This window comes from Ammodytes marinus (assembly GCF_949987685.1).
Source record: "Ammodytes marinus genome assembly, chromosome: 8".
Lineage (NCBI taxonomy): Eukaryota > Metazoa > Chordata > Actinopteri > Uranoscopiformes > Ammodytidae > Ammodytes > Ammodytes marinus.
In genome coordinates this window covers 28,773,150-28,845,238 of record NC_137212.1, presented here as the reverse complement: position 1 = coordinate 28,845,238, position 72,089 = coordinate 28,773,150, and the positions used below count along the sequence as shown (strand labels likewise).

At 43.1% G+C, this 72,089-nt stretch overlaps 2 protein-coding genes across 2 annotated transcripts; both read left to right on the top strand.

The window, feature by feature from the left end:
• The first annotated feature begins 14,351 nt into the window (after nucleotides 1-14,351).
• On the top strand, nucleotides 14,352-27,315 carry ndnf (neuron-derived neurotrophic factor). The gene is made up of 4 exons (XM_080032273.1): nucleotides 14,352-14,714; nucleotides 21,997-22,191; nucleotides 23,471-23,595; nucleotides 24,832-27,315. The coding sequence occupies exons 2-4, from the start codon at nucleotides 21,998-22,000 to the stop codon at nucleotides 26,226-26,228; spliced, it is 1,716 nt and encodes a 571-aa protein (XP_079888399.1). The 5' UTR covers nucleotides 14,352-14,714; nucleotide 21,997; the 3' UTR covers nucleotides 26,229-27,315.
• Nucleotides 27,316-35,499: 8,184 nt separating this feature from the next.
• Nucleotides 35,500-69,183, top strand: prdm5 (PR domain containing 5). The gene is made up of 16 exons (XM_080032408.1): nucleotides 35,500-35,625; nucleotides 36,401-36,484; nucleotides 37,267-37,389; nucleotides 38,514-38,679; nucleotides 39,076-39,253; nucleotides 39,995-40,087; nucleotides 40,229-40,350; nucleotides 41,348-41,427; nucleotides 43,906-43,990; nucleotides 45,407-45,564; nucleotides 46,821-46,914; nucleotides 49,751-49,911; nucleotides 53,125-53,218; nucleotides 60,500-60,585; nucleotides 65,409-65,513; nucleotides 67,795-69,183. Exons 1-16 carry the CDS (start codon nucleotides 35,527-35,529, stop codon nucleotides 67,957-67,959), a joined length of 1,893 nt encoding a protein of 630 aa, XP_079888534.1. The 5' UTR covers nucleotides 35,500-35,526; the 3' UTR covers nucleotides 67,960-69,183.
• The last annotated feature ends 2,906 nt before the right edge of the window (nucleotides 69,184-72,089 follow it).

The window sequence follows — 72,089 nt, the reverse complement described above, 5'->3', positions numbered from 1 at the left end:
GCGGAGGGCCGAAAGGCCGGCATATTCCCGGCTTTCACTGGCTGTGTAAAAGGGGCTTGTATTTTCTTGACATTGCTCGAGATGAGAGGAAAAATCTTTCCTTCATTCGTAATTCAGCATAACTGGCCCTTTAACATTATCATTGTTTTACCATTCACTAAAATGGTCACCGAGCCTGGTTCTTCCTGAGGTTGTAATTTTACATGGCTGTATGCAGTTTTAGTGCCAGCTCATAGGAGGTTTGCTTTTTGTTCAGATTTTCACCCGGCATTGCCTCCAGGACGAAGGTGTCTTTGTTGCAGTAAATTGTCCCTTTGTTGTGTGTCTCTGCGGGCACTGAATAGCTCTTTGTGTAAGCTTACTGATAAAGCTTCTGCAAACAGTCGTCTCACTCACACACACACACACACACACACACACACACACACACACACACACACACACACACACACACACACACACACACACACACACACACACACACACACACACACACACACACACAGCCAGAGGTATCGGTAACGATGTTCTACCGGCATTAGAGCCCAAACTCACAAACAGAGTGACATGCCGTGCAACAGCAGATGCCTTATCTCTTATCTCTAAACGGGGCCTTTTCCACAGCGGTCACACCTACCCATCCCACTTCAAGCCCCTTTGAGAGCAATCAAAAAGTGGCCCTCCCACCTATGATTGCTTTTTCTTCTGTGAGACTGAAACTAGCTGTTGGGCCAATATCAGAGTGGCACACATTTGCATTTTATGGCCCCTCTGCAGAAGGCTTGTGGGGCTGATTGGGAGGTTGGCTTCTCTAGGACAGACACCAGACATGCACATGTGTCATGCTTTTTCACACATATCGTACGAGGGGGGATTCCCCTCATAAGGCAGAGCTTTACATGACCATACAGGGGCAGCGTAATTAACTCAAAAGATAAATCCTCCACTCAATTCAACATAGCTTTTATCATCTCTCATCGACTTATACCGGCTTTCTTCCCTCAGAGCTCTCCTGACATCATGCCCCCTGTCGCTAATCCCATCCCCAATATTCCCAAGAGCGCTCTCCAGTCATTGTGTCCACAGCACATCTGTCTATAGTCTCTTGGCTTCAGCTTGTGTGTGTGTATGTGTGTGTGTGTGTGTGTGTGTGTGTGTGTGTGTGTGTGTGTGTGTGTGTGTGTGTGTGTGTGTGTTGTGTGTGTGTGAGGGAAAAGCGGTGGCATTATCTTAATGTCACAGTAAATTTCCTTTGGTTGTTGCACAGAAGCCAGAGCTCTGTTGTAACAGCAAACATTCACATGGACAGATAACAGCCTGCAGCCTTCTGCTTTCCATAGGAGCTTTATTTGCACACAAATACATGGATGGCACACACACACACACACACACACACACATGCACACACACATGCACACACACACACACACACACACACACACACACACGCACGCACACGCACACACACACACACACACACACACACACACACACACACACACCATAATGTCGGGCAACGGGGGCTCAGACATATGGATGTTTGTGATGCTGTTTAAAGGAGAAACAAAGAGGAAACTCGCTTTGCCACACACACACACACACACACACACACACACACACACACACACACACACACATGGGCAGTGTGTTTTCTGATTCAATACATGGGAGCACCTGTCCATCAGTGTATTGCACGACTGTAGGTAATGTAATTATGTGTGCGGCGTCCCTGTCTGTATACACTCTGGTGCCTGTGAGTGTGTGTGTGTGTGTGTGTGTGTGTGTGTGTGTGTGTGTGTCTTTCATACATTGTCCGAGGGCAATCTCAAGTGTCTGGAGCACAGAGCTGCAGCTGGGGGTCAGAGGTCATCGTTGACAGGTGTCCCTGGCCCTCCAGATGCCTTGTGGGAAGCCAGCAGGCCAGCATCTATCTATCTATCTATCTATCTATCTATCTATCTATCTATCTATCTATCTATCTATCTATCTATCTATCTATCTATCTATCTATCTATCTATCTATCTATCTATCTATCTATCTATCTATCTATCTATCTATCTATCTATCTATCTATCTATCTATCTATCTATCTATCTATCTATCTATCTATCTATCTATCTATCTATCTATCTATCTATCTATCTATCTATCTATCTATCTATCTATCTATCTATCTATCTATCTATCTATCGACCATTTACAGTTTTTCTCAGTCGCTTTGGTGCTTTTCTCACATCACTATTAACATTTGCACAGCAGTTAGTGCATTTCTCAAAACAATCAGTGCAAACTGCAAAACCTAGTGGATAACCTGCAAAAGTACGTCACTTGCTCAAAATGGATAGTCTATTCCTCAAAAGCAAGTACTATTCGTGTCAATGAAACTGCCAGTGTCATCAAAATTAGAAGTCTTGACACCATCGTTTATGAACAAGATAGTCAAATGGCTTTGTCATGTTTTCATTATGACAGTTTATTCTCTCAGTGTTTTCCAATGCAAAAAAAGGTCAGAACTCGGTGACACTACCTGAAAATGCTCAAGACAGCACTATACACTACTTGTACAGCCATTTGAAAACTACAGTAAAGTTACACATTGCTGTAGTTAGGGGAGTAAGTGAGTACAAGACACTGAATATGCTCTTTGCAATTCTACAGCATTGTGCAAAAGAAAAATACACTTCAGTCACTTATTTAGAACAAACATAAAAAAACACCCTTTTGGTAGAGCTGTGCACAAATGTGAACAATATAACAGGACATATTGTAACTGAACATATATAGGTAAATCATTCTGGCACATCCAGACGTTCCTGTCTGTCTGGCCACATATTTTCATCTACATCACAACGGATATTATCCCTTGCAATGCAGCGAGGAAAGTATCTATGATAAAGAAAAGGTATAAAATTTGCTTGACAGAATTTGATAACTAGTTCAACAATGTTGTATGTAATGACTCAAGCAATGAAATTAAGACTATTAGTTTTATTGGGAACGACTATTCAGCATCCATAAGTATAGTTCCTTTTGACTGACATGACATAAGCAAATGACAATGTTATAAAACAGCAGAGAATTGAGTGAAAGCAACTGATACATGTCCAAAAGCATTTGCAATTTGTTCAGAGGATGGAGAAATTGCTACTATGATGTGCTCAAATGACTAAATGTTGCGGAGGTTGAACTAATAGTTATGAGAATTTTCATTCTGATCGGAGAAAAGCACCAAAGCAACTGAGAAAAACTGTAAAAGGAAATTCTGTGGAGCCCTCCCACACACCACACTACATCTTCCTCATCTCAGCTGTACCGGTGGTCAGAAACATACACTTTGCACAGCACTGCCGCCTAGTGGTAAGAACGGTCCCTGCATGACACGCTGACGATACAAGGTGCATTTGGTGTCACCTTTAAAGTCTTGAAACAATGTAGTTGGGGCCCATTTCAATCATCATGCTCAATGTTAAAGAGTGGAGGATTTGGGGAGAAAATGGCAGTTAGGATAGAGATTCGAATCCAAATACCTCAACCGCTCCACTTGTTCTCTTTGGTCCCTCCCCTATGGTCCCTCCCTGACACGCCAATTAGAACAGAGAATCGGAGCCTCGCTCTGATTGGTCAAAGTGTACAGCTCATGTTAACTTTGACCAATCAGAAATCACATACCCCAGCTTTGATAGGCTGGATGAAAAGTAAAAGAAACATCAGATTGGATTTAGTTTAGGCTAGCATGGGCTGCTTGAAATAAAGAATAAGAAAGGCAAGGCAAGTTCATGTAGGCTATATAGCACAATCAGACACAAGGCCATTCAAAGTGCTTCACAGGGATCTCAAATACAAGATTAAGATACATGAAGTATAGTAGAAATTAGAAAAGAGAATAAAAAAATTAATATTTTAAGATAAAAAATAAAAAATACAGGTAAAAAGGGAAACAGAAAATTCTTCAGATTTGTTTGTTCCAGATATGTGGAGCATAAAAACTGAAAGCTGCTTCTCCTTGTTTAGTCCAGTTAAGAGTTCTTCTGCAGAATACCAAACTCTGGACACATTATCTGCAGGTTGGTATTTAGACCTGTAAGACTGGCTCAATTCTTCATGACCCATCTTGGAAAACTGATGGGTTCCACAAAATAGTGCATTGAGGAAATCAAAAAAAAAATCTCCATTTTTATGCTTTATTGATAGTGTAGAGACAGAGTTGAAATGGGGCAGAGAGGGGAGATACATGCAGAGAACGACCGCGGGCTGGAATCGAACCCGGGTCCACTGCTGGCCGAGGCCCATGGGGGGGACGCCCTACCAACTGAGCTAAGGGCGCCCCAGGAAATCCATTTTCACCAGCAGAAAAAGACACATTCCTTTTATTGGGCCACTTTAACTCATTATTAAAACAGCATATTGTAGATCATGGCACATGTACTGAGACTGTTACTTAAAAATGCATTGTTGTTTTTGCCATTATATTCTGCATAACAGGTAAACAGCAACGTTGTATGTCACACCACAGAAATTGGTGTCTTGGCCAACCAGCTCTCTCTCCACTGACCTACACCTGTCTTCATCTTTGTCTTCCACACATTATAGGAACCTTATAACCCATTAAAACAGACCAGATTTAAGTATTATTATAGTTCATTTAAGTGAGCTCAACCATTTGAATATGGCTTCATGAGTAAGCAGGAATCACAAGATTGTTATTCATAATAAAGAACAATTATTATATGAATTTATGATTTTAGAAAAAAAGGTCCAAATGTTTCAGGGACCTGCGAAACATTAAATACAATCCTTGATCCAGATGACGGAAGATCCAACCAACATGAAGTAAACAGCCCTTTCCTTCCCCCCCCCCCCGACACACTCTTTGTTGACTGGTCGGGCTGGGCTTGACAGTTTGTCCATTGAAGGCTCAGGGAAGGTTGGAGAAGGTAAATGGAGACAGGCAGCTGGTCCAGATGGCAAGCCCCCCAAGCAGGTTCATATAGAGGGGTTTGTTTTTAGATGCTCTAGATAAAAAGCAAGTGCAAACTTTATCTCATAGTGTTGTACTAATTAAAGCCCTTGTGTGAGGTGAGGTTTGTCTGTCACTGTCTGTCTTTAGACCAAAACAGCGCCCTCTGTGTCCTATTGCTCGATTCATTATCAACAGTATTAGAAATATTTTACTTGTGGTTAAGTTTGGATTGAAAAACAATGAATTAAACTGGGACTTAAAATACACTTAGGAAATACAATTACAAATACAATTTAACAAGTTAAAAAAACAACAGACAGAACAGGGCATCACAGAACAGACACAACTGACTGAGGTAAAACAACAGACAGAACAGACAGAACGGACTAAGGTAAAACAACAGAACACAAAACACAAAGCACCAGTGAAAAATTTGTATTAAAATGAATACATAGTGTGTTGACCACATTCACAACAAATTATATTTTTTTAAACTGTTGAATCAATTACATCCACTGCTTGAGTTTGTAGCCAAATGTAGGATAGGTTTATAATTGTAAAGTGTGTTTTAGGGCTATGGTTAGATTATTATATTTTTTAGTTTTAGGTTGCAGTCCACACTGGTTGTAAAGAGTGAAAAAAGTAGTTTAGAATAAATCCACAGTCCTTGCCTTTACGCACTTTATTTTATGAAATAAATACATTACATACATTATTTATTAGTGCATTTATGCAAAACTGATATATTACAGACAAAAGTCTTGTTGCTATAGTTATTAATTGACACACATGAACACACTCACAAGTAAGTGTTTCTATATTTTATTGTGTGTGTGTGTGTGTGTGTGTGTGTGTGTGTGTGTGTGTGTGTGTGTGTGTGCGTGCGTGCGTGCGCGTGTGTGTGTGGGAGTTATTTCAGCACAATGCGCATGTAGTAGGAAAATTAGGCAATCGTGATAGTAGCATTAGGTTTTATTCAATCATACAGCAAGGATCTCCGCGGAGAGGTCACTAATACAATCACATGTTAGTATGTTGCAAGAGTGACAAATTCTTCCTTAAAACGTCATGTATTTAAGGGAGAATTTGTTCCCCAGGGGGGGAGGCGTCTAACAGTAGTCGGAGGACAGACAGGCTGAGAGGCAGACAGTTCTAATGTACATAACTTAACCATAGGAGGAGTTTGGGCATAGGACAATAGGAGAGCAGACAGAGTAATTGTGCATAAGTTAACCATAGGCGTGGCTGTCCGAGTGGTCTGTTGCATCACTCACATTTTGAGGAATCTACATTTCAGTTTACACTAAAACACATTCAATATATCATTGCACTATGGTCTATACAAGATAATAGCAAATGTTTACTATTGCATTATTAAGTATTCCAACATTTGAGTCCAGAGATATATCATATGCAAAATCTGCTACCACACGCACAATTTGCAATGTATTGCAAAGCTAATGTGCATGTGAAAGACTGAAGATTGGGAAGACATTATTGCAGGGTGCGTATTTTGCCAGTAGGGAGCAGTGTTTCCATTCACAATGTTTAACAATTCTCAAAAGATATAGATATAAGATATAACAGACATGCAACTGAATTCTTGGCACTTCACTCATTGCTCATAATAAAGCAATTGGTATATATTTTTTTTTATCATGCATTTTCATTTATAGGTTGTTCTGTCCATTAACCCATGCATTTTCTTCTTCCAGGGCTGCATGTGTGTGTGTGTGTGTGTGTGTGTGTGTGTGTGTGTGTGTGTGTGTGTGTGTGTGTGTGCGCGCGCGTGCATATGCGTGCATGCATTGGTGAATTCTTTCATCTCTCAATTTTCATATCAAGAGCTATAAACTTTTGGCTTGCCCTCAGCCAACTGTGATATTGTTGCTGCTGGAATGTTTCCCCCGAAAGGATTTTTTTATGGTCTTTTCCTGTATAAAGTCTCTTTTGGGACCGACTGAAAATCTTCCACAACAGACACTCCACTACGTTCCAGTATTTTTGGTAGAGAAAATCCCCCCTGACAGCCACAGAACAAATCTAATAAAGCCTGAGCACCTCCTTGGGGCTTTTTCTGGAGTCTTTGTGATGATTGCAACATCCTCTCCCTCGTATGAACAAAACGCTCAATCTGTGAGACTGCTAATAAGATCCTTTAAGCATGAGCATAATCTGCTAAATATAAAAATGTGTTGTTAGGAACTGCAAATTGATGTCTTAGCATTATTTTATTATACAGTTTTTTTTACGGTACAATTGTATCCACTTCTTTCCAATTCATGATTTACATTGGATGTATGTTTCCAGTTTGCTCTCAGTCTTTCAACGGACCGTGAAACCCTCTCACAGTAAATCCTGTGTCTTTGCAAATGAGAAACACAGGCTTTGCACAGTGCTGCTGTTCAAACCACACACACTCTCTCTCTCTCTCTTTCTTTCTCTCTCTCTCTCTCTCTCTCTCTCTCTCTCTCTCTCTCTCTCTCTCTCTCTCTCTCTCTCTCTGTTTCTGTGGAGGTTGGAAAACTTCAATATAAGAGATATTTTTGTCAGTATGAACCTCAGTTTTTCTTCTTTTTTTAACCCTGCATTTATCCTCATATCTCGTGCAAAAACAGACTTTACATGTGCAACATGTGGTGAAATATTAGATCAAATATATCAAACCTAGACATATGTGTGTAAGTAATCAGGCTGGTCCTGAAGAATAGAAGATTGCAAATGCACCATCATTAAAAAAACCTAAAAAACAGATTGATTCATTCGAACAATATGAGAAAAAAGTGTTAAATGTGAAAATAATAATTATTTCAAAGACTATTTTAGATAGTAAAACAGATAGTAGAGCAGTTATAGATGTGCACTCAAACATTGCCATACGGGAGATAACAGATTTTTTTCTGGCCACTTGGGGGCAGTGTAAACTAGCTGTGAACACACCATTGACATAGCACGGTGCTAAGCAGGTGGTGTACAGCTGTACAATGTACATTCATATTTTTGTTTTTGCTTAAAATTAATCTGTTGTTCTCTCATTCGTTTTATAATCTAGCTTCATGCAAGTTCACTTTTAAAACCAACCAAAGTAATGCAGACTTAAATCCCCCCTGTTAGTGAATGAATGAATGCATTGGAATACTTCAACCTCTTCTTACATACTACATGACTGTCTTTGCAACCGAAAAGTAAAAGCACAAACCCAAATAATGTGAATATGGTTTTTAGAAATATCTGTGTTGCACATGAAAGGAAATACTGTTAAGGTTTCTTACCAATATATTTCCAGTACACAACCCTTTATCATTGAACATGTCTCCTACAAAAATCAAATGTGTCATCCTTTTTTAACACAGCTCTTGGGTTTGACATGACATAGCTATGCTGCATCTGCCACAAGCATAGCCATATTCCCAACTGCCCAAGGTGGATAAGCATGTGTCAGGGCCATTCGTCACGCTGTCATGTACAGTATGGAGTGTGCATGCGTCACGGTTGCAGCTGTTATAACATCATTGTCTCAGAATAGAGAAATCTCTGAGATAGAGTTACAGTATTAAAACCACCGTATAACACATTAAAATGCCATCTGTGTCTAACGTTAAGGCCTAAAGTCGCTGATTTATCATTTGCTTTAAGTTGTTATTCTTAACATTTGAACCCTTCATGATATGGCAACACCTGTGGTTAGCGTGGTAACAGCGAGTGTGGTTGAACAGTATGGAACCAACATTCATGGGGGCAGCCACTTTGTCAAAAATAAAAAGAGGAGCAAATTATGTTTCTGCTTAGTTCAACCAAAGAAACTCACACCATGGTGTGGGTTGGTATGTTTGGCTCCAAACATAAGTATACTATTATATATTGTAAGTCATTATAGTATTACAATGACATGTCTTGAAAACACCATCAAAGAGGGGGTGTTGATTTCACAAAACTCCAAAAGATTAACACTTACAAATGAGAGTTTGGATGATTTATGAGTGTAGTGCAATATGTTTAGGGATGACGTAATGCTTGTTAGTTTGTCCTCCTCTTTGCAGACAGAATGCAGAGTGGGGAAAGAGAGAGCAGAGCCTCCTCCACTTGTCTCTGCCTCCTCACGGCTGTGTTTATAGTCGGCATACCGCGCCTGGAGCTGCAGCGCTCTAGAGTTTCACTAAAAAGGGCCCGGGACAGACTCCTGTTTGAATCTGCCTCTGTGTGCGTGTGTGCGTGTGTGTGTGTGTGTGTGTGTGTGTGTGTGTGTGTGTGTGTGTGTGTGTGTGTGTGTGTGTGTGTGTGTGTGTGTGTGTGATTGTGAATCTAAACTTTGCTCTTTGTTTATGTCTCCCTGTCCCCTGAGTATGTCAGGCACCACTGACATGCCATGCTCCCCTCTGTGGATAATGGGATGAGGTTGGTACGCTGACACCGCTCGCTCCCTTATTGGATAATGAGAGGAAGCTAGACGCTGACACGACATGCACTCCTCTCTGGTGTCCCCTTTCATCTGCTTTCAATTGCGGCTTTTTTTTTTGTTTTTTTCCTTCTTTCAAGAGCCAAAGGAGCTTTTGGAAGAGTGAGAGATACTGCATTAATGAAACATTAGGTAATGGGGAGTTAATGAGTAGGTACTGGTAGGTACTGAGTAGGTACTTTGATTCAAGCACTTTTGATAAGTTTAAAGAAAAACTGCCTACATTCAAAGCAGCTAATTACATTATGTTCAGATAACTTATCATTCATATGTAATGTGCTGCAAATTTTGAGTTCTACATATACACACAAATTCAAACAATAACACAGATAAAGTCCGAGACATGATACTTCACACACGGTTTAAGGCACAGAAAAAATCGACCGGTGCCTGCTTAAAGTAAAGCGAAGGTGTGGATCAAGACCCCTGCAGATTTGCATTGGAGACCCTGTTCTTTGCGCGAAACATACCCAAGCATTTGGCCTACAACCAACAGTATATCATTTAATATTTTGCCACCTTTATTTATTCAATTAGACAAACGTTACACACCAAACCGAATAGAGGTAGCTGAGATCAACAATTAGATATAGTCTACTTTACAGAAAAATCCTTTTTAGGCCATTTTTTTCCTTTTTACAGTGCTGATGCATCTGTTGAAGGCCAGGTGGGTACACAATGAGGTAAAGAAAAAGATACTTGCACACCCTGTCCCTGTACACAGCCGGCTTTTCCATTACCCATCCTTCCCTCCCTCATTCTTTCCCTTGAACTGTAACCTTTCTGCCTCTCCTCCCACTCCATCTTGCCGTCCACTTCTGGGGATGATGCCTTCAGCGTGGAAGCAAGCATGCAAACTTTTGACACAATGTTTCTGAATAGTGTAGCACCTTTTCCCTAGATCACACTTGGAGAGTTTCTCCTCCCCCTCTCCCCTCTCTAACCATAACCCCCCCCCCAAAAAAAAACACACGCACACACACACGCACACACACACACACACACACACACACACACACACACACACACACACACACAAACACACACACACACACAAGAAGAGACCAAGAAGAAATGTTTGTAGACTAGAGTGGATGTTAGCCTTGAGTGCTGTGCTGCTGGGTTAATGATGAACTCAGTGTTGGGTGCATGGGTAGGGTAGGTAGGCCGCTAAAAGGCACGGGGCTCATCCTCCCTCTTTCTCTCTATGGCTGTGTGACGGTAAAGCCTCTCAAGTTGAGCACTAAATGGATGTAAGGTGAGTGATGGAGATTACACCTTGCAGCTCTGCGCCTCTACTCACCGCCATATAAATGCGTTTCAGTCCAACCAGATATGACTTTTTCCATATCCTCCCCTTCGGCATTAATGGATTACCTGAGCCTGCTGGGGGAAAGGTGTAAAGGAGATCAGTCAGTTTGAGGCCACAGTCGGTGTGTGACAGCCAGTTAGAAAAGCAGACTGTGTGAGGGCCCAGGCTGCGCATAATGGCTATTCCCAGCATGCAATCTGTTGTTCTTGGGTGTCACATGCAAAGAAGTCTCAAAGGCCCATAGCAATATTACACTTTTTCTCATAAATCATAACCTCACACAATGGCTGGCTAGATGGTGACACTTTTTTTTCTCACAAATGGCTAATCTAGATTTTCGTGGCTGTTAATGCAAGAGAACACGGGGCATTCTGACATTTTGATAAGGGGCTGATGTTACATGCAAACAGAAAACGAAGGTCGGTGAAATGGTGGGTCACTTGATATCCAAAAAGCAAACAATTCAGAGCCCCCCATCTATCTGTTTCACACTGATAATGAACTATTAATCATTGCCGCAGTTAACAGGGTTAAATCCCCCATAAGCTCGCTCAGATAAAGGGTCGGTTCACCCAAATTACTGAAACCATTTTTCTTAATCACTGCTAGAGAGAAAAATGTCCTCTCTTATCGGAAGGAAAGTCTATTTTTGGTATTAATTGTACCAGGTGTTGAGCTATACGCGATGAGGTAATGTATATCTAAATGTGACTAGTAGGTTTAATAATGGAAATATAATATGACAATGGTGAAGCAAGGTGAACTTTGATTTAGTACCCTTTTCGGGAAACACAGGATGTTCCGGTCTGCCTGCCGTCAATTGTTTTTCTTCTAAGTTGATGGTAAATCGGATAAGAGAAAAAGCAGTTATGATAATAATTGTATAAGAAATAGCATTCGTTTCACTGATGGTCTCGCTTGCTGTTACAGGTCATTTATGATCATCAGAGGAAAAATGAGACCATTTCATGAACAGTTAAAAGGTCCTCGTAGGCTCTTAAAGCGTGTGTTTTGTAGCCTTGTGTGTCCCGGTAACACATTGTCAGGGGGACTATCACCTCAGCAGAATGTAGATCCAATAAAAATGTGGGCAGATGAGTTTCTGTGCTAAAGGGTTTGAATTTTTATTAGTATATTTTAGATGTTCCAAATTTATTTTTTATTTTTTACAATGCCTTTAAGCAAGGCAGTTACTCCCAGTGGATCTGCTCAGTAACCAACCATTGGACATGTGAATGTACAGTACAGTGTGTAACTGTCAGTGTGAAACAGCCCCTGAAAGGAGCACATGTGGCTCTGTAACTTAATCAAACAGAATAAAGGTACAGTAAAAGACAAAGGTGTGGATATTTCCTCAGTAAATCTGTTCAAATGTAATTGTTTTCTTTTTGTCTCTGCACTGAGGCTTCAATAGTGCAGAGGGAGACTGGACTGCTTTCCACCTCCTTACTCCCCTCCTCCCTCCATCTGTACTAAACCCTCCCTGGTGTGGATACGTTTTCAAGACTCTGGCATGAAGCTGGGTCAGCACGTGTGTGTGTGTGTGTGCGTGCGTGTTTTCGTGCGTGTGTGTGTGTGTGTGTGTGCGTGCGTGTGTGTGTGTTGTGAGGGTTATTGTGAGCTTACACGTCCCCAGAGTGGATTCGTTTTCACAGCTTGGTGATGTTGCTAATAGCAGTTTCAATTTGCCATCTATGGATGTGAAAGTCACAGCAGGACTAACTATCATCCCCGGGAGAAACCAATAAAGCAAACACACACACACACACACACACTCACACACACACACACACACACACACACAGTATAAAGTGCACCTGCGTGTGTGTGTGTGTGTGTGTGTGTGTGTGTGTGTGTAGGTGTGTGTGTGTGTGTGTGTGTGTGTGTGTGTGTGTGTACGTGTGTGCGTGTGTGTGTGTCTGGGGTTACAGATGCATCATCACTCCCTGTCTCTGTTCAGAAGTTACAAACATGCACCGTTCTATGTTCTGTGCTGCAAACTGATGCCGAAAAAGAGGACAGGATTGTGGATTGTTTGTTGTGAGGGAAACCAAACCAGTCTGTACCTTTTCCTTTTATTTCTTTTTTCTCCTGCAAACTCTGTTCTCTGTGGCCTCGTTCGAGCAGCCGCTAGATGACGCTGTTGTACCAACACTTTGTCCCACTCCGGACTCCCAGCGGTGTGCAGCAGTCCAACAAATCTGCTATAACTGATTCTGAATGGCTGATCTCAGGTTTGTACATTTATAAAGAGATATCTAAATTATTATTTTTTGTGTCGTGAAAAAGGACACATTTCCTAAACTACATAACTTTAGCTTTGTCCTATTTTTTTCCCCCATTTATCTGCTTCTTAGGTATATCCAACACTTCAGTTCTACAGTACGTGTTGATGTCCTGTTATTCAAATGCTTCATATCTCATTAAGAAAGCTAACATTTCATTTGTGTTTATGTCAATACGCTGTTTAAGGTAATACATAAACCGACCAATTGACACGTGCATGGTGAGCCTGGCTTTACTTGCAGATTCTATCCAGAGTCCTGCAGAAAAGCTGAATGCAACCATCGGCCTTTGATTAGTAAAAATCTGCTGCTACATACCATGAAGGACGTTTATTCATTTATTTCCTTGTTAAAAAACGGCAGCATCCTCTAAAAATCTACATTGCCACGACCCCCATCAAGCCATAAATGTAGGGCTATTCAGTTTCCGAGGCGGTCAATGGATCTTATCTTGGATAAATATTTGCTTCCCTGCGCTTTCAGCTCAGCAACAAACAACACTATAATCTCTCACTGGCAATTTCCACATTTGATCAGGGGCAGCAGGCATGCTTGTTTTGGTTAAATAAGAAGAAAAGAGGCCTGTGCGATCCCCTTCACTCAACGAAAGATATGTGCGTATAAAGTCTCACCATCCTCAAAGTTTCTCTTCGGAAGAGGTGTTGTAGGCTATTATGATCCTGTTATGCAGTGCACACCCAGGTATCAGCCAGGGCCCGTGACAAAACTTGCCTATATACGCACCACAGCCCCCGAGGGGTTGCGTGACTCCTACAACAAGGCGCTACTGCCCAAAGTAATAATTTCCTGGGCGCATTAGAGTAAACAGCGAGGAAATAAAAAAGTACGAGGGGGAAGCCCGCTGTCTGCAGAGGATTTATGCGTGCGGTGACATCTGACTGTCTAGTTTTTCCCTCAGCAACAAATCTGCTTCTAATCTGATTCAAAGTGAAGTTTAAAAAAACGGAGAAAAAAAAAACAGTTGTTTGAGTTTGAAAATAGGAATAATTTTAGATGGCTATACTTCTCTAGTTTGAGGTCAAACCTGTCTTGGTCCAACTAAGTTTTCTTCCTATTTTCTTTCGTGGTGTGCAGAAGAAGGAGTGGGCTGGTTCTGTGCCTTGGATTCTTCCTACAGAGAGAGAGAGAGAGAGAGAGAGAGAGAGAGAGAGAGAGAGAGAGAGAGAGAGAGAGAGAGAGAGAGAGAGAGAGAGAGAGAGAGAGAGAGAGAGAGAGAGAGAGAGAGAGAGCGCGCGTAGGAACGAAGAAGAAGTTCGCACCACCAGTTTTGCCTCCAATCCAGTGGAGGTTTCAATAGCAGCAGCGCGGCAGGGGAGGGACGCACTGCCAGCACTAGGGATACCCACTCACTCACACACTCTCACTCATACATACACACTCCTGCCCCACTGGAGACCAGTAATATCCGAAAGAAAAACTGCAAAGACTCCACCAGAGCAGCCGCCTAATCCGATAGATAGGCAGCGACCATAGAAGTGAAAACCGAGGGAACTACCGGACACCGTGGAGGAGGACAACGTGTGTTTTGATATTTTTTTATTTTCTAACTTTGAAATCGCTTTAGTTCTGAGTCACTTTTTTAAATCTTGGTGATATCAGAGAGAGAGAGAGAGAGAAAGACAGACAGAGAGAAAAATAAGCCCCATTCTCCTGATAACTTCGCCGATTGACACTGAAAGGTAAGGTTTATAGTTTCATGTAATAATTAAAGTAAATAATTGCCTTTTTACGCATGATCTTTCCTCTTGCGTGTTGTTGCGGTTTTGTCTAATCCGAAAGCTTCTTGGAAATTATTACTTCAGGAAAAAATACTTCCTTCCATTTGGTTAACATTTTTTCAAAGGCTTTTAATTTTTTGAAATGTGCGTATAAAAGCTCCATATAAATCCAGAGCTCCGAGAGACTCCGAGCGAGGGAGTAAAGTGGTGCCTTTGAAACGTCTGCCAGACAGAGAGAGAGAGGGAGAGAGAGAGAGAGAGAGAGAGAGAGAGAGAGAGAGAGAGAAAGAGAGAGCGAGAGAGAGGGGAAGAGGTTCTGCGGTTTACAACTCCGGGAAGTTAAAAAAGTTTCAAACACATTTCAATCAAGCCCGAACTCGCATGCTCTTTTAATCTATACGGTTATTTTGGTTTGGGCTGTGTATGCTATCACAGCAAACGGCGCAGTGCTAATGAGGACCAAACTGATGAAGTTTTGAAAAAAAGTCCTACTGCTTTTGTGCTTCCCGAGGGTTTCCCATGCTCCCAAGGGTGACACACAGCAGCACCCAATAAGCCGATGTATCAATACGCGTTTTAGTAGTTATATAGTTCTGGCGGCCTGGTTGTGCGTAATGAGTGCCCGTGTCTGCATCCACACAAAGTGTAAAAAAACAAAATAACACAGTTAAAGACATTTATTTTTATATTGGAGTGCAATTTGGATACATGTTTGTTCCATCATGACACCTTTGGGTGCTTTTACGCACCTGTAAGAGCCCAGGCGCAGGTGAGCGCAGCGCTTTAATTACGGTCACTTTTTCCTATCATTTGAAATGTAATATATTTGACCCGCCGGTTGTAGAAATAAAAACGATTCAAGGCAGATTCAAAAGTTTAGCTCTTTTTGGGAGTTGTTTTTTTCCCCCCTTCTCCGGTCCATGTGAGAGCAGTGTGTGTTTTTCCTCCCAGTCAGTCAGTCGGTCGGTCGGTCGGTCGGTGTTTAATGAGAGACATACCCGGAGTGGGGATTTGAATAACTGTATTTAGTAGTAGGATGAAGCCACACACTGCCTCCCTTCTACTTTCGCAGGAGAATGAATCATGAACAAAAAAAAAAGTCTTAAAATGGGAAGGTCTGCTGCGTCGCATACCGTAACTAAACCGTGATTTGCATATGAAAACTCTCTGGCTGAAAGAATTCCGCCAGTGTTGCTTGGTGGCTATAGCCGTTCGCGTCCAGAGAAGTGACAGGCTTGCGGTGTAGCCTACTCTACTCTACTCTACTCTACTGTCTCCTCCGCGCTGCCTTTTGTCACACATCCAGAGTCACTGGTGGAAGGTTTAGAGAGCGAAAACACTTTTATTTTTTTAAATTATTCATCATATCCACACCTCGCTCCCGGGTACATTCATTTCGCAAAGCCCCTCATTGTGCTCCTTTTTTTTAGATGGACACCAGCGGCTCACACACTGACAAACACACACACACACACACACACACACACACACACACACACACACACACACACACACACACACACACACACACACACACACACACACACACACACACACACACACACACACACACACACACACACTGGCTGCTTGAACGGGTTTTTTGAGTGCTTTAACACAGCATTGGAGCGAGATTGACTCATTTCCCACGTCGCGTGCATGTGTGCGCCCTGGATGATGGGCAGTGGGTGTGGATGCATGGCTTTTTCCCATGGGGGCGGTTCCCCCTTCTAATCTTTAATCACCCTCGCACCCACAATGCCATGCCCATCAGTCAGTCAGTCAGTCAGCCTCCCAGCCACCCCCTCCAAACACCCTCAATTCTATCTGAATGCGTTTTACGCATAGAGAGCAACGGCCCTGCGACCTGACCCTCCTCACAGAGACATTCCAGGATGCAGCGCTAAATACGAGCTCCAGAGATGGGACTATAGAGGCGGAATGGGAGGGGAGAGGAGGGGAGGGTGAGAAGTAAAAAGGAAAGGAAACTGGGCTCTCCTCCGTTCCACCACGCTATGTTGTGCCAGCTTTCGTGGTTGTGATGATGTGGAGAGTTTCAGCAACTCGTGACTGTGTGTGAGCGATGCCGTGGATGATGGCAAGGAGACAGGTTCCTTCTGAGCGATGATTATAAGGGGAGGAATATGAGGGTTTGCATACACAGATGCGCGCACACACCCTCTCACACACACACACACACACACACACACACACACACACACACACACACACACACACATACACACACATCCTTGTACTTATGTCTTTGTGAGGACATTCATTGACACAATGCATTCCCTATAGCCCCTTACCCTAACCTTAACCATGATAAATAATACCCTTACCCCAACCCTTTCACTTACCCTAAGATATACCTCATTCATTTCTGAACCTTAAAAGCAAGTCTTAACCCTCAAAAGGCTTTTGAAGAAGTGAGGAGGACAAGGCAAAATGTTCTCACTTTCCAAAAATTTCCCCACTCCGATGGTTTAACCTCACATTGGTCTCACACATATGCATGTATAAGTGCATACACACACGCGCACACACACACACACACACACACACACACACACAACACACACACACACACACACACACACACACACACACACACACACACACACACACACACACACACACACACACACACACACACACACACACAGACTGACACACACCAGATAAAAATCTCCATTCTTGGACGGTAGCCCTCACCACACAGTCTCTACCAATTCATTAATGAGCTGTTTAGCTGTCCAAGAGCACCAGACCTGCTCTGGTTTTGGCCTGCCTGTATATGCAGGTCCAGGGCCTGTGTGTGGTTCCATCCTTGGCCCCCACCCCCCCTCCCATAAACTCAACTCCACACCACTCCACTCCAATCCCCACATCGGCCCTGAAGTGACAGCAGTGATGGAGCTCGCTACCGAGCGCCCACCATAAATCTGCCTTCAGACTCCCTTAAAGAAAACACACACAAACACACACACACACACACACACACACACACACACACACACACACACACACACACACACACACACACACACACACACACACACACACACACACACACACACACACACACACACACACACACACACACACACACACACACAGAGACTTCAGGTCCATGCGAGGAGCCCCGCGGCTGCCAGGCGTCTTGTTGGGTGGAATCCGAAATGTCTCTTTATTTGTGTTGAAATTAAAGTGTCTTTTATTCCCCCTCCCGTTCTGTTAATGAGCTCCATGTGGCAGCAGGCAGGCAGGAGGCTTATCCGTCCTGACAAGGAGCTGGAGGGAAGGAGGAGAGGGAGACAAAAAGACAAAGTTAGGGGAGAACGGGGGAGGTCGGGCCAGTTTGGTGCACAAGCATAGAACATGCACACACACATAACGGAGCCACTGGGAGAGAGCTTGGGAGACGGTGTGTGTGTGTACTGCACCACCTCCATACATGGAAATAGTGTGCCTATAATCAGTATGTTCCATGCTGGAAAAAATACATGTGCACACACAAGAGTGGATCAGGTGGCTGGAAGTTGCAAACTCTTGTATGTTATACATAAATATTTGCTTTAATCACGTGTAGATTGTTAACGATTTTAATGTTGCCGTTGATGGATGTCCCTGTAAATATTGTGTCGGTCCACGCAGATGTGAAACATAATGACTTGGCTTTGCACATGATTTGCTTGTAATCACCCTCAAATTAGAGTGTGTGTGTGTGTGTGTGTGTGTGTGGGGGGGGGGGGGGGGGGTCAAAGCTGTTATAGTTGTAATTTGAATATAAGGCATGCCATTCCCCAGATCAAACAGTAATGGAAGTGTGTGTGTGTGTGTGTATGTGTGTGTGTGTGTGTGTGTGTGTGGGGGGGGGGGGGCTGGGCGGGTCATTTCCCTGCTCCATTGTCTTGAGACTGATACTGTCAATGTGTCAAAGACTGCCATGGGAAAAAGAGGATCATCACCACTTCCTCTGTTTGGTGAAACCATTGCAAGCTGCGTTTGCCCTTTAATCCCATTAGCCAGATTCCACAGCTTTGCCAGTCAGACTATAAGCATTGTGTGTTTTCCACCAAAACACTTAGCAGAGCCCTTTAAACGAGAGACACAAAGCTATAAATGTATAAACAAACAGATAAAAAACCCAACAGCAAAACAAAGTAGACACGATTGCGGTCTGACCCTTGCCTTAAAATTATCCGTCCCTCAAATTGCGATAGTACATTCTTCCCCGTTCTAATTAAACATTAGGCTTTATTTGTTCCAGATGCAGCTTCTTTTTTTGATGTGTTATTTTGGTGAGGGGAATGCTGTGGCATGAGAACGGTGCAGGAGGAGATGTACTGTATGTGAAAGCAGATCCAGTGAGGCCTCTGTGGACCATGTTGACTCTGCTGCGCTGCATGGTCCATTCAAACCACACTGAACCCAGCACAACTGGCTCTACTATTCACATGTCATCTCTCTGCGTTGTACTGGTAACATCGTCAGTACAGACGGGAATGCCGCAGTGCATGTGGGATTCAGTCATAGGGTTTGAATCAGCGGTGGCACATGTGAGGAGCACACATCAAATGTGCTAATGACAGTGGTGATAAAACCCTTACTGTATGAGTGATAGCAGACATTATGCGTAATGACATCCGTGTGGTGGCCGCAGCCCGGGCCCTTGCTGTGTTGTGTGTGGTGTTTTGGGGATGTCGGGGAATGAAAGACAGCCTCAGAGCTGCTCCGTACATACCACCTCCTCAGCGCTGTCTTGAGTATTAATAGACATGTCTTTGTTCCGACTGACACGCTTCTGAAGTGGAATGGGACAAGTCGGGGCGATAAGGATCTCCACTCTCTGTGTGAGTCAAGCCTCAAAGTACCACTTAGGGCGGCTTTCCTCTTGCTCTCTGAAGTTTGGCGGTGCATGTGGCGGTATAGGCCGGGCTGAGACAACGGCAGAGACTGGGGAAACTGACAGGAGCTGTGAGGGCCTTTTTCCCCCCCATGATCGTTGTTGTTAAAGGTCACATATTATGCTCATTTTCAGGTTGACAATTCTAATTTGGGTCCCTACTAGAAACTGTTTTCATTATGTAGTGTCCAAAAAACCCTTTGTATTTCTCAGAGTGCCATTGATGAATGTTGAGGGCGGTATGGCGTCTCCCCTTGTGATATCAGAAGGGGAGAGAAATTTGACTGGGGTTTTTGAACACAGGTTTTCAGAAAGGTAGAGAGAAACATTTTTTTTTCTCATACTTTGGGATTCTCTAGTCACACTTGGGACCCATGATGTTGATGAAACATAAAACAGTGCATTTTGCATAAAAGGTGACCTTTAAAGTATGATGATGTAGAAATGAAGCCCTGTTTATGGAAGTTTGTCCAGGACTTAGTCCTCTGGTTTTACTTATCTGCCTCGGTTTAGAGTTCCAGGAGAAAACGCAATGAGGGACAGAGTTAAGTTAGAAGGCCGTATTGTTTGGGTACAAGTGTGAAAGAGAAAAACAAACTGTGATCAAGGGAAAGAGACCGACAAGGGAGAGGGCAAGCTGAGAAAGGGAGAGAGGGAGGAGTGAGGGGTCGTTAAAAGGACACCATCTCGCTTGCAGTAAATGGCAGTAAAGTATCTGGCTAATCTGCCATCATTACACTGATTAAATCACTAGGGATTTGGCGTTCCCATCAGCTGCAATCAATGGGGCAAAATCAATAGACAGGGGATACGTGAGAGGCTCTCAGCCACGGTCAGCTGCACCTCGTCCTGAGCCACGGCTCCATCCGTGGACTGTACCGCTGAACATTTTTATATTAGCACCGATTTGGGGATCTTTTCTGTTAAGCGTTTTATGAAATAGTGCGGTTTCCCTGGAGTTTCTAGCAATGTCTTTTCCTTCACATAACAGCGTTTAAACCTAATCCACCCCTCTTCCGCTGTGTGGCCCGGAGAACTCGTTCACTCTCCCTTCTCTCTTTGTCTCTCACATATTGATTCACTCAAAGGTGGTGTCTGTGCTTTCGCCCAGTTTGAATGTTACATGTTAATTGAGGTTAAAACACAAACACAAAAGAAGGCAAGAAAACATATTTAATTTTTTTTTTAAACAATCATCTAAAAACACTGAGATGTCTGATGCCAAAGCTCAGTGTTGCCAAAGAGCACTCCATTAAGAGCTCTCTCGTGTGTGAAGCTCATGCCAGGATGAAAGGAAAGTTGTTTTTAATTGAAAAAAAATATGAGCTTATCTTTACATAGCATATAAAAGGTGGAAACCATTTGCCTGGCTTTATCCAAAGGTTCAAAAAAATCTGCCTGCGTGCTCATATTCCTAGTATTTCACTTTAAGATTGATTTTAAAGCAATAGTCGTACATCTAGAGAACTATGTTAATTTAGGCTACTTCCTTGCAGAGGAGATGAGAAGATTGGTTGGTACTACTGTCATGTCCCACAAGAAACCTTTAAATATGCATGAAGCGGAATCATTTTCCTCTGCTAATGACCTTTAGCAGCAAACGTTATTTGTAATGCCTTTGCACAAATAGTTTTTCCCGGGAACATAGACGAAACAATTCACGGTCGGTCAGAGGGGAAAAGCCTGTTTTTCTCGAACGATACTAAATCAAAGTTCAATCTGCTTCACCGTCATCATCTATAGGCCTACCGTTATTAATCTAATATAGTCACATATACATAAATAACCTCATTGAGATGCATCCTGCTGTTTCTCTTTCACTCACTTCCTTAACATATGCACACGCTGCCGTAACGCCCTCGGGGGCTGGTGTCATAAAACCATACTGCTTTTGTTCACAGGGGTGCTGCTAGAATCGACTAAAACGGAAAGTTCCTCCGAGCCACTTTGAATATGAGGCTGGAGACAGGAGTTGATTAGCTTAGCTAAGTATAAAGACTGGAAGCAGGGGAAACTGGCCCTGTTCAAATGTAAACAAACCTGCCTGTACCTCTGAAATATCACTAATTAACACGTTATGTATATAGTTAGTTGAAGTCAGTCAAAAAGTGAAAACATTTAGCTATTCTGCTGCTGGCTGTAGATTATATTTACTATACAAACATGAGAGAGGTATCTGTCCTACTGAACGAGCTCTCAGCAAGAAAAGAGATTACCTTGTTTCCCCATATTTCTGAAACTATCTCTTTATAATCAGACTTAACTCAATGATAAAACTCTACATTCCTGTTACCATGTGCTGTGAATGAAACTCAAGTGGTGTCTTTTCAGAATGAGGCAGTGTAGAGGTTGGAGTGTGGTGCTGCTGGTGCTGTCGGGGCTGGGGGTGCTGGCCCAGAAGCTGCCCACCAGAGACGAAGGCCTCTTCCAGATGCAGATCAGAGACAAGTCGCTGTTCCACGACTCCTCCGTTATCCCTGATGGAGCGGAGATCAGTGGCTACCTGTTCAGGGACACACCCAAAAGGTAAGAACAAATAATGACAGGAGGAATCAGGCGACGCTAGTGAGTCAAACTGTATCAAAGGCTTGGTTTGAGTATATATGAGTTCAGAAAGGAGCCAATTCCATATTTTTTTTTTCTGCTGCTGACTGAGCTGTAACAATCACATAGGAAAACATTAAAGCTATAGTGCGTAACTTCTCTTCCCCCCCCCCCCCCCCCCCCATGAGGAATTCTGAGAAATGACTACAACAGTGCAGGGCGCATCTACATGAGGTAAAGCCTTCGGTGATCATGCATATATTTGATACCTTCTGCTGTACATCCAGATTTTTTCTTAGCAGTAGAAACAACAACTGAAACATTTTGCGGGAGCTGTCAGGGGGCGAAACCGGTTTGTAAACGCTGCCATATTGAGAAATACAGAGAGAGTTTTGTGGAGCTGATAGACTTAATCAACTTTGTTTCAACTGGTTTGGCAATGGCTTGAATGTAACCTACATTCATTTTATATGTAAAAGTTACGCACTATTGCTTTAAACTTCCAGATGGACACTTACTTTAAAGGGATAGGAAACATCAGATGTTGCTCTGGAACACGATCTATGACGATGATGAGAAAAGCTAAATAATAAATGAGACAGTGGTGTTGGTGTGATTGAGTGTCTTGTTTTGCACAAAGCGAGAGAGACCAAGGTCAGCGGTGCAGTAACACACGCCACAGTCTCACACTGCTCATGCATTTAACCCCACACATCGGTTTGGATAAGGTCAAAAATGTCACAAAGGACAAAAGATGTATCCTGAGGCTGTGGAAGTCCGACTTGGCCCCCCCAATATGAAATGGTGGCTGAGGGAAATGGTGGGCATTCTACATGTGGAAAGGCTACGACATGAGCTGTCAGGTCACCCCCATAAATTCCCCGCTATATGGGGCCCAGTGCTGCGGCACTTAGGGGACCAAAAGGTGTGAGGTTTGCCCCAGTTTTGTTTTTGTTTTAGCTTTGTTTTGTTTCTTGTGTACTTATAGCTTATTGTCTTAATCATTTTGTCTTAGTTATTTATTTCACTTTTTTTCTGTATTCCTTGTCTGTTTATGTGAGGGAGGAGGGAGGGGGAGGGGAGAGGGGGTTGGGTGTTGGGTGTTGTGTATGTATTGTATGTGTTTACTTATTCTGTTTTTTTTGTCCATATGTAAAAAAAACATAAAACCACTAAAATAAAAGTTTCTAAAAAATAAAAAATGTCACAAAGGTAATGTCACTATCAGTAACTTCAACCCCTATTCTTTTTTTGTTGACAGGTACTACTTTGTGGTGGAGGAAGACAACACGCCCCTGTCTGTTACGGTGACACCTTGTGATGCGCCTCTGGAGTGGAAACTCACTCTGCAGGAGCTTCCAGAAGAGGCCAGTGGAGAGGCATCAGGTATAATTGACATGAGGCAGCAGTCGAAAAGGGTTAATTACACCTTACGTGGAAAATATCTCTATGCCTCCCCACACACACACACACACACACACACACACACACACACACACACACACACACACACACACACACACACACACACACACCCACACACACACACACACACAAACACACACACACACAAACACACACACACAGTGAAGCTACGCTGTGATGTTAGGCTTTGTGTTTTGGTGGGTTTTAATTAAGTCACAGTCGTAGTGTCTAGTCTGACTCGGCCCTGGCTGACGTCTATAATTTCAGAGGAGGGCTCCCTTTTAGTCTACCTACGGAATCAAAGCCATACATACAATTTCTTCTTAAGGTAGATTCTGCTTCACTCTGTCTGTATGTCTTCCTCGGCTGTTTATCTTTTTTTCTTTTGTTCCCCCACACACATTACAACTTTTTCCATCTGGAGGGTGTTCTTTCAGCACAGGAGAACTTGCCAGATGAGCAAATTGGTGGCTTAGAGCATGGATGTGTGATCTGAGCGTATATTTGAATATCAATATGCAAGCACCTGCGTGTGTGTCTGCGCTTTTGTCAGATCAAATATTACAGAATGATTTATTGGAGTGCTGCAACACTGTTGGAGACTTGTACCTTGCCTCAAGAAAAAATAATCTTTTAGTAGAACGGTAATGACAATTTCGGACCCAACTATTGCAGCGCCATTAGTTGTGGATGAGTTGGAGCAATAGCTGAACCAGTTGACGTCCTCCTTTCTTAGCATGCTCTTTTTACCGAATGTCTCTATTGGGAGTAGATCTTTGATCATTAATTTTTAGTACACCGCTGTGCACACTCTCTGGTTGACAAACATAACATTATGCTTGGACAGTTTCTCTCACGTAGAAGCTACAAGGCACGTCTTTGTAGCACAGCTTCCCCGGAAAGACCAAGTGAATGCCGGCCTGTGATCTTTGGGGATGTTTGGAGTGAAAACATGGCCGCCATGTGAGCTGCTAATCGTCCGCGAGGCTTGCGAAAGCTTCACAACCGCGCAGCACCAACACATTAAACACTTTTAGTATGGGATGGAAATTTTTCTTCATGAAAGCCAAACAATGAAACAGAAGAAAAATATTGTAAAAGGTCACATCAACATCTCTCTGTCGAAATTTCTTAGAACAATTCGGACACAGTGTCAATCAAAGAGCTCACGTCGTGCCTGTTTTGTTTTATTTCCAGGAGAGCCTGAACCTCTGGACCAGCAGAAGCAGCAGGTGACTGTGGACGAGGGGACGGAGCTCTTCACCTACAAGGGGAACGATGTGGAGGCCTACGTGGCCACCAGCACGCCCTCTGGCCTCTACCAGCTGGAGCTGCTGTCCACGGAGAAAGACAGCAACTTCAAGGTGCACGCCTCCACCACTCCCGAGTCCGACCAGCCCTACCCGGAGCTGCCCTACGACCCCCGTGTGGATGTGACCGCACTGGGCCGCACCACAGTCACCCTGGCCTGGAAGCCCACGCCAACGGGCTTCCTGATGGGCCAGCCTGTCCAGTACTGTGTCGTCATCAACAAAGAGCACAATTTCAAGAGCATGTGTGCTGCCGAAGCTAAGATCAGCGCTGATGATACATTCATGCTTGCTCCAAAGCCCGGTAGAGACTTTAGCCCGTTTGACTTTGCGCATTTCGGCTTTGTCCCTCCTGACAACGGTTTTGGCAAGGACCGAGGACTCACAAGTAACAAGATCTCCAGGGCGTACACGGCCAAGCCCAGAGCATCAGACATTCAGAAGGTCTGCATCGGTAATAAAAACATTTTTACTGTGTCTGAGCTGAAGCCGGACACTCAGTACTACTTTGACGTGTTCGCCGTGAACTCTGCGACCAACACCAGCACGGCGTATGTGGGAACGTTCGCCCGCACCAAAGAGGAGGCTCAGCAGAAGACGGTGGAGCTGAAGGACGGCAAAGTATCGGATGTTTTCATCAAGAGAAAGGGAAGCAAGTTCCTGCGATTCGCCCCCGTGTCTTCCCACCAGAGGGTCACTCTGTTTGTCCACACATGTCTGGACGCTGTGCAGGTGCAGGTGAGGCGCGACGGCAAGCTGCTGCTCTCCCAGAACGTGGAGGGGGTGCGCCAGTTCCAGCTGCGGGGAAAGCCCAAAGCCAAGTACCTGATCCGTCTGCGGGGCAGCAGGAAAGGGGCCTCCACTCTGAAGGTGCTAGCGACCACGCGGCACAGCAGCAAGCAGCCTTTCCCTTCTCTCCCGGAGGACACTCGCATCAAGGCCTTCGACAAGCTGCGCACCTGCTCCTCTGCCACCGTGGCTTGGCTGGGCACACAGGATCGCAACAAATTCTGCATTTACCGCAAGGAGGTGGCGGAGAATTACGGCGAGGAGCAGCGGCGCCGGGAACAAAACCAGTGCGCCGGGCCAGAGACCCGCAGGAAGTCAGAAAAGGTCCTGTGCAAGTACTTCCACAGCCCCAACCTGCAGAAGGCTGTGACCACAGAGACCATCACAGGTCTGGAACCGGGAAAAACCTACCTGCTGGACGTTTACGTGGTGGGACACAGTGGTCACTCAGTGAAATACCAGAGCAAACTGGTGAAAACAAGGAAGTACTGCTAAATGACTTTGCAAAGAATAAATCTATTATAAATATATATATTAAATAAGTTTATTTAACTCTTAAGTGATATTCTACTAAGGAGTGTATACAGACTGACTACTCACACAGCGGATGGGCCTGTGGCAGTGACTGAACTGTTTTCGCAGAGAGAGATTTTCAACCTGTATATTTATGTTTACATTTCATGGCGGCACCTCTGGGTGGCCCATAGCGTGAGGTGCTTGTCGTCTTGACATCATGTTGCCACTGGGGAGGCGGGACTTCAAAGAAGATCATCTCTCACCTTCTATGTTTTCTTTGTGTCTGCATGACATTGGCTTCTGTCCGTCATATTCGTGTGCTCCGTCAGTTTCAAAAATCACATTGATGACCGGCGGAGGAGATACCGTACCCTCCCGCGATGTATAGATCTCTCACTGCATATTCACGACTTGTTTTAGGATGAATTTAAATTATTTTATACTTTTTCGTCTCTCTTTGCGATTGTCTGTTTTTATTGAGGACAATAATAACTGTTACCAGGAAATTCCAGTTTTACGAGGAAATTGTCGTAGTTCAGACATTCCCTTGTGTTATCTCAGCCAGTGTTTGCTCTAGAGCCCATCTTGTAAATGTGTTCTGTGCTGGAGATCTGTGTTATTATCACTGTATCGCTGTGTGTGTGTGTGTGTGTCACATGTACAGAGTTGTCCTGCCAATATTCATGTACATAAACACTAAATATAGAAACAAGTAATCCCTCTGTCACTCCGGAGTGTCATGTTCTTTTGCCAAGCAGTTAACATCAGAGGCACGGCTCGGAGATGAAAGAGCAAACGCCACACTACGTTTATGGACTACGACACTTAAATAAGGATTGCATAAGCAGAATTTGATACCTGTGACTGATTTGATCCCGAAAATGAAGTGTGACAAGAAAAGACAGGCAGAGGATGTATTATTTTGCTGGAAGTAACTTTTCAAGACTTCTTTTACCAGCTCCACTAGAAAAGTATTACCTCTTTGCACCATCATTTGCAATCAAACCAGTGTCTCATTGATGTACGTTCTCGGATGTACAGTAATAAATCAGTGCATCTTAGCATACTCATGAGTGCATTTCTTTGTCTTTACTTTGGAAGAATTCAAAAATGTTATGTAAAAAAAGGAAAGAAAATCCAATTTAGACCATCTGTTTCACACGGCCCCCACTAATCTTTGTTGCTCTTTATATGGTGTTGCTGCTTTGCACACTGATCTTCTCCATGATGAAAAACAAATGTGGCCACACAGCAAGCTGTCGCTTTGGGGAAATTAGCTTTTTTATACATGAAATGTATGAAGGATCTCAGCGAGTGGAGGAAAAGGTCTTTGATTACAGTCTGATAAAACTCTCCCCGTGGCTTGTTGACAGGATTTATGTCAAATGTTTTATTTTTTTGTAACCAAACCATTGAACAGCATTTTAAGTAAGTTTGCAGTTTTGAAAAAAATGAAATCAGAAAACTAATATAGTTTTAGTCAGCTATATTTATCTGAAGTCCGCTAACATTTGCCACCCTAACCTGCTGGTTTTCAACAGAATGTTGTACATACAGGCTGTAGCAGTAAAATGTCTGAGTGTGAATACGTGTACGTTTTATTATTGAGGATTCCAACTTTAATTTAAATTTGTAATGGGAAGACTGTTTTTCTTAACAATGTTACATACACGGAAAGTAAAAGGCTAGAAAAATACAACAATCAAAATAGCACATTTATGCACTTGAATCTTTTTCGGACCCCATTTCAAAATAAAGGAACAGGTGATACTAAACAGGCCACCATCTCCAGGGCAGTCTTTCTGTTCACTTACCCTTGTTCAACTACATGCACTTAAAAAACGCAGTCTCCACATTTGGGAGAATTATGCCATTTAACCATTAGACACAAATAAGCAAAGAGAAAAACCAGAGACACATCAGTGCACATATCCACACGTTCCAATTAAGAGCAATCTCAGGTGAACTGCATTGCTCTCTCTGTTGTGGCCAAGAAAAACAGCTGTAGGCTCTTGAATTGCCATGTTTCCATCACGACCCTGGAATTGTTGGGGTATAGGTTCGCTCCGATTCATCGCCACTACTCACTGTCAATCAAATGCTCCTGGTCAAGAGGAAATGCAGGGAGTCTCCAGCTGGCTTCCATTAACCTGCCGTTGCCCTGGAATAATGTGGAAGAGCTTCCAGAGAGCTGTGGGATGTGTCATGGATATCCCTGTATAAACTGCATCTAATAAAGCCGGCCCATGCTCTGCTCAAATGTTATACCCTGCTGCATGTGTGAATAAGATCTACTGTGAAAACAGTTGGCTTCTTTGAAAGGATCACCCCCTTCTCTCTGGTCAACTCAGAGAGGTGTAGCGCGGAAACAAGTCAACACACACTTCTATTTTGCCAGCATGCTTCAGGGAATCTCCTCACAAACACACTCACGCAAACATACGTATACAGAGAAAGCTCTATGCAAGGGCTAACCATCTGCAGGGCCGTCCGTGTTTATCTTCTGCGTGGTAATGAGCGGCGGGCTTTGATGTATGAGTTTTGTATATATGTGTGTGCACGGAGCAGGGTGAGGAGTGGAGACAGACATGTTAGTGCTGGGGTAAGTGGTGGAGTAATCACGGCAGCGCACGGAGGACCTGGCTCCCACTCCCGGTTTGGTTAGTTTGACTCGCCACCACATTCGATTCGGTCTGACTTGAGCTGACAGTTGGGAGCAGCCCAAGCAAGCAAAAAAACAACCTCATGAAGTCTTCACGGTTGTAAATGCTTCATTTGACCCAACTTTGTGTCTATAAAATCTATACGTTTTCTACACTAATGTGATACGTTTCCATAAATAACCCTAACCCCCTCTTTGTATTTTGAAAAAGGCAAGCATGTCTGGTGTCAGAGAATGTCACGAAAAAATATAGTTCAACAATTCCAGGATAATCGCTTGTTAGCTTTCTTACCGATAATGAAATGAGAACATTGCTGAAACTTTCTTTTCTCTAAGGATATGAAGCTTAGCTTATGTCATACTCCAGAGCCACAAAAGAGCTGTTCGGACTGCCGCTACTGCAAAATAGCCCATATTTTGTAACCTTTGGACAGAGCCAAGCTACCTGTTTCCTACACCTCCAAGTCATTATGCTAAGCTAAGCTAAACTTACCAGTAAGTAAGTAAGTAAGTAAGTAAGTAAGTAAGTAAGTAAGTAAGTAAGTAAGTAAGTAAGTAAGTAAGTAAGTAAGTAAGTAAGTAAGTAAGTAAGTAAGTAAGTAAGTAAGTAAGTAAGTAAGTAAGTAAGTAAGTAATATTTAACAGACAGATATGAACGTGACTTCAATCCTCATATCCAACTTTTGTCAAGAAAGCAAATATGCGTATTCTTCGCAAAAATGTTGAACTATTCCTGACCCCATTTCATTAAAGTCATTGTGCAGCACTGTAGCGTAAAAAGCCTTTAGTGAAACCGAACAAGTTTTGGGGAGAAAATAATGTCCCCCCGGTGTGCTTCCTAGACAGCAGTTGTATTTTGTAACTGACGTGCAATTCCCACCGGCACCGGCCTGTTCCGAAAGGGCTTCGGGGAGTTGGCATTTGTGAGCGGGTTATGTGAATGGCCATGCTGCACAACTTAGAGCTGAGTGACACTTTTGGACAGAGACCGTGAAAAGGGAAGGAGAGGCTCGTACAGAAATCCAAACAGAGACAGACAGCAAACAGACGGACGCACTGGGAGGGCTTTGAGTGTAACCTCTGTGGCAGAGAAAAGCAGTGAAAAACTGTTGTGAGTATAGAAAAAAAAGAAGCTCAGTGCTGAATGAAGGGTTCCTGCCATCTATGGGGTTGGTACTATACTAGAGACTGTGGTTAAATCAAATGATACAGGCTTACACTGGAGCCACTGTCTCGGAAATCTCCAAGGTAAACAGTGTGAAATGAAATTATGATGCTTTGACGCAGAGGGAGCTCCGGCTGCAAAATAAAGAGGAGTAGGTCTAGACCATGATGAAAATGATTCCACTTCAGCAGCAAGGCGGATACATCATTGTTGAGGCTCAGGTCCAAACCAGCTCTACATAGCTGTGATTTAGCAGAAGGCCATGCAGGCAGAGATTGGAGGCTTCCTTCCAAACCCATCCAGACCAAGAGCCCATTCCCAGGAAGGGCGGAGAGGGACCAGTGGCCCTCACGGCATTGCCCGTCTCAGCCGATCAACATTAGGATAAGTCAAGTCGTGAGAAAACAACAACTGGCTCCTGAACATGACTTTCATTAAATCCGCTGTATAATTATCTCAAAGGCCTTTTTTTAAAATGTTTTATCATACCCAGATAAGAACAATTCTGTACTCGACATATGCATTTGAAGATTCTGGGAAGGTGATCCTATGAATGTGAACCTGCGCGCATGTGTGTGTCTATTTGTGTGTATGTATTTGCCGTGCGTGTTTGTGTTTTTGTGTACTAACTGCCGTGGGTCCCCCTCGCCCGAGCTGCATGGGGGTGGTCCCCGTGCTCTCTTGTGCTCATGAAATCACTTCTAAGTGGCTGTAATTTCTCACGCTTCATCAGTACTGTAATTTCAAAAGGCTCCCTCTGAAGACCCTCCTTTAGCGGCGACCCGGGCTTGTCAAATGAAAACATCATTTATCCAGTGACCTCGGAGCTTCAGGAAATGGTTTGCTGGCTATTCAACGACAGCCTTGAAATAGGGAGCTGTGGTGAGGGACTGCGGGGGTTTGTGAAACATGAAACAAAAGGTGGTCTGGCCCCTCAATCTACAGTATCAGGTTTGAGAGATTTCAGAAAAAATGCACTCTTCCATTTGGAAAAAATCTTCTATGGAACCATTTGTATGTTTGCCAAACTGAGGTTTTCCTCGAGTGAAAATATTTACTTAGAAAAAAAGAAACTCTGAAAGTATTTATTTCAATGCAATCCTTTCCCTCACCATGTCCTAAATGTGTTTTTTGTAGTTTTTGGCCCTCGGAGACTCAACTGGCAGTCAGGCCACTGAGCGGCTCCGTTCCCTGGCTGGTTACTTTCACATTCAAAGTCTTTGTACTGTGGGATTGATGATCTAAATATCTTTGTTTAGATCGAAAAAAAAATCAAAATATTTATCATGGAAGATTTTCAAAGCCCTCAATGCATCATTGTCTGTTGGTGCTCGTTTGTGTGGGCTTTGTCGTCACCTTACAAGGCCAGTCATGGAAAGCTTCTTTCGTTCAAACACGTCTGTATTAATCAGGAATGGTGACAGACGTTTGGGAAGAATACAGGCTCAACTTTACCATAAATAGTCTGGGAATGACTTTGGTGATTTATTACTTAAGATCTTTTAAGCATGCTCCAATGACAAAATAATTGCTGTCTATCTGTGTGTGTTGGTCTCTCTGTCTGTGTGAAACCTGGAAGATCTCAACAACCATCAAATGTATTCTCATGACAATTTATGAGATATTCATCATCCCCAGAGGATGAATCATTTGGTGATCATTTTCCTCTGCTGCTACCATGATGTTGACCGTTATGGTTTTTAAGAGTAAAGTCTCATATATTTAATGGATTGTAATCAATTCAGTGATCCCTTAAGATTCCATCTAGCATATTGTCATACTGTCAACATTTGACCAAATATCTGCAAAACTAATGGCATTCCAATCAGTATTCATTTCACGTTGTGTTGAGCACTAATTAGCAAATATTAGCGTCAGTCATAAATAAGATGTGGGAATATTTCCACATCATTCCAGCAACATTACCATGTTAGCATGCTGACAGCAGGAGCATTTAGCACCACATGCAGAGCCGCCAGCACTGGCTGTCGTGTTTGGGCAGCTAAGCCAGAAAACCACCACAGTATCCTATCCGACTGCAAAATACTTTCTATCGAACATTTACCAATGGACTTTGTCACATTAATATCACACTTACACATTCATTATTAACTAGCTCAAACTACAGGGTCTTGTATAAGTTGTCTAAGAAACAACATGCCTCAGTACCTTAAAATATCTGAATTGGGGATTATCATCTTGCTTGCTATCATCTTATGATGTGGTCCTGTCCTTAGCAGAAGAGTTTTCTGTGTGTGTGTGTGTGTGTGTGTGTGTGTGTGTGTGTGTGTGTTTGTATGTTCCTGTTGTGCAGGTGTTGGAGATCAGAGCTGGTGGGGATAACCCTGGGATCCCAGTGAAAGCTGAGTGAAAGTTAATGGTATGGAGGGTCCTCAGAGGGCACAGAGGGAAAAAGGGGTCATGACATTTAATCGTCTTGCCCTGACAGGCCAAGGCACTGACAGCGAGGTCAGGGGACCAAGAAGGACATGGGTGGGGCAGACACACACAAAGGCCCTCTCAGTGCAGTGATCAGGCCTGTCACCCAATAAGTCTCCCTGTAACCCTCTCCTATGGCTTAACTAAAACACACCTGGAACATGACCCCGGGCGGGCGGGCGGGCGGGCCACTATTGATACCATTTCAAACACAATGCTAATCTGGACATTTACCCCAATGCTGAAGCTTAAAGCTATAGTGCATAGCTTTTCCATGAGTTGAGACAAAGTTGATTAAACCTATCAGTTCCACAAAACGCTCTCTGTATGGCATTGTATGGCTAAGTAAAAACCTGGACGTACAGCAGAAGATATAAAATCCATACGCTATAAATGTAGGCTTACCTCATATAGATTTGCCAATAGTGTTGTTGTTATTACTCAGAATTCGTAATGGGGGCAACATAAGTTACACACTATAGCTTTAAAAAACCCTTTAAACAGCTGTCAGCTCATTGACTCTGAAGTAAACATCATGACTCAGTCTTAGCCGTAGTGATCAACCAACGCTGGTCATCTGGACCAATCAGCAAGCAGTTCGGCGTGGAGACACAACACTACAGGAAGCGGTCGGCATAAACACAAGCTATAATCCCAGTAAACAGAAAGCAACACAACACTGATACACTGCTGATTAGAGGGGGAAGACATTTGCTGAAGAGGTGTTCGGCAACAATATACACAAACAGTCAGTGATGAGAGATGACGCTAATCTCCCCGCGCAGGGTGAAAGTCAACAAATCAAGGTGAGTAGAGCTTTAAAAAAAAGAACATAATGTCGATAATGTGAGGTTCACTTGGTTCACTTTCAGCATTTTTCAAACAAGTGTAGCCATAATAAACTTCTTGAAACCACATCAACTGCTGAGCTTTAAGTGGTTAGTCAGCTAGGATATAAAAAAGGAGTCATCTGGCTTTACTTTCTGTGCTTTTATTTTGAAACTCTATCCTCACAGCTATTATTTAGTTGCATTACATTCACTCTGAGAATACATAGATCAATTCATAAACCTCTGGTAAATATTCTGGCAACTGCATAAGGAAAGGTGACTTGCAGCAATAATATTTTTGTGTAGTGTGTAAATTACATTACCTATTGAGTATTGTCATACTTTCATGACAGTAGGCCTACACATTACATACATATGACAAACACATATGTATAATAAAGAGCTTTCCCAAGAGTGTAATCAAATACAATTTTAGAAGATACGCAAAAAGTGTTTACTGAAATGTAATCTCTAAACGATACATTAAAGCTGGGCTATGTGATTTCTGATTGGTCAAAATTAACATGAGCTGTACACTTTGACCAATCAGAGCGAGGCTCCGATTCTCTGTTCTTATTGGCTGTTGGGACTGTCCATTCAATTTGGCACAACTTTGTTGGTGTAGATACAGGGGTCACCAACACAGTGCCATCAGGTAGCCCGCAAGGACCATATGAGGTGCCCTCAGGCCTGTTCTAAAAATAGCATAATAATCTGTTTCCCACCTTTTTTAAGTCATTGTTGATAATTATTGTGAGAAATCATTAACATGATCAATGTCTTCACATAGATGAATATCATTAATCATTAATAATAATATATGACTAAAGGCAAACTGAGCAAATTTGTTATTTCAGAAGAGTGTATCAAACTGGGTGCCCTTCGAATGACTCAGTACCCATGAAGTAGCCCTCAGGAAGTAGAGCGTGTCAGGGAGGGACCATAGGGGAGGGACCAAAGAGAACAAGTGGATCGGTTGAGGTATTTGGATTCGAATCTCTATCCCAACTGCCATTTTCTCCCCAAATCCTCCACCCCAGCTTTAATGCTAAGAAAAGAGGAACAGCAATATTCCTCAAGACTATAAAAAGGTTTAATAATATGGCTTGGAATGTTGACCTCCAATTCAGATGACCTCTAAACCAGGTGGAGTTTGAATTTGAGCAATGTGAAAGTAGAAATCATATGAACAATATAATAATAATATATTCAATTTATATAGCGCTTTTCTCGCACTCAAAGCGCGTAATATGGTACCAACCACCATAACTGGGAATGGTATATATGATTATGGTCCTGATTTATGTTTTGGCCAGGAGAGTTTGGTGAGGAGGCGCTGCTGAGAAGTCAGCTTCAGGCCAGATGAACCATCTGTCCCCGGGCCTTTGATTGTTGGTAAATTGTGGTTTCTGGCGTGCTGAGCGGATGCTTTTAAACTGAAAGGGTCAGTCAGACCTCCGGTCTACTGCTTGTTGGTACAGTGTGGTTTCTGAATCACAGAGCAGATGATATCAAGCCAAAACACACACGCATTACAATATTGTGAGGTTTTAGAGGTTAATAGTGAACGAAGGAAAAAGATGGCGAGTGTTTTCCTGACCTACAGTATGTGAACAGCATGCATTATACTAGTCTAGGTAATTAATAAAGGTAGACTGCACCAATCTATTGTGGAAAGGCCTACAGGTATTATGGAACACAAGCACAGACAGAAAGTGCATTAGAGCTGCTGCTTTGAAAATGTGAGGAATATGAGATTTATCTGATGTGATATACTATTCAAAATACACATAATATTAATCTCAATGCTTTGATTTAACAATATTATCACTCATAGGGATTTACAAACTACTACAAGTTTTAACGTCTATTATTACAGTAGGCTACTACTGTCTTTACAGAGCTGCTGTCACTGTGTATACAGGCTGAGAGAGCAGCCTGCATGAAAGACAGGCTGGAGTGTAGCACCGCAGAGGAAAGGTATAGCTTCTGGTTACAAACTTTCGACCAATCAGGACGCCGCGTTGCTTTCTCGCAGCCGGAGCAACAGAAGTTCAACCTGGACCTTCTTTCACGAAGAAAAACTATCTGCTCCGAATTAACTTAGTGACAATGTTCGTCCACTTCCGCTGACAAATGTTATAGCCAACTAACTGTCATTGAAGGAAACGTTTCCCAGTAATGACAATGTTGGGTATGTATGTGCCAGACAGATTTTCTCTGAAATCTTCAAGGGTCCAGGATGGAATCGGTCTGTACACGGCGAGGCGAGTGAAAAAGGTTTGTAGTTTCTCACCGGGCAACTTTGTAACCGAATTTGTAACGCGGGAAGCGTTGTATTATACTTTTTAAAGAACTCCTGCGCAACTTAGATAGTTTTTCTGTTCGCCTTGTTCCTTTACAGTCGCTGTCAAGACTCCCTGTCTAAACCCAAGGCTGCTCTGACGTGAAGTGCCACGTAGCTACAGGCTCTCCAGTTGTTTCTCGTTCACTTCATTACATTACAATGTTTTCCTGTCCGTAAAGAAGGGGCGCGCGACTGTTTGGTGAACCGACAAGACTACTAAGAATATTACATTCACTCTTTACTTTAGCTTTTTATGCTAAAGTAAAGAGAAATTTGCATGCTGCTGTCAGATATATAGAGGGGCGTGTTAAGTTGGGAAGTGTTCCAGAGGTTTTCCAATGGCTTAACGTATATCAGTATCAGTAGGGATGTATTCAAATGCACGAGCACGCTGTAATTGGAAGTCGGCGGTAGCGTTGTGAAGCATGATGGGGATGAAACATGAATGCAACACGATGAGCACAGTGTGACCACGCCCCCTGTCGTTTTGGCACTTCTGGAAGATCAGAAAGAATGGAAAAGTGCTGAGGGATGCATTACCATGTTACACACTAGCTATGCAGGTTTATCCACGGGGCAAAAAAAAAAATCAAAATCAATCATGGGTTGGACAGACAAGGGTGCACGTTGTTTCATTGTAATTTTTTTTTTCTTTTTTTCCGATGGCATCATGTTTGACCAATGTCTCTCTCTGTGTTTGTTGTATAGGGAGAAAAGTTTGGCCCTTTCGCTGGTGAGAAAAGGCTGCCTAGCGAGCTGGAAGAGAGCTCGGACACCAGGCTTATGTGGGAGGTGAATGCACAGTACATTATCATATTATACATATACACACCACCATTCTACACATTTCAGATATTCACCTATCAGAGCGTTCAAATAGGGTTAAAAGCAAGACTTTTGTCCGTTTGGCAGAAGTCACTCAAAGGTGACTTTCATTGTTTAGTAGTTAATAGGTGCGTGCTGCATAATTACAAATAGGCACACACCTGTAAAAGCTGTATTTAATATGCCATTTATGTGGTCATTAACAGAGTGCTCTAAATAATCCCAGTGCCGCTCGTATTGCATTTAAGCACAAAACACGTCTTTTATCACAAGACAGCTTTTCGAGGAAAAACACAGCCGTTTGCAGCTCTGTTTAAATGCGCTCCCAGTTTCTGTGTGATAAAGAGAACATTTAATTACACTGCATATCAGTTAACTATACAGGCTGATTTAAGCCCACTCTCGTCTCATGCTGTGGGAAAAGGCATTGATGGTAAACCACTGAAGTAAATGCTGTGATGTAGTTATCTGTAGTGGCCCACATTGAGACGTAAACGCCTGTGCGCACGATTGTGTCTTTGTATGTGTTTGGCAGACACACTTTGATGCACGGAAGACAAACCATTCAAACCAATAAGTCCTTCTCACAACTCACGCAGTTTACGTGTTTTTTCTTCTTCTTCTTCTTCTTCTTCTTCTTCTTCTTCTTCTTCTTCTTCTTCTTCTTCTTCTTCTTCTTCTTCTTCTTCTTCTTCTTCTTCTTCTTCTTCTTCTTCTTCTTCTTCTTCTTCTTCTTCTTCTTCTTCCAGGTCCGTGGCAGTAAAGGAGATGTGCTGTATATTCTGGATGCTAGTAACCCGCGCCATGCCAACTGGCTGCGCTTTGTCCACCAGGCGCCCTCACAAGAGCAGAAGAACTTGGCAGCCATACAGGTATTAGTTCTCCTCAGTGGACAATGAATCCGTCAAGACTTCCCCAAAAATACAAGACCTAGAAAGACAATGCCAAATGTTACAGGCAATACACATCTGTCAGCAGCACGGCTTAATGATTTTTTTTCCCTAAAAAAGAAAAAAATGTGGGTGTGATGTTACGTCCGAGAGATATTTGGTGATTCACACAAGTAGATTTGTGGATTTGGATTTTAGTAACTTAAAAAAAGGAGCAGCACTCTTAACATGTTCATCAAAAACAGATGGATCTAAAAGAGAGAGAGAGAGAGAGAGAGAGAGAGAGAGAGAGATGCATTTTTCTTTGGTTTTCTGTTCTATACAGTACATATGTCTGGGATTTGTTTTATTTCCAAAAAGAATAAAAGAACATTTGTTAAAGTTATTACATTGGCATGTCCTCACCAACAGTAGCTAGGCCTAAACACACACACACACACACACACACACACACACACACACACACACACACACACACACACACACACACACACACACACACACACACACACACTGGTGATCTTGACCATAGCACACTGGATCTGGGAAATGTCAACGTAAAAAAGACAAAAAAAAAGCTTGTTCTCTCACAATGGAAACCAAGACGAGATGAACATTTCAGGTCAGGCCAAGTTCCTGCCATCAACACAGCAATGCCCCAAAATGATTGGTCGTCCAGAGGTCATCCATGTGCCTTACAGCTCTGTGTTCCATCAACAGTGACATTTATTGTGCTAGCTTTCCCCTTCTTAATCATTACTTATGTATATTCAGAATCCCACAGTTACAACATAATGGCCATTTGATTGTATTAGCATGACCCTTCAGGACAAGAAAGGTAATGAAAACATCCTTAAGTGTTTTTCGTTGTCGTCTTTTGACCTGTGGCCTCGATCAGGCTTTAGCAGACTGTTGTCTGGGTGTAATAAGTTCAACCGCCAGCCAGTCTCCAGTCCATAGCTACTCATTGTCCATGTTAAGATTTTAGAAGGATTGCTTTTCCCATTACTCTTCTCAAATATGTCAGGTACAGTTGTTCCGGTGCTCAAGTGTGTTTTATACTTAATGCGTGATTAGTACATTTGAATTATGTTTTTGTCTGTGAGGATGGAGAGAACATATTTTACCTGGCTGTGGACGACATAGAGACGGACACGGAGCTGCTGATAGGCTACCTGGACAGTGATATGGAGGAGGACGAGGAGGAGGAAGAGGAGGACATGAAGCATGAGGAAGAAAACAGTAAAGATGCCAAGCATCTGGTTGAAATGGGTACAGTGGAATTAAGCTGCCTTATTTGTAATTAATGAGCATGGATTGTTAAAGCTATAGTGTGTAACTTTTTCAAGCGCCCATGAATTGTTTCTATTGTTTTTGATTCATTCTACTGCTAAGAAAAAAACCTGGCTGACAGCAGAATGTATAAAATCCATGTGCGATTACCAAAGGTTGGGGGCAACAGAAGATACGCACTATAGCTTTAATGTATCCCATACATCTCAAAGAGACTCACACAGAAATGAACACATATTTGCCCCTCACATCTCTGCTAAAATAAATGTGTGTGTGTGTGTGTGTGTATGTGTGTGTGTGTGTGTGTGTGTGTGTGTGTGTGTGCGTGCGTGTGTGTGTGTTTGTGCGTGTGTGCTTGCGCTAACATCCCTACAGAACTAGTCATAAAGAAGGAGGACCACCCCTGCTTGCTGTGTGAGAGCAATTTTCCCAGCGAGGAGATCCTGGCCGCCCACCTCCAGAGTCTGCACCAGAGGCCCAGCACGGAGGAGAAGGAGTTCAAATGCAGGAACTGTGGCAAGAAGTTCCCCATCAAACAGGCTCTGCAGCGCCAGTGGGTTTTCTGCTCCATCACTTAACTGCTCGTAGAGTCCTTGTATTTAACGTTCAACAATGAAATGAAAGCAGGTCAAATTCAGTTTTTTAAGGTTATTCATTGCTATGCTTCTGATACAAAAGAAGGCATTCAGTTATTCTGAATTAGGATGAAGCTGGTTCCACAAGAACCTAAGTCAACGAAGTATGCATTGTTTAAAAAATTATACGCATATTTGCTTTCTTACTAATGAGGAGATTGATACCAATCTCATGTCTGTTTGTTCTACGCGAAGCCGAGACACAGCCAGTTAGCTTAGCTTAGTACAACAACTGGAAAAGAGGGGAAAAGCTAGCCATGCTCAGTCCAAACGTAACAAAATCCACCCAGCAGCAGCCCCTCTAAAGCTCACTGATTAATCCATTTTATCTCGTTTGTTTAATCCTTCCCGGACTCTCAGGAAATATGTGTCTTGGCACACAAAAAACTCTCGTGAACTCTTGTTTTTACACTACGACTTTTGTACGGATGAAACAAATGCGATGTAACGTGAATTTAGTGAGCTTGTCTGGCCAGCTGTTTTCACGATTCCAGCCTTCGTTTGCTAAGCTAAGCTAAGCGTCTGCAGGCGGCTCCGGAGTTATATTTAATTTCAAGCTGTAAAATCTGCTCTGGGCAATTATCAGTCCATTCATTGACGTGTTTCACTTCCTATTTTTATGCCTCATTTGTTTTTTTCATTTTGTATCCCCTCCCCAGTGTTTTGCATTGTTCAGAGTCACCGGATCCCTCGGGCGAAAATAAAGCCCACCAGTGCACGCTCTGTCGCAACACATTCAGCTCTGAATCCAGGTAACACAGATCCCTCGCCCCTACAGGGAATTTTATAAATACGAGTACAGGAGTGCAAGTCTACGATTGGGAACCGTGCCATTTATCATTCCTTTCCTCCTCTTTTTTCTCTCTCTTTTTTTCCCTATCCTGTGCGTGCAGTTTTGAACAGCATAAGGAAGCCTGCAAAGGAGACGCCAGGTTCATCTGTAAGGCGGAGAGCTGCGGCAAAAGATTCAAGAGCAAGGACGCGCTGAAGAAGCATAAAGGAAACGTGCACACAGGTGGGTCGGTCTCTGTCTCTCCCTTCTCTGTGTCTTCCTCTCTCCCTGTTACACATAACACATCTTCACACGCACAGCTCTTTTTCGTTAGCCTCATAGCATAATTGCCTAAATCATATTTACTCTACTCTACTTTTACTCTACATCTACTCTATTCTACATCTACTCTACTCATCTACTTTTCGTTAGCCTAATAGCATAATTGCCTAAGTCATATTTGAAGGGTTATAGAGTATGGTAAATTAGATGTAGAGTAGAGTAGATGTAGAGTAAAAGTAGAGTAGAGTAAATATGATTTAGGCAATTATGCTATGAGGCTAACGATATGTATTTATTTATTTATTCAAATCGTCATGTAATGTAAGTTAATTGTCCATTAGCGGCCTCAGCACCCAGAGGAACTGTGATAACAGTACTTGACCTCGATTGGTTCAAATCTCTGCGATGTTGAGACACATCTCTAATTACTTGCGCTACATAATTTGCTGACCTGTGTGTGCTGTGCTGGGGCGGCTCACTCCTTTGGATAATTGCACTTTCCACAGCTATTTATGATGGGATGTAGGGCAGCCTTACACCACATGAATCAACTATCAACTCCGAGATTAAGACATTCATCTCAGAGGCTGATGGAGAGTGAGTGAGTGAGTTTCTGCGTGTGTGTGTGTGTGTGTGTGTGTGTGTGTGTGTGTGTGTGTGTGTGTGTGTGTGTGTGTGTGTGTGGGCGAGGGGGGAAGTGGATCAGACTGGTCAGATGGGACTCAGATAGGGGGAAAGTGGGGAGGGTCCCTGAACTGGTTGGATAATTTCATTGGACCTTTGACGAGAAGAATTCAGTGTCCAGTGTCCAGTAAAACTTTTTCTTTTTCCTTTTTTCTGTTACTGTGTAAAAGATGGTTTTGAAATGATTGCCGTGATTATTTACCCACTTTTGTTATCAAGCCCTGCAATAAGTCAAGGTTTCATCCAGCATTTTCTTTCTATCCGCCTCACACAGGGAGCGCACGTCGGAAACTCACGTGCAACATATGCAACCGGAAGTGCTCGTCCTCTCTGAATCTCCAGGAACACAGAAAGGTGAGGCCTGTACAACATGGACCGTCGCTCAGATTATCTCACCCTGGTACTTTGCATTGGAATCAGGGGGGGGGGGGGATTTACGAAGCTTAAGCACTTTTGCATGATCCGTTTTTACAGTGATGTCTCTTTTTTTTCCCTCGCCGTTTCCTGCTGTACAGTGGAATCCATCTCCCCCCCTCCCACCCCACACGTTCCTATAAGTCAGTCCAAACCAACGTCTTAATCTCGCATTTCGTCTCTCTGCTTTCCCTGAGCTTTTCTGAGTTCACTTTGTGCGGTTATTTCCAACTCCGCCACGGTGTGATTATGATCAAGTAGTTACAAATGTATTCTGGGTGTCAAAGAGCAGAGGCGGGCGGGCTGGCACTTTCTTTTTTTCACAAGCTCGTCCTCCCGCAGATCTTGTGAAATGTTAGAGGTTCTGTTGGCAGATAATAAGGTGTCAACATTGGCCTCAGGATTCTCTCTCTCTCTCTCTCTCTCTCTCTCTCTCTCTCTCTTACTGATGGATTCCAGGTTTGAGCCGAGTCATTTGAATACTATTCTGAAATATTTTCCTACAAATAGATATTGATTTGCTTTAGACTCAAACTGAGAAAAAACCAAAAAGACTTGCGACTAGATTTGGACTCTAAAACCAATTACTCGTGACATCACTCAGCCTTTGGGCCTTTTGGTAAGTGCACATAAGTGTGCAAAAACATGATAAAAACTATCAAAACAGACATTGGGAAGGATTTTTACCTGCTCCGCCATTGTAGGTGCATACAAATTCACCCAGCTGTCGCTCTGCACGTGCACTGGCAGTGAGACGGGTGCCGGTTTGTAGCGTTCTCTTTTCTGATTGGTTATTAGTAGTGGGATACCCAAAAAGTTTATTTGCCGATTACATGCAGAGCGCGTGACTGAGAGATTGGCTTTATGAAACGTGCACACTATTTAAGTGATCACTGTACGAATAACGAGCGATTTAACACTTATATTAACATAAATAAATCGCTTACTTCACCTTTTAAGATGCAATTTCAATGCAAACAATGCAATGTATGTAATTGCACGTAATAGTTAGCCAGAATACATGAGAAGAGAGAAATCCAAATGCTGCCAGAAATCTGAAGCAGCTTTTGGACTTTCAGTTGAACAATCTGTGCTTGTTTGTATAGATTTGGGGGAGTGAGTTCAATATGGGAGCTCCTGCCTGTCAGTTGATATGAAAGCATATGTAATAAACCGGCACATGTAACTCCAAATCAAAGCTATTATCAGGATTAAGAAAAACAAAAGAAATATGTTTTAAATGAGCGTTTTATTTTCATTACGGATTAATCACGTCAATGAAAGCTGTTCGCGCCCTTGATAACGCTGGGCGCTGAATTAATATGCACGTTGCCTCAAACTAATTGTCTCATTGGTGAATGTTCATTTTGTTTATGAGGGACATTCATTAACCAACATTCTTCATCTTCAGCTGGTAATTGGTAAATTTTCATTTTCTCTCGTCGACATCCATCATCCAGACATAATCAACATCTTATTCATCATGGAGCCACCTCCACACTGTCAAACATTTAAAAGTCACCTGAAAGTTTGGACATAGTTCTGCTGTGCGTCATTTAACCCACTTCACCCTGTTTTATGAGTCAGTATTTTCCAGATTCAGATCTCCAGGGCATTTTAAAATAGGCATAACTAATATTCCTAAGTGGCCTCTTTGTGTGTGTGTGTGTGTGTGTGTGTGTGTGTGTGTGTGTGTGTGTGTGCGTGCGTGCGCGCGTGTGTGTGAGTGTGTGTGTGCGTTTGTGAAGGTTATGCTTTTATGGTAGCAGAAATGATTTCCAATCATGCACTATTGTATGAGCTATTGTCTGTTACAAAAGAGAGAAGTGAAAGGCAGACAATGTTTCTATAAATTTGGGTCAGCATTACATTAGATTTTGACAAATGTAATAACACATTTAATAAAGATGTTCAGAACGTGTTATTGTAAGTATGCCCAGATTTCTGGCCAAACAATATGTGGAGTATCCCTACAGCATCAGTCAAAGACATCGGGGCATTAAGTATTATTCTTGCAGTGTGGAGCAATCAAACTTTTTTCCATAGTGACACGTTAGCTTCAAAGCAGCTTAAAACGGCCATTATCATCATTTAGCTGAACAAGCTTATGCATTAGCGTCTGTGACAAGAGGAGCTGACTGCATTAGCATATGCTATTGTAGCCGTACGCCGGGGAACTATTGAATGTGCAATTATCGTAGCTATCCTCTGAAGCATAGAAAAGGGATTGAAACTTTTCATCACTTTAATTGCTTTTCTGGACCGTGGACATCAGTCTATTAACGGTGGACAAGATTTGGTTTCTGTTGACCATCACAGACTCCGGATCCTTCAACTTTTCCGTTTTCTCTTTGCCCTGCTCTTAAAGATTATCAGCCAGACTTAAATGCTCTTTCTTATTTTACTTTTGTCTTGTAGGTCCATGAGATATTCGACTGCCACGCGTGTGACAAGAAGTTTATTTCTACCAATCAGCTGAAACGCCATATGATCACACACTCAGGTAAGGAACTGGTGCATGAAATACATCACTCCTTTAAATGTGGATTCTGGAGAACGCTCGTTGTCAAAATCATTTTTTGTCTAAGTCAGTGAATATCTCCTCACGATCTGCTACCTCTTTGTACGGTGTGTCCAGTGTTAATACAAAGCCTAGGCTCTGTAAACGGACATGCTGTTAGCGACTGTTGGCCCCCTTTTGTTTACATACCCTTTCGTTCACGTACCAGTTTACAGAGCCTAGGCTGTGTATTAACACTGGATTCTTTTTTCCAGCAAACACAGGAACAGACAGGTAGCGATGCATGAGCAGATATTTTCTGACAAAAAAGTCAATTTGACAACAAGCGTTCTCCACAATTGGCTGACTCAACCTTTAAAGGTTCAGTAAGTGGAATGTTCAGTTTAGCTAACTTCCTGTCAGTGACTGCAGTTAGCAGTCCCCTCCCTCGTCCCATGGACATATAAAGAAATGGTGCCCATTCATTCCTATGAAAGCTGCTCATTGGCGCAGAGAAGCAACAAGGAAGCATTAATGCGGAAATTCATGCGGCCCGGAAGCATGACGTAGCATGGACGTAGCGGCATTATGGACCTATCAAGAAAGAGGGCGGCAAGCGTAGCGGACTGGTAGCGGATGTAGAATCATTCTCGTTCTGTAGCATCTAGCCTGGCGAAAACAAACTGAAAGCCGTTAAAAGCCGTTGGGCTAATAAAACGCTTGAGGGGGCGTTTTGAAATGAGAAAACTTCCATTTTAATAGTATATGGTCTAAAGATAAGTATGAGCCTATGATTGATATCCAGAATTATTTTGCAGAGACACAATCTTGTTCGCCGCTTGAACTGTGTGGACGGGGAAATCTGCCTACGGGCCGCATGAAAATAAGCTCCACCCCCAACCATGCAATACTAATGGATTGGCCACATGTCCATGCTGGCTGCTCGGAGAAGGCACAGTCCTGGGGGCCTGAGTCCCCTCCCTCGTCCCCACGTCACCACATTAATGCACTGCGGTCTTCAAGCAGCGAGTTATTTAGCATCATCTTAGATCCATAAGTGTGATAAAACATGATAAAAACCATCAAAACAGACATTGGGAAGGATTTTTACCTGCTCCGCCATTGTAGGCGCTTAAACATTCACCCCTCTGTCGCTCTCTGCGTGTGCATAGGCAGTGAGACGGGTGCCGGTTTGTAGCGTTCTCTCTTCTGATTGGTTATTAGTAGTGGGATCCCCGAAAAGTTTATTTGCCGATTACATGCAGAGCGAGTGAATGAGAGATCGGCTTTATGAAACGCGCACACTTTATAAGTGATCACTGTATGAATAAAGAGCGATTTAACACTTATATTAATAGAAATAAATCGCTTACTTCACCTTTAACACCACACTTGTGCGTCAATGTCTCGGTGGATTAGAGAAGCGACCGTACACCTGTGAGATCTGCAGCCGCTCCTTCAAGCGCCTGGACCAGGTGACGGCTCATAAGATCATCCACAGCGAGGACAAGCCGTACAAGTGTAAGCTGTGTGGGAAAGAGTTCGCTCACCGCAACGTCTACAAGAATCACAAGAAGGTAAGTTGTGTATTTATTTTGACTGTCGTTTACTTTTTCTCAAGAGTGGTAATTCTTTTAGTCGTTATATTCGTGGCGTAGATGGAGAGGTATTTTTTTTAAATTGTTTAAAAAAAAATGTTTTATCCCATACAAAATCCATATATTCCATCAAGACAAACATAAACAACAGAACAAATACAAATGACAAACCTCTCCACAAATCAGGTCTAACCATCAATCAACAACCAACATAAAAAAGAAATAGAAAATAAGGAAAATAAAAAAATACAAATAAATAGATAAAACGTAACTATAATATAATACGCAAGGACAAACCATACAAGCGTAAGCTGTGTGGGGGGAAAGAGTTCGCTCACAGCAACTTCTACAAGAAGTTGAGTTTACTGTTGATGTCACATTCGTTTTTTTCACACGAGTGGGTCATTCTTGTGGTAATTCTATATGTAGTGTAGCTAGAGGTATTAATTGGAAAAGTCACTTCAAAGCTTGAGTTATTAGCGAGGCTCTAATCAATCAGGGTCTTGTTGGTAGGGTCTGTTATCTGTGGGGTCTTGTGGCCCCTGCTGCACCCCTGAGGTTCCCCTGTGTTTACTTTGGGGATTGGGGGTGTCACTCAGATAGATAGGTCGGGCATTAAGAGAGAGAGAGAGAGAGAGAGAGAGAGAGAGAGAGAGAGAGAGAGAGAGAGAGAGAGGAGGGGTGGGAGGCAGAAAAAAAACAGAAGCACTTTGAACCTAAAGCCCCTCAAGCTGATTGTCTTCCTCAAACCAAAACAAACCAAATTAGACGGCGAGCCTTCTTTCGTGATCTTCTCAATTTAAGAAGCTACATCAACATCTGCCCTTTCTGCTCTCTCTCTCTCTTTCTCTCTCTCTCTTTTGTGTCCACTACAGTGCCAACCTGTGAAGCACTCTTAAGACAACTGATGTTTAGTTTTATGTGTCACCTGGACAAGTCAGAGAATAACTTTATTGAAGCCCTAGTCAGCCCTCTGAATACACGTCTAGGTTAAGACGGCATTTGTTGCAATAGCCTGTATATCCTATAAGCCTATATGTAATTTATGAATTTCTTTGTATTTTTGGTATCTCCTTTTTATACTGTATGATGTTATATGGACCTGTGTCTGCAATAACAGCTTTATTCTCTGTCTCTCTCTCTCTGTCTCTGTCTCTCTCTCTCTCTCTGTCTCTCTCTCTCTCTCTCTCTCTCTCTCTCTCTCTCTCTCTCTCTCTCTCTCTCTCTCTCTGCAGACCCATTCTGAGGAAAGACCCTTCCAGTGTGAGGAGTGCAAAGCGCTGTTCCGTACGCCATTCTCCCTACAGCGTCACTTACTCATCCACAACAGTAAGTATGAGTAGCCCTAGCGTGTGTTCTATGTGACCCCATCAACAACCACATGTTAAGAAAGCTAATGTTATATGTTCTTCTCCTTGTGTCCTACTGGATATCGATTTTTATCAAAGTTCAGATTTCAAGTGAGACATTCAGAAACAAATCCAGTTATTATGATATTTAGTACATACAATACAGTCAGTGCAATAAGTAAATTAGCCCTGTGAAATAGGGTATGTTTTTTAAGGATAATAACATTGGAATGATATGATTCCTGTAGTAAAATTTTAAACATCTTAAAAAATGTCCTATAGGACACAAAGGTTTTCAGTTCAGGCCAGCCTGACATGTTCTTTAAGTGACTCCAATGCATTCAGGCCTCCAAGCTCATCTTTTTCACCAGTGGATATACTTTAAAATCAAAATCAAATCAGTTTTATTTGTATAGCCCAATATTACAAATAGACATTTGCCTTAGTGGGCTTTACATTCCATACAGTATGACACCCTGCCCTTAGACCCTTAGCTCGGCTGAGAAAAAACTCCCAGTAAAAAAACCTTTATCAGGATTTAAAAAATTGAGAAACCTCAGGGAGAGTTGACAGAGAAAGGGATCCCTTTCCCAGAACGGACATACTGCAATAAAATATATTACCATGTATCAAACATCCCACCAAGGCATCATATTAAACCCAGTGCAGTTCCCTGGGTGCTGTAGTGCAGCACACCTCCCCAGACAGCTGAGCAGCAGCCCAGCCTTGGCAAGCAGGATGCAGCGCTGCTCCTCTCAATTGAGCCAGATAACAAAGAGATTGTAAAGCTCAAGGCATTTCCTGCCGCTGTCTCAGGAGGCAGGCTATAAAACACCAGCACTGGGGATAATGTATCAACTTCTAGACAGTATGTGGGGCGGGGAGGATCCAGTGTGTGGTTTCACTGTAGGTGAGAGAATAGCCATGATGCTAGTGAATCAAATGCATCTGTCTCTTGTGAGTTTGTCTTACGGTGAGAAAAAATACGGATCAAAATATCCATTTTCTTTCAACTCTCTTAACATGTCACAAGTTTGCATGTTTCATCTAGTTGAATGCTGCCTATTCATGAGTCGGTGCCGGAGATTTGATCATTAGCAATATCGATGCACACAAATTTCTACTGTATGTATAGGTCTGGCTATGCTTCCAAGTTCCATCCCCCCTCCCCCCACGTCTGAAGTCCTGCTGTCATAAATCAGCTGACAACAATGTCAACACAAAGCAACAACAGTGACAGTAGTTTGAGTTAGGGGACCCCAAACAATTAGCTAGAAGATAGGAATACAGCTGCTTACACACAGTAGAGCAGGTGAAGTTACACTAGTGTTACAGGTGTTACAATGGAGGATGATCCTGAGCGCTTTAGACCTAGACGTACACAGGCGACCCTCAGGCAGCTGTCAGAGGGAGACAACAGCTGCTGAATCATAAAATATGAGGGAAAAAAATGGAAAATAAAAACTCACACCTGCCAATGAATCAAGCCAAGTGGGATTATGAGGTTTCTGTTTATTTTAGCTAATTTCTGTGACATACTACATATCATTCAGTTTTAAGATCATTCCCAAGCCAAAAACCTTTATGTTTCCCCACTGTGGAGAAGGAAGGATAAATATACAGTATGTACATGACATGTGCAGGTCAGCTCTGGACCACACGTTTATTTAAATACAAGAAATCTGGTGAATGGTGACAAGTTCTCTGAAATCCCCCGGTGTGTGTTACTTAACAAACAAATCTGTTAGTGTGTGTGAAACATGCACCGTGCATTTATGTAGGGTCAAAGGTCAGCTGAGCACTGTATGTGTAGGTGTTTTAAGACCTTGGGGAATCATCCTGTGTGTATGTAAGTCAGTGTATTAATTACTATGTGTGCGCCTGTCTGTGTTTGGTGCACGCTTGGTTTAACACCAAACCCAAAGCCCCTGTTCCAAGTAATAATGAAATCTTGGTGCCAGGGTGTCCTTGACATTAATAATCATCAGGTCAATGTTTGTATTTGATTAAAAACACACAACGGGCGCCTCCGCCTTCGCTGCACTGGCGTTCCATGTTATTAAACTGAACATCATCGGCCTTGGTAAGAGGAGAATGAGCACAGGCTTGTAACCATTTGCCCCCGCCCAAACACACACACACACACACACACACACACACACACACACACACACACACACACACACACACACACACACACACACACACAAATACACACTCTCTCGAAAGCTACTCTGTGGAAATTGAATAATCTCCATATAATGGAAACAACTACTCTTCAACAATAGCGGCTGTTGTATGGAGGCAGGGAGCAGAGGCGTGAAGAAAAACACTGTGTGAACAGCTGAGATTGTGGCCCAGCAAATCGTCTGTCTGTCTGTCTGTCTGTCTGTCTGTCTGTCTCTCTGTCTCTCTGTCTGTCTGGCGTTTAAGTGCTTTTCAGTGGAATGATTAATAAAATATGGCGTAGTTTATTTTTTTACATTCAAAATGAAACATATGGCAGAACAGTTTGTTTTTTTACTGTTTCCCGTGGGGATGTCACCATAAAGGAGGACTTCTGTTGAGAAAAGGGAGAGAAAACCAGACCTTTTTCTAAAGACCATTGTTTGGGTTTGTCTGGTGGTCCAATGAAATACCTCTCTTTGTATTTTTATTCTGTCCAGCACAATCGCCACCCCCGGTTGAAATTGGTTCCCCCTCTCTCGCTGTGCGTGATGATTGTGTGTTTAGGGAGCACGACAATAGAATGGCTGGAAATGGCTCTAACAAAATGCCCCCCTCTCTCTCTCTCTCTCTCTCTCTCTGCTATACAGGTGAGCGGACATTCAAGTGTGACCAATGCGACGCCACCTTCAAGCGGAAGGACACGCTCAACGTCCACATCCAGGTGGTGCACGACGGCCACAAGAAGTACAAGTGCGACCTGTGTGAGAAGGCCTTTGTCACGCCGTCCGTCCTCAAGAGCCACAAGAAGGTGAACATGAAAAGAGAACAATCTCAATCATAGAAAACGGTGATTGCATGTCGTCTCCCCAGGTGTCTGTCACTTTGTCCCCCCTCCCCACCACCCCCCACCCCCAAATTGAGTTCAAACTCCATTTTATTGTTGTATTCATCTGAAATGCACACAGTTCAAACATAACAGTTAGAGAAAAAAACACAAAACCATCTGGACGGACTGAAATTATCTGGAAAGCGGGCAGCACTTAACTGCTGATAGTTACTAAGAGCATACTTCTCCTGCGGTCTGAGATAAAGAAATAAAACCCACCACCGACTTCACCCAAAATGTTTCCATCCGACCGCACGTCCCGTCTCATGAAAAGTGACGCAGCTACACCGTGCTAATATCTCTGACTGTCAAAAAGCTGGCGGAGACATCCATCTTTGGACCGTGGCTGCCCATGAAGGCTTGTGAATCAATTCCTATGTTGATTAGGAATGGCAGTTAGTCCATTAGCTCCGCGGGGGTTTTCAAAGGCCCCCAAACTGATCTGGCTGCAGATTATGAGCCCCCCCTTAAATCTTGACAACGTCCGTTGTGGTTATGGATCAAGATTGAAACCAAACAGCGTTCTTGGCACATGGCAAAAGAAAACGTCTCGGAGGTTTGTCTTTTAGAACAGTAGGGTTTGAAGACGGGGGCATGTTGAACTGTCTGGCTGCTGCTCACGGGGACTGCTGGTTGGCTAGAGATCTGGTCCCTGATCAAAGCCAGGTCACAGAGGAGACGACAACTTTTCTGGTTGTGTTTACATCGCACAGAGTAACCTTGCTTCTGGCCATGCTATTGTTGAGGTCTTCATTTATTGTAACACCTTGATGTTTTGTCTGAGCACACTTATAGGCCCCATAATACATGGCAAATATTATTCACAGCCATTTTTTTTTGTAAACTTAGATTGTAAATCTAGTTCAGGTTTTTCATGATTACAGCATACAGTATCTTTACCTCCGTGTTTTACAGCTTCCGAGCAGGCAGGCTACTAACACTTGTTTTCAGTGTTGATAAGACCCTTTCTTTCTTCTATCCATCAATGATCTTAATTAATTAAGTCTTTAAGTTTGAAAAATACGTTTATAAACGTACCTCACCAACAGTTCAAAACAAATGGAATGAAATGAACAATGATAGATGAGAAAGAATGGCAGCTCATTTGATTACATTTTAAAAATTACTGAAACGATTGCCTCGAATAATTAATAATACAAATTCAGGAGTGTATCCAGTCTTAAATAGGAAGAACTAGCTTACATCTTGTGTGGAAAATGCCATTATCTTAAGAGAACCACAGATTAATACATGAACTGAAAGTGAAATACTCACCTACAACTAAAGTGTGATATGAATTCATAATTGTATTTCTCCGTATCTGTGCATTTCTTTTGTTGTTTCCCTTAGTCACATGTGCTGTTGCATCAGCAGCTTCTTGTGTAAATGAACGGTAGGGCTGTCCGTCTCTGGCAGAACAGGCCTTTGTCATGCATGTCCCTCTCTTGTTACAGTCAATGCTTCCTCCTCGGTGAGCCTGGATTTGCGCTGTATGGGAGGGCGTGTGTGTCAGCATGTATGTGCGTGTTATTGTACTGTATATACTGTATTGCGCATTGTAGAAGATAGTAGTCTCACCCCTTTTAGGTGTTGTGCTGAATGGATTCCCTCCTGAATGGAAATGACAGGGTTGGTCTTTTGAGTATAGTGACAGACATACTGATCATTGTATATAAAATAGTTGAATAATTACAGACAATTCCATATAAATTCCACACGATTGGAGCGCGACGTTTCCACTTAAAATGGCTATCATTCCCCGTGGCTGTGTGCCTGTGAAGGTGGAATACCACCGATGTTTTCTCTGTTGTACAAACAACCAACTAAATAATGCAACACACCACTCCATCTGGGACACACGTGTTTTTCGTGCGTGTGGATCTGTTTGTGCGTGACTGTATGTGAGTGAGTGAGTGAGTGTGTATTCATGTGTTTGTTAGTGTGCAAGTTTTTGTGTCTGAGAGCATGAGTGTGTGAGCGTGTGTGTGTGTGTGTGTGTGTGTGTGCGCGGATGGAGCCTTTGTAAGGGAACACCCGAGGTGTCAGAGGGACACAGTGGGGTGATGGAGGAAAGGATGGGGGCCCAGAGAGAGGAGGTGTTCCTGTATTGTTGTACCACTGTTGAAACTGTCGCTCCGAGTTTGAGCTTTTCATACTCACGATTATTCTCAGGGAATTTTACGCGAGGAGGCCAGGAGGAGGAATTCAGAGTGTACTTTTCAACAAGGAGAGGAGTGGAGGGGAATGTGTGTGGGGAAGAAGGTAGAGGAGGTAGTACACTCTTTCCACATGCTTCTTGCTTCCCCGTTTTTGCATGTGCAGACCTTATGAGCCCACAGTGTGGACGGCTGGGAGGTGAAGGGAGGTGGAGGGAGATGAATGCATACGTGCACCCTGGCCTTTGGTTCCCCTGGGCTTTGGACCCTGCCCTAAAACCGCATTGGTTTGTGTTCTTTGATCCTACCTCCAGGGCAGCTCGCTGTGGATCCACTGTCATGTCAACATGTGCATCTCCATTCACTACAGTCCACCTCTAGTCAGTGGCCCATTATAGGAGAAAAATGAAGTGTTGTTTATTCTTACCCAACTAGATGATGCAGTTACAAAATGCTTCAAAGGGGATATTTATATGTGGAGTCAGCCATTCTCTGGAGAAGGCTTGTTGTCAAAATCACTTTTTGTCAAAATCAGTGACAATCTCCTTAAGATCCACTATCTGTCTGTACCGTGTGTGCATTGTGCAATGAAAATAAATCTGGTGCTAATACACAGCATAGCTCGGTAAACTGGTATGTAAACAAAGGGGCAACCCATAGCTAGCAACATGCCAGTTTACAGAGCCTAGGCTGTGTATTAACACCAGATTTCTTTTTCAGCTCGGACACTGGACCATCAGGTATAGCAGATTTGCCACTGATCACTGATATTGCCATAAGGGATTTTGACAACAAGCATTATCCAGAATCGCTGACTAGCCCTTTAAAGTGGAATGGTTGTTCTGATGTGTATCTGATAAGTCTTATCGCAGTGGATCAGCGTTGACTTTGTACTGTAGTAAGGATGTGAGGTTATGAATGTAACAAATGTCTTTCTTAACGCTAACCACATGCCTGTGTTATGGTTTCTACCCTGCAGACACACACGGGGGAGAAGGAGAAGATCTGCCCCTACTGCGGACAAAAGTTTGCCAGCAACGGCACGCTACGGGTCCACATCCGCAGCCACACAGGTCAGTGGCCCCTGTGCACTTCAGCGCTTTGTGAAATCCACCTTCCATCAGCTGCCATTAACATCACCTGCGAGGGGTTGAAAGATGTGGGGTATCAACGTAACACACACACGTCCACGCTGTCAAAAAGGAAAACTTCAGCTCCGTTCTAACTGGCATTCCAGCTTTAATCATACTGAACTTCTTTTTTTATGGCCTTTTAAAGAGAAATATTTTATTTGTCCTTTAATTAAATAATCATCTGGGCATCAGTTGGGACACCTGGCGCAGAACGGTTCCTCTGTGGTCTTTCTTAGTGCAACATCAGAGACCCCCTTCCCCCTAAATACCCATTCTGATTTTCAAACTTAAGATGAATAGCTACTTTTGTTTCACTTCATTCATTCAGCCTGACATTGTGCACATCGGCACCTTTTACATGCACATACAGTATATACATTCAATTGAAATCATTTAAAAAGATAACTTTCGCTGTCAGAGAACCTCTATACATGCGCTGTTGTACAAGGGTTACTATACAGTACATGCAGCACGTCCACAATCTGAATATTTTGAACCCTTAACTTATTTATTTTTTAACAGTATTGTAGTAGATGTTGCTTGGTTTCTATGTAAGAAGATTCCAATTTTTAATTCCACCTGCAAGGCTCTTGATTGGTCGCGTGCTCCTCCAATCAGAAGGAGCTGTCAGTGGACGCCACATCAGATCATTTGTATTGGGGAACACACTCAGAGATGTCTTCAGAGCTGATTAAAGCAGCTCCTTCTTTACACAGTGCACGCGGCTTAATTCACCACCGTCCACCACATAACGAACCAAGCACATTTTGTGATTGGAAAGTTCCAATGTTGACGGCACACTGTTTGCTCCGGTCTCTGCCACTGCCACTGAGACAGAGCCCTGGATGTTCATTAAACTGCCTTAAACTGGGAAAGCCACACATTCCTGTGCGTTCCCCTACCAACAGACTGGTGCAGGGAGCTGGCACAGCCACACACACACTTCTTGGCCTCTAATTTCCTTTACTTTCTTTTTCTGTCTCTTTTTCTCTCTCTCTCTCTCTGCTCGCTCCTGGCCCTCTCCCTCTTATCCTCACTCCTCCTGAACTTCGTCTCTATGTTTTTCCGGGAATTGAATACGTTGCTTTACACTACTGTCTGTCTAGCTAGCTATAAAACCTACCGATCCTCTTCATGTGTCTTTATCTTCCCGTACGGTAAGTGAAACCAAATGCCAAGGTGGATCCATGACATCATTACAAGCCAACATAGACCCCGCCCCAATGAGCCATCAAGTACCTTATACCATCAGAATACCTCAGTCAGCTTCATTCACTCTTCCACCTTTTTGCCGCAGCTTTCGAGAGAGTGTATGTGTGTGTGTGTGTGTGTGTGTGTGTGTGTGTGTGTGTGTGTGTGTGTGTGTGTGTGTGTGTGTCTGTGTGTGTGTCTGTGTGTGAGTAGCGGCAGGACGATGGTTCCTTCGACAAGCCTATACCATGCTTTGTCAACAGCGTCCTTTGTATGCGTGTGTTTTCGTACATGTGTATGTGTGAGAGACTGGCCAACAGAAAGAGAGAATGTATACCAGTGTGGTCCGCGGCCCAGTCTGATTGTATTTATATAGAATAAACAAAAGAGAGGAATGCTGGGGGAGGGGTGGGAGCCAGGGGGACACCTCAAAGAAAGAAAGGAGTAAAGAGAGAAAAGACCACTCCAAGAAAGCATCCAGCCGGATGACCCTTGACCCTGACTGGCTGTAAATCTGTCCCCTTAATCTATAGAATGGGTTGTGTTGTGTTTTTGTGCGAAGGGGGGGGGGGGGGGGGGGATCCACTTTTGTCAAAAGTGTGTGAGTCATTCCCTGAGCCACTATCCTTACAAGACTCATGTTGTTCTCAAACAGCTCATGTAACCCATCTGTGGACAAGTAGATCGTGTGATAAACGTGTAAATCATAAAACAGCCGTGTTAATGTTAGGAAAACTTTACAGAGCACTAGTTTGTCTGTCAGTAACCCTGTTTAAGAAGGCCACCGGCCGAGGCATGGAGCCTATAAATCCAGCGCTCTCTCTGGATGGCAGACAGGAAAGCTTGATCTTGTTTGTCTTCCTGCTTCACAGGAACCAGTCAGCATTGATTATTTACCTGCTACACACAGAGGACTTTGTAGGGGCTCCCCCCCCCCTATCATTTTACCCATCAAACAACTGGGGAGCATTAGGGGAGAAAATGGGTAGAGTGAGAAGAGGATTAAAGGGACATTTTCTAAAAACATCACACTGAGAGTGTTAAGAAGCTGGCAACTCATGTACTGTATGTTTGCCTTGGATTTTCTCTTCAATTTAATTTGGTTAGAAGAACTTCGTGTTGAGCTCAAACAAATTAGCATTAGCGCCGCAGAAGGGGAGAGCGGCCTATGAGATCACAGACAAGCCACAGAACGTGAGCTGTCAAAAAGTTGGATGAGGATGTCGAAGACGTTGTGGCCCTCGGTAGTCATGATGGATGTGTCTGTCATTTTCTAAATGATTCTTTTTTTGGCCCCGTTCTCGGTTACAAATGTGTCCTTCTCCGCATCACGGGCTGGGTGAGAGTAGATTTTCCCAGCGCGTGTGCCACGATGAGCTAAATAAGCGTAGAGGGGTCGTGAAAAGTATCTGTGCCAAGGGAAATGTTGACAGAACCCAGTGCCTCTGTGACACGCTGACATCATGGGACATGTCATGTATGGGCACGGCCACCACAGCTCATGTCCATGGGCTGCTTTACAACAACGTTGGTGTGGCAATTTTTACCCGTAAAAATGCTGATTTGGTGTTTATGTTGTATTATGAATCAGGCTTCAATATTATGACTTTTTCCACATGCTCAGCCAGTGTGTTTGCACATGTTGAAGTGTGTACTACTATGAAATGTTCTAATGAAAGCTTTATGTTATGCTAACCAGTAGAAACACTGCAATGTGCCGTATTCAACCGGGACACATGAATGGGTTAAAACTAAAGCAACACATAGACCAGGCCAATATTCCCTTGAACCGTCTCAGAAATTGAAGTGCCACTTTAGAAATGTAGTTTTGGATTTCAAAAAAGATGGTAACCTTCATAGTAAAAAGGCAGAGATATCTCTTTGACTTTCAGGCTGTGTTCAGGTCAGGACTGGACTGGCTCAAAATTCGCTGACAAGGATGCTGTGTTTGCCACGCCATTGAAGCCATAAAAGATCAAATAATCATAATTATAAGTACCGAAAAAAAACTTTCCAGAGTTGTTAAGTCCCGTCTGAGTATGACAAACCACTGTGCAGCAATTTGGGCGTCTAGCTCACAGACTCATGTTCTTGGTAAATTGCCTGTCTTAAATGTTTTAAACACGCACTATAGCTGCGTCTAGTGCACCACTGGCACTGGACAGGGCACACTGATTGTCTCGCTCGTGGTGTCATTTGTTACAGTAATTGCACACTGCCATATTTCGATGTTTTTAAGGAGCTACACGGTTCAGCTTTTAAAGTGATCTGACGACAGAACAACTGCCCCTCAAATGGACATCTGGTAGAATTTTGGAATCACTGAACCTATTTAGGTACAGATGACTTTGTTTGTCTTCACTACGGTCATGGTTACAATCTTGTGAAGTAATAAAAAATCACCAAGTACTGAACTGTCCCTGCGATGAATAGTGCCTCTGTCTCTGTTGTAACTCTTTCTGGGTGCATGCCCTTGAGTGCCGTGCAGACAGACACTTCATTTGGAATGAGGTTTGTCTTTTAAGGCGTGTGTCAGGAGTTAGAATCTACCGCATGTAGGGGGAGAGGGGAGTCTGTCTTGATACAGGTTGCCTTCACATGGACAAGTTTAGGACAATCGTTTAAGGAAGTGGCTCGAACGGAGAGGTCAAGTGTAAAAGTTGTCGGGCGTTCCTGTGGCTCATCAAAGGCATCTCTTATCATCGCCCAACACGCCCGCTATCACATTACCCTCTGTCGGCATGTGACGCAGGGGGCAGAGGGGAGGACAGCGCAAGGGCCACTGTACTGCCTGAACCGGAGGGAGCCGGGGAATTAATTCTCTGACGGACAGCGCTAATGTCTTTCAGGCCGCAGCCCCGAAGCTACAAAGCGTTCTCCATAACACCATCGCCATGCGGCAGGCAAAGGCGACAGAGCCGACCATCTGCTAACCAGACACCCGGCTGTACGCACACACACACACACACACACACACACACACACACACACACACACACACCTACACACACACACACACACACACACACACACACACACACACACACCTACACACACACACACACACACACACACACACACACACACATACACACACACACACACGAGGGGTGCCAAACGGATCGATTAGCAGACAAGGAGTGTGAGGGCCACAGCAGGGGCCGGGGGAGACACCCTGGGTCAAAGAGATGGTGTACTGTTTCACAGCACATGCTAAATCAGTTACCATCTCCACACACACGTAAAGCCGCGGCTCAGTGCTGCAGCCACCCCTCATAATCCCCAAACAATCTGGCTCAATCTGGAGAGTAAGTGGAGGGGTTTCTAGTTACAGTAACTTTCAGCAACACAGACACGGAGCCTCTCGCACGAATAACAAGAGCAAATGTTGCAAGAATGTTACTCCTTAGGTTCCTAAGTAGCATTTGTTTATTTCCTGTTAGGGTTGGGGATTGAGTTGCTCTCGTTCAACTGCGAGCAGGTTGAACCATTGGAGAAGCCATGACTGTTGGGTAAAAGTGGTTTTGAGTCGGGTTATGTGATCCATAAGTGGCCATCGTTAAAAAAAAATGAATGCCATTATTTTCTCTGCTTGCATTTGCCAGCTGAGGCGCACATGTCCATAACCAGAGAGTGTATAGGTTAAGTAGGTGAATTGCTGTGCACTCAGAGTCAGTCAGTATGGAGCAGGGTGTGGTCTTCTGCGCTGTGTATTAACTGACAATAGCCAGCTCCTTGGAGGGATGTGATCCAAGCCACAGAAGTATACACTGGCACACTGTGCTCCGGTTTGCTATTAGCACACTAATGCCTTCCCCAGGACTCCCCAAGGCTAGCGCGGGGTCTTTAACCCGATACCACACATGCTACATAAGACATAGGATTTGCTCTCCTCTTTCTCAAAACACATCTGGGATTCAGACTTCCCTGTTTGTCAACAAAAGGCCCGCTAGAGGCTGAAGTTGCACAGAAGGGGATTTTTTTTAGGGACAGAATGCTTTCACTAATCAGTCCACATATGTCACGTTTAGCCTTTTCCACAACCAACGGGAGATTACACATTTTATTACTTTGTGTCTTGTGTCTCCTCCCTGTGCTCCTCTATAGCCCTCTTCTGGAGAGGGGGCGGGGGGTTACGGTGGGGTTGAGACCACGACTTGTGCATCTGCCACGGGACAGCTGCCGGTGCTGCTATGTTGAAAGACACAGGATTTAGATTGTCACGTAAATTGTTTACATATAACCATTGTAGTCCATTGACAATCGGAAGACCTAATGATAAACATTTTTAAAGTCAGACCCCACACACGGATCCATGAACCAGTCTCAGCAGTATTCAAATGAAATCATTTAAATGCAATAACTGTATGTGTCAAAGGCAGCCCCGAATGTCCTTGAAACATGTGTCTCTGCAACTTAACCTCTTTCCATAGAATATTGACTGTGTAACACTGTACGGAAGCGGAGAGAGAAACATTCCTTCAGCACTGTTGTGTTTATAGCAGCATTGTAATACGACCCATCTCATCATGTTCCCTAGATGTATTTTCTGATTTAATAAGCATCTTTTGCATTTTGAATTCCCAGGGAAACACAGCTAATTAACCTTATTACTTGAAGGGGCAGAGCATCTCCCCCTTCAATAAAATGACTTGCTTGCCTGTTTAACGATTTAGTCACTAAAGAGGGATTAGATTACTATGAAGCGGATGAGAAATGACATTGTTGTAGTGAAGCAATGAGCACCAATGTGTCGTTGCGGGCTTCTGTTTTTAGTTCAATTGTACTGTGTGCACTTGCAGGCATTCAGTACATATCAATTCAGAAGAGAGTCATGTCTTATACTGTATCACGAGGACGCAGACTTAAGCAAATATGGACATTCTTTTTCTTAATTTTCTGAACTCAGCAGATGTATTTAATATGCATTAGCTTCTATGAAATAATAATTGAACTCAGAATTTCTTTGTTTCTTATCAGTTTTAAACTGTATTTTTCCGTCTGTCTGAGACTTTCATTTCAGTGCGGTTCTATAGGTTACCTCATATCCCTTCAATAGATTAGTAATCAGCCCTGGTGCTCCTATCTGGCCCGTGGATCGGCACGCAGTAAACAGATCCATGTGTCAGCGGACTTCTTGACTGACAGCCTGTCACTTTCTCTTTGTCATCATCGCTGGGTGCTCCGATAGGGATCTGTAGGAGTTTTTTGGCATAGACTGCTTTTTGATCCAACTGGGATAAGCCACATCACCCTCTGATGTGCTCCTAAACTGTTGGCCAGTCCTCCCTAGCTCTGATAGCCAGCCATGAAGTGTATAGCCAACAGAAGCTTTTTTTTTTTTTTTTTGCTGTGCTAGTGGATAGTCAAGGTGTATCAGAAGTGAATGGCTCTGAGTGAAAGATATCAGGTCTACCGGTAGCATGGTCAAATCTGCATTTGAGCAGGTCAAGAATGTAATCTTACAGGAAGGGAAAAGGGGCAGTAATACACACCTGAGCCGTCACACTTCTTCAGCATGTTTTTAATTCAGCTCTGTTTCCTGTCTTTTACCTGGCAATAAAGGTCTGTGTTCAAGAGAATTATGGAGAGGACACTTAAATTATATTAGACATAATATATTGAAGGTGGAGTCAGTGATTGGAAAAAGCTTGATTTTTATCAAAGTCAATTCATATCTCCTTAGGATCCGCTACCTGACCATACTAGAAACATGGCCGTTAACATAGCCTGGGCTGTGTATGAACACTCCCCCCACACTCAGTACGTATGGTAGCTGATTGTGAGGAGATATTCTCTGATTTTGACAAAAAGTGATTTTGACAACAAGTTTTATTCGATAATCGCTGACTTCACCTTTTACATTTGTGATTGTGTGTGAATGCAATGTACAGTAGGTATGATTGAAAGCATTTCTGCCTTTTTTGGGAATGTCCATCAGTTTGGCACAGTTGTAGTTTAAGCCAAGTGTGGAACAGTTTTCATTTTCAGGGGTGAACGAATGACACCTCTGTTTTGGTTTTCCCCCAGGTGAGCGTCCATACCAGTGCCCCTACTGTGACAAAGCCTTCAGCAAGAACGACGGCTTGAAGATGCACATCCGCACACACACCCGTGTAAGTTTTACCCCCTCTTTCTTTGCTCCTGTTTGGAGGGTGTGTTTGTCCTTTATACTTATTCAATATTGTTTTGTGCATATATGATTTTGTATTCTTCATTGCTGCTCTACTCTGTACACACAATAATATCATTCTCATTTGACATTATATCGTACCATGAATGCAATCGTAATGTCTTGGTGACTGTTTGGTGCATCAAATCAAGGGCTACCCTACCTGTGTGTAAACTGTCTGGCTAGTCGCAGCCAGTTGATTGGGATTTACCCATCTCTGCTCCCCAAAACACAGCTGTGAGGGATTTTTTTTTTTTTTTACAATTTTAAGTGTTACTGTTTTTTTTTTCTTTGCATAGATACTGTATATCCTTCTTATTGTGTCACACAGCATGGTGCAATTATTACCAACTGAGGTTACGAAAGTAATGGCAACCAGACAAAGCCTGACCAAATGTCTCTTTCACAAAGACACTATTTAGCTGCTTCACTGCTCATTCTCCTGGTATTGTTCACGCTGGTTCACTTTCACACTGTCCAGACTCACTGGGACACTTGAACAACACCGAGCCATCATTGCTCGTAACACCTGTGATTTCCCTGCTCTGACAGGTCAAAACGTCTGCTGTGAAAAAAAGGCCAATTCACATCTAAATGCACCAATGACCAGATTCCACAATACAAAATGAGTGCAGTGAAGAGAGATAGGGATGTTTATATAGTGTCAGGTCAGGTGTCCAAATCACTTCTGCTTCAGATTTGAGGATAAATACATTCTAACAGTCCGGTCTCCTTTGTATACAACCCATGTGAAACCCCCTTACCACTTTAATCAAGAGACTAATGGCCACATTTACAGGATCTTCATAAACATCATCTACTGTATGCCCACTGACACAAAGAGGCAGAGATAATAAACCATGTGCTAATGCAGACGAGTCAGATGCCAGAAGATGTAAATGTAGAGTGAGTTCATGCTGGGCTCAGGGGTGGAGACAGGAAAAGGTGCCCTGTTCTCATGAGGTCATTCCCTGGGTTGGGAGGACCTATGCATGGTCTATGGTCTATGGACTTATTTTCTCTGCGTCACGTCTCCAACCCAGAGCAACACTTTCCATGAGCTCTTGTGTGTGAGCATCTGGATGTTGTGTTGTTGGTGCCACCAGTGATAAACGAGACTTAATATGTGTTTCATCAAAGAAGATTTCCATCATCAATTTGCACAGCTTTGACTGTGACAGTCGGAGCCTGTCGACACTGTTCCTTTGAAAAGATTTGTCCCCCTGTTAATGCTGTCCAGAGCTGCTACCCCTTGATAATGGAGGAATCCAGGCTCGCATGTCCACGTCTCTCACTAGAAACAGGCAGGTATCATTTTCTATAGCGAGCTGCTGATTAAACTGACGGATGTTTTGTTCCCTAATGTTCCCAGATCTGCCTTTGCTCACAGCGACCCTGAAATATATGGGCTGAACAGTTACAAACAGCAGAGCCGGATGAAGTCACTGTCGGGCAAAACAAATGTCATTTGTCTGAAAGAGTCTTTGCAGCTCAGTTTTTATATTGATTAGACCATTTGAGATGGAAGCGTTTTGGAGTTTGTGTGTGTGTGTGTGTGTGTGTGTGTGTGTGTTTATGACCACAAACCACATCATCTGCACACTCAAATGAAACACAGTGGGGTGAACTGCTGACATTGTGCATATTAACAGATCTTTCACAACATTGTTTTGATCTCACATAGATGTGAGGGTGGATGTTGTTTGATTACAAACACACTTTCCATGTAAAAAAAAGGTTCCATCTCCGGTTTGATATTTTTTTTTTTGCACTTGGACACTTTAAAACTCAGACAGGCTTTTAAAAGATAAATTGATGACTCTGTGTGACTAAATAAAAAGTGGACCGTAAGTGGTAGGGCTGTCAGTTTTTTCAAAAGAAACCATCTCATTATCCTGTTCCACTTGTCTAGTACATGCACACACGCAGTGCTGTATAAGGATTACAAGTGTTGTTGTGTACAGACGCAGACCTTCCAAACAGAGCTGAGGTGCTGTGGTAAACAGTAATCAGAGCCCATGATGCACTTGCCCTTCTATCTGTGTTGACACGGCAAAGAAAGAGGGCTTCACTGAGTGGCATAACAGACGTGTGTGTATCTCTTCTCTTCACCTGTGTGTGGCTCAGCTTTTCTCACAACCAAAAACTTAGCCACAAACCCCCAAGTTGCTAAAGTTTGTCTTTAATATGATGTCATGTCAGTTGTCAGGTTTTTATGTGCTGCTCCCATTTCACATTTCATGAAAGGGAAGCACTGGACAAGAGATTTGTTCATACTATGTTTTCAAATGGTCCAACAATGCAAAGAAATCTCTCCATGTAGTCGCAGAGTACATACAGTGTACATCAAGTACATTTAAAGGAAAGGCCTGCTCACTCCCTTTGTATTAACATACACCTTTACTGTGAAAGGACGTGGCTTGGTATCTGCACTGGTCTTTATATATCCACAGACCACAGTAGTTCACCAAGGCAAAATGTCCCGTTCCCTTTCTTAGCTGGCATGTTTCTCCGGCCCAGTTTGCTGTGTCTTTTGTTGCATGGTAAAAAAGCCAAAACAAACTAGTGAAGTTGAGTGTTTGATTGCTTAGCCCTGCTTCCAGCTGCTTATGGGTGCTGCGTTGTATAATCCAGCCCGATTTGTGGCAGCAACCAGCCTCAATGTAAAACCTAGTACCTTTCTATGGTGTCAAATCCACAGTGCTTCTACACATTACTCCTCAGATGGGTCTGTGTCGTGATTATACCCAGTTTAAAAACTGAGCAGAGCGTACGGACAAATCAGAGCCCTGCTGTAAAGTTTGAATTCTGATAAATATATAAATACAGTTCAAATATCATGTTTCCCAAACACATGTGAACAAAAGTTTGATTTTTAAAAAGAAAGAAAGAATGATAGCCATTTGTAAGTGATGAGTTGACAGCGTTTATTGCTCTCCTTGCGTAATAAAAAAAAAACATTTGGAATATGAGGCATTGGTTGATTTTCCCACATCACCCTGAAGCCCCATAGTAAGAGCACAATGACTTCCTGTTGCCATGCTGCTTTTACAAATACCAACATATTTAACATGACACATGAGACGCTACAGGCCCTTCTGGAGTAAATAAAGGAGAGTCCATCTTTGCATTCATAGATGTGCTCTTTAGCTGAGTGGTCAGATTCAGAAGAAGAGGATGGGTCAGAGGTCAAATTAGTGAACAGCTGCTGAAGAGTGAAGGTCACCAGGTACAGATGTTCGATGTTACCGGGGGTCAGAGAGATGCATTCTGGGTACACCAAATCACCTAAGTCCATCCATGTGTTTACCCGACCTTTGAACTCCAAATCCTGTATAGTCTATGCTTTTTCTTTAGTCATTCAAGAAGCATGTATTCCTCGTGTAAAAAATGAGTGATCTTTTGTGTGAGCAGAAGATTTCAGTGGACATTTGCATCCCAGAGATCATCGCCGAGTCTGTTTCTCACATACACACTCACTGCTTTACTTTGCATTGTTTCCCTTTATTCAGTCACATGCAGACAAACAGTTGCATACTTAATCACACACACACACACACACACACACGCACACGCACACGCACACACACACACACACACACACACACACACACACACACACACACACACACACACACACACACACACACACACACACACACACACACATGCAGTGAACCTGATCTTTACCTCCTTTTGTATCCTGTGTCACTGGGCACTCCTTGCCCCGCCCACATGATAGCGCCTTTCCCAGGACCCCTTACTTCCTGCATTCACCCTGTTCCCATGACAACTAAGCTTTAAATGGGTAGAGCCTTTTTGCTATCAGCCAGTCCTGTCAGAAACAGCTTCCCAAAGAGTGGCACTGGGAACCATGCCTTCGCTATCTCCACACTTCTCACTTCTCCAAGAGTCTTTTAGGTGTCACTGCTGTTTCCCCTCCGACAGTGGGACACACCCACTCTTCAGGACTGTACACACCAACATACCCACACGCACACCCACCAACACCCATACAAACCAACAATCACACTCACACACCCACACAAACACACACACACACACACACACACACACACACACACACACACACACACACACACACACACACACACACACACACACTTGAAGTTTCATGTAAAAACACACCCACGGTGAGATAGCCACTTTGACTGACACTGAGACAGGCCTCCAAAAGGCACAGAGGAAATGTTCTTTGGGTAAACTGATGAGGTGTGGAGACAGCGGAGTGAGATTCTACTGCCGCAGAGTGCCAGTGCACTGATACATGTTCAAAGGGATTTTCTGTGCAGTGTTTTTCTTACTCTTTGGAGGAATCCATGTGTTTCTGATGGCCCCTACGCCGGTCATTTCCTCCCAACTGCAGGGGCTGTACAAGCCTTCATTCCGTTTCTTCATAAGCTCACAGGGAGAACACCGGGGCGTGAAGTTGGAGGGTATCAGTTTGTGAGTGTGTTACTGGGTTATTTCCATATCTTCTTATGTTTTCCACTCTTTTGTCCGTATCTGTTCCCCCCCCCCCCTTTCTGTGTGTGTGCTTGTGTGTCTGTGCGTGTGTGTGTGTGTGTGTCTGTGCGTGTATGTGTGCGCACACGTGTGTGCCATTACACTTGTAATCCAGGTTTTGTCCATATGTGACCAAACTGGGGAAGTATTGTTTTATACATTGTTCTGCCGCACACGGACGGATCAAGTGTCCCATTTTTTTTTTAACTCTGTGTGTATCTGTGTGTGTGTCGCTTTCAGGAGAAGCCGTATAAATGCAGCGAGTGCAACAAGGCCTTCAGCCAGAAACGAGGACTAGACGAGCACATGAGGACCCACACGGGAGAGAAACCTTTCCAATGTGACGTGAGTGTCCGAAAAATCCCTTCTTCTGCCGTACCTCTAAACCCAGCGACTGTCTCCCCCTTGATGTGTTTGTCTGTGTGAGCGTGTGGCGGCACGGGGCCAGATGTGGGGAAGGGGTGGAGGAGTGGAGGGGTGGAGGGTGGTGTGGGTTAGGGGGGCTCAGTGAGAGAGGCAGATAGGGATCTCGCTGCTCTGGAGGGGCCGAACGGGGCCGATCTCACGTAAACACATTGAGAGGATCAAAGGGAGAAATTACCCTCTGCTTATAATACTGCAGGAGTAATAATCATTGTCAGAGACTCGGGGGGGGGGGGGGGGGGGCACGCGATGGTGATGGTGTCCGTGTTAGGCACAAACTTTTCAAATGCTGTGTTTTATAACCATTTTTCACTAAGGTTGGAAACTATTCATTCTTTTATTTCTGATTATTTTGCATAGAAAGACTTGGTAATCTAACTCTTACACTCACGAAAAACATATTCATGTGATGAAGAAATAGGCTGGGCAATAGTTGTGTTAAACCAGAGGGTTTTTAAGCTGCGAGGCGAACCTTGTCCTCATATAAGACATAAAGGTGCAGGTTCCCCCACCAACCATCACTCATCAACATTGTCAGGCAATTAAAGTCGCTAGTTCAGAGTCATCTGACACAGACATGGTTCACATATTTTTTTTTAGATAATTAAAGATAACTCAGAACTTGTGTGAGAATTGCAACATGTTTCTTCAGTATCAAAGTAATTCTATTCATAGTTGCCTGGTTATCCATGAGCACATTGCTAACTGGAGCTGCTATCAACTGATTAAGCATCATTTAAATGGTGCCACTTTGCCAAAATGGAAACAAATCTAGGCTCCAAAAACTGTAATTCCCAACAAGACAGACATAGGAGTAAACTTATGTTTGTGTTGCACTTCCAATAGCTTTGTCCACACTGCTAAAGCCAGATATGTTGCTGTGTATTGTGGACAAAAACCTCAAAGAGGGGTCCACAGGGCCAGACTTTGAAAAGCATGTGTTCTAGACGGATCAGACATGGACAATAGTCTAAGATGAAAGCTCTAGAATCCAAATATCTCTTAATTCTTTTGAACATAGCAAAAACAACCATATCCATCACCCAACAACTCTGTGTTGCCAGATTCTTGTTTGAGCTTTAACACCCTAATAAGCCTCAATCCGTGACATTGCCCTGAGTGGTAAAACCAGAAAATGTGCACATAAACCCCTGGGGAGCGGCCTATAGCTGTTGTGTTGAGACCACAGGATCAGTATCCTATTCATTGTCTGTGACGCATCAGCAGAAAGTGTCTCCCGGTTCCCAGTGACATCCAAACATTCATCTGGATTCATCTCCCCAGCTGTGGAAGAGCGCTTTTCATGTAAATAATTCTACGCTAAACTATAAAAAGATAATAGAAATAACATGTGGATTTAATTTTTTTTCGGAGGATGGATTTCGAGTCAAGACAAAAGGATCGCACAGTTCCAGGGAAACATTTTCCAGACAAGCTGGAGGGGCTCTGTGAGCAGTGTCTGTCATAACAGCATTAAAAATGTTGTAGAAGCATCCAGCAACATCTGGGTTACCAGGAGGCCCTTCTCTCATCAGCTGCTCTCACTGTTTCACTCTATAAAATGACTAATATTTTACTGACACTAGAACATTCAACCAGATTTAATTCCACTTGGATATTAAAGCTATAGAGCATTATAATACATCAATATATTCCCAGTTTGCTGAAAGACTAAATGATGTGTACAGTTTTAAACATAGAGACGCTCTAGTCTAGACCATACAGTAGTTTGAAAATAGACATTTTGGACAGAACACATAGAACTGGACTGTGGCTGTGATTGTGTTCAAACCTAAGAAGCCATTGCCATTTGCACACAGATGTAAACATTCAAAGATTTAGCTGAATGTAATTCATTGGCCTGAAGCTTTTCACAGATGGAGTGAGCAGCGTCCCATGCTGTGATCCTTGAAGCAGCATGTTAAACTGCAGCTGAACACCAGCCCTCTGCGGATTATCCTGATTGATAGAGGACGATGGAGTCATTTGTACAGTGTAAAACGGCTCATGTATGATGGATGTAAAGATGCATGAATCCCCCCCTTGAGCTAGCGGGGAAGAAAATGAGAGATTTCTGTCTCCAAAGGCGGCCGTGTCTGTGTATAGTCGAGCTCTACTTTGAAATAAAATGAAGTAAAAGTGTGTTTATGTGCTTTCAATATGCCTGTTAAAAATGGATTTGTACGCCATGTGTGTGTTCTAGGTGTGTGACCTGTCGTTCAGCTTGAAGAAGATGCTCAGCAGACACAAGCTCACGCACAACCCCAACCGGCCCATGGCAGAGTGCCAGCTGTGCCACAAGAAGTTCACCAGGAACGACTACCTCAAAGTACACATGGAGAATGTCCACGGGGAGACGGAGAGCTAGGGCCAATTATGGAAACCCCTGGCTGAACACGATATCTGATTCCTCAGATAAAGTTCACTCTGGTGCTTTCGTGCAACCCAGCATTGCCTATACATATTGTATACACAGATGGATAGATAGCAGAAGTCCTGTTATTAAAGATACATACATGTACAATATGGAAAACATTTCAGTAAAAACGCAGGCTGTACATTTGTAATATTATTTTTTTTTGGTTCGACATGCTGTTTAGATATTGTTTTAAGCCGCCGTGGCTGCTCACATGACATGTCTGTAATTTCACTTCAAGTCTCTCCGACTTCTAACCAGTGTTACTGTTCATACTGTTACAGCCCGACTTACAGTATTCCAATGTATCGTTTACTGAGCAACTGTCTTGAATACCTTACTGTACATCTGTGGCCAGTTGTCATGACCATTCAGAGCAACGGATTTACCTTTTTAACACCTGATCTTCGGCATCCAAGCATGTTTAAATATGTAGCCTCGGAGCATCCTACAAAATCCATGCTGCTCCATTTATTATTTCACTTAGAAGTATTAAAACAGGATGGTCGAGCAGGAGAATTTTGAGCTCTGAAAACAGTAAAATCTAAGCCGCCACAAAATCCAAAACAGCTCGCGAACGCGGGTTTTTATTTACACGATGGCCAGAGAGTATAAACATACTGTCCGCACTCTTTCATCCAACTTTCGAGGGCCCTCATTCTTTAAAAAAGTTATGAATGGCCCCAGAAAACTTGATGATTGGAACCAAACTATGTCATGCAAGAGAGGAGTCATTACAAAAGACCCCCATTGCAGATTTTCTCTCAAGTGGAAGATGTTGCCGTAACGCCAGGTTTCTGTTTTTAGGCATAATCTGGTAGACTACTTAAAAAAAACCTATTGGAGCATTATTAACTTAAGATGAATGAGTTTACATATTCCTTCATTTCCTTTAGCCTTCCGGTGCCTTAACTTACTGTTTCTGTGTGGAAAACTGTAGTAGGGACAATGAGAAAATTGTACTGTGTGTGTGTGTGTGTGTATGTGTGTGTGCGCGTCGACTTTCGTGATGTATCGTTGAGAATGTTTTCATATGAATGGGCCCAGGAGGATTATTGTGCCGTGCAGTAAATGTTTACTTCATTAATCATTACTCAATACCATATTTCATTCATTTCAAGATAGGTGCAATTCTGTTTGGTTTTCTACCCGGACTAGTCTGTGTCCTCGTTTACTGTCCAGCTGTTTGTTACTGCATCTGTACACTGTGAATTGTCACTTCACACATTTGTATTTTGAAATGTATAAAACCTCATCACCTTCCAAACAGCCATTTCCCTCTGCTCTTTCTAATTAAGTGTTTGTGAACTGTTGACGTAGTGGAGGCGTGAAGGTGTGTGTGTGTGTTTGTGTGTGTGTGTGTGTGTGTGTGTGTGTGTGTGTGAGAGAGGGGGGGGGGGGGGCGGTCACTTTTCGTTGTTCATTTAACCCAGGGGTGTCAAACTCATTTTCACAAAGGGCCGAATTACGACATGATAATCACACGAAGGGCCAGACATGTCGCTTACTGACATGCCTTCTTTTTAATCCAAAACTCAAACAACATATCTAGGTATATAACCTGCGTACATACGAGGCATAGGCTAGATTTTGTTTACATATTTTGGGGGACAAATTATATGTGGGGGGTATGGGGGTGCTCCCCCAGAAATTTTTGTGCGTCAAACACTTAATTTCCTGTATTCTGGTGGATTTTTCTGTTTTGGTTTTCTGTGCCTTTTCTGCGTCAATTTATTGTGGAAATGTCTTTATTTTTGTAAAGGAAAAGACAAAATTCAGGTTCCTGGTGAAACAATTCTAAAGGACTATAATGCAGTAAGGTTCTCAGGCATCCTGGATTGAGCCACAATATGTTTTCTCTTGGATTTTTCAAAACTTTCTGCGCATTCAAAACATATCACGTTTTTTTATTTTATTTTTTTTATAGGAATCATGACCCAGCACCAGTGTTAACTATTTATGACACTTTACATTGGTAATGAAATGCAAAGCCACCATTGGAAACAAAAGGGGTGGGCTATCAGCGGCTATCTAACGTTAGTTAGTGAGCTATATTGTAACTTCAGGCAAAAGTTAGAAACCAGATAATGTTAGCATTCATCCTTAGACAGTTGACACAATCAATCATCATATTAGCATGCTATTTAGCCCCATAGATTGGCCTATTTACAGCCATTAGAAAACTGACATCTTTTCCTCAATGCAAGTTCATCAATTCATGGCTTAAAATCCTGAGCTGTGGAACTTTCAGAAGACATTCCTAGTGGTAAACTATGCGAGTGTCCTAACGGTTGGGAGCGTGTGCGACGTGCCAACATGGCACAGGCTCCACATGAGAAAAAAAAAAAAAAAAAATCATAACTTTTTTTTTTTTTTTTTTTTCGCGGGCCAAATTGAATGGAATTGCCGAATTGGTTCGCGGGCCAGATTAAATATTGAATATTTTTTTCATAGCCACCACCCGCCTGATCTTAGAAGCCACACACTACAAAGCGCCTCTGATGGTTTCTCTGTGTGGATGTGGGGATTCTTTCTCACGTCCGTCTCCTCTGCAGATGCTCTCCGCTATCAGGATCTAACTGTGAGATATTCCCATGAGCTACGAGTCGTTCTAATTATCGCTCTGTGAAGTTCGTCAAACAGGGCCGCTGTTCAAACTTCGCAGAGCTTGCCAGTGAGTGTGGTTTTGGCTTCCTAAAAAAACATAACTGTTACAGTATGTCTATCTCCACGTCTTTCAGTGTTTGCTGTTTGTTTAGCAATTAACCACTCGTTGGTCTTGGTGTTGGGATACATTTGGTCACACACAGCATAGATGTCAAAAGTTGCATGATGCCTGCGCGCTCCTCTTGGCCTCTTGTCAGGCTTTCCCAGGGCAGCTTGGCGGTTAGCCCTGCGTCTCAGATGGCATGAATCCGGGTTGAGCCACTCTCCCTCTGGAGCTGGGTTCACCGCGTGGCCATGCAGGGCGTGGCTGGGTTCACCCTGGGCCCGCCGAGGCCCGCGCTGCCTGCTGAGCTCGTGCTGCCCACCGCCTGCTTGTTAGTGGTGGTGAAGCCTCCGGGCCAGTGGTGTGCAAACGGGGGGAAGCAAGGGTGCCTAAGCGCCCTTTTTTATATCTTTATTCAAACTAGTGTATTTAACCTGTAGGCTAATGGGACATCTACTTGCCCTAAGGTCACACAAGGGGCATGTGCAGCTCATGTGCCCCTCTTGTTTGAGCTAAGGGCCCAAATGAAGCTTTTCTTTCTTCCGTAGTATTGCTTGAGCCCCTCATTTATATATATTTTTTTTATCTGAAGGGCTGCCCTTTATTCTAGTCACAAGAGAGGGAAATTTGAGTGTCTGTGTGTGTAATTATCACCTAATTCAGCCAACACTATTCTCTACTACATGGTGCCAGCTCTATTCTACTCGCCATTTTTGTTTTTTCCCCTATGAAAAAGTCCCTATACACCTGGGGCCTCATTTATAAAGCTTGCTGCGCACAAAAACCTTGCGTAGACAGGCAGAAATGGCGGTAAAACGTGCGGTGGCAAAACGTTGGTATTTATAAATAAATTCTTTGCGGAGAAATGGGCGTATTCCCACGCCAACTTTCGACTATGCGTAGAGCTCACGCAAGGTTTTCCCGACTCGGGGAATCAGCGACACTCAATGGCAACACCATGAAATAAAGCTCAGTCATCAGAAAAACACACACATATTACTGTGAAATGCTTGGCACCCAATATATTTAATCAATTATGAACATACCTATAGTTGCAAATATAGGCCACTGTAGTATATTGCATGCAGTTATGATGTTGGTTGATTTACTTATCAAGTAGCCTGGGTCTTTACATGTTTTGGTTATATCTTTTAATTGAATCTTATAGCGCTACTCTATAATAATACACGTCGGGAGGTGTGTCCGTGAGTGGCCAGTGGGAGAGCAAGTCTATATTTTAGGCGGTGTGTCAAATAAGCTTTTTACAAAGTTAAAGCCAATACATTTATTTAAAACTGTATATTTCGTTAGATAAAATCATGTTATGAATTTAGCAAATAATTACATGCATCTCTTTCCTATAGCAATTCAC

What these genes read in the sequence shown, in the direction of transcription:
- ndnf (XM_080032273.1), top strand. Translation starts at nt 21,998, where the DNA reads ATGAGGCAGTGTAGAGGTTGGAGTGTGGTGCTGCTGGTGCTGTCGGGG. An exon ending in TTCAGGGACACACCCAAAAG is followed by an intron (nt 22,192 to 23,470) that starts GTAAGAACAAAT and finishes TTTTGTTGACAG; the next exon opens with GTACTACTTTGTGGTGGAGG. An exon ending in GGCCAGTGGAGAGGCATCAG is followed by an intron (nt 23,596 to 24,831) that starts GTATAATTGACA and finishes TTTTATTTCCAG; the next exon opens with GAGAGCCTGAACCTCTGGAC.
- prdm5 (XM_080032408.1), top strand. Translation starts at nt 35,527, where the DNA reads ATGACAATGTTGGGTATGTATGTGCCAGACAGATTTTCTCTGAAATCT. An exon ending in CGGCGAGGCGAGTGAAAAAG is followed by an intron (nt 35,626 to 36,400) that starts GTTTGTAGTTTC and finishes TTTGTTGTATAG; the next exon opens with GGAGAAAAGTTTGGCCCTTT. An exon ending in AGAACTTGGCAGCCATACAG is followed by an intron (nt 37,390 to 38,513) that starts GTATTAGTTCTC and finishes TTTGTCTGTGAG; the next exon opens with GATGGAGAGAACATATTTTA.